At 29.9% G+C, this 72,089-nt stretch overlaps 4 protein-coding genes across 4 annotated transcripts; 1 reads left to right on the top strand and 3 right to left on the bottom strand.

Moving 5' to 3' along the window:
* Positions 1–1,658: 1,658 nt before the first annotated feature.
* Positions 1,659–2,531, top strand: LOC119605264 (lectizyme-like). Its single transcript, XM_037958259.1, has one exon. The coding sequence runs from the start codon at positions 1,672–1,674 to the stop codon at positions 2,494–2,496; it is 825 nt and encodes a 274-aa protein (XP_037814187.1). The 5' UTR covers positions 1,659–1,671; the 3' UTR covers positions 2,497–2,531.
* A 911-nt stretch (positions 2,532–3,442) lies between these two features.
* On the bottom strand, positions 3,443–11,933 carry LOC119605261 (transmembrane protease serine 11G-like). Its single transcript, XM_037958255.1, has 10 exons — positions 11,643–11,933; positions 11,534–11,563; positions 11,261–11,469; positions 9,657–9,799; positions 9,386–9,577; positions 9,119–9,330; positions 8,529–8,558; positions 8,249–8,458; positions 3,788–3,913; positions 3,443–3,728 (listed from the first exon to the last, which is right to left on the bottom strand). The coding sequence occupies exons 1-10, from the start codon at positions 11,709–11,711 to the stop codon at positions 3,516–3,518; spliced, it is 1,434 nt and encodes a 477-aa protein (XP_037814183.1). The 5' UTR covers positions 11,712–11,933; the 3' UTR covers positions 3,443–3,515.
* Positions 11,934–15,306: 3,373 nt separating this feature from the next.
* LOC119605266 (diptericin-D-like) lies at positions 15,307–15,807 on the bottom strand. Its single transcript, XM_037958261.1, has 2 exons — positions 15,684–15,807; positions 15,307–15,623 (listed from the first exon to the last, which is right to left on the bottom strand). Exons 1-2 carry the CDS (start codon positions 15,762–15,764, stop codon positions 15,414–15,416), a joined length of 291 nt encoding a protein of 96 aa, XP_037814189.1. The 5' UTR covers positions 15,765–15,807; the 3' UTR covers positions 15,307–15,413.
* Positions 15,808–18,900: 3,093 nt separating this feature from the next.
* Positions 18,901–19,412, bottom strand: LOC119605265 (diptericin-D-like). Its single transcript, XM_037958260.1, has 2 exons — positions 19,255–19,412; positions 18,901–19,190 (listed from the first exon to the last, which is right to left on the bottom strand). The coding sequence occupies exons 1-2, from the start codon at positions 19,327–19,329 to the stop codon at positions 18,987–18,989; spliced, it is 279 nt and encodes a 92-aa protein (XP_037814188.1). The 5' UTR covers positions 19,330–19,412; the 3' UTR covers positions 18,901–18,986.
* Between the last annotated feature and the right edge of the window lie 52,677 nt (positions 19,413–72,089).

A 72,089-nucleotide genomic window follows, 5' to 3' on the forward strand; every position in this document is an offset into this window, starting at 1 on the left:
CTTGTTGGATTTTTGGTTGTTTTTTTCACCTGATATTACTTAGAGCTTCTAGCGAGTAAATCCTACTCTTTCACCTGTACATTTTTGACAATGACATGCTGTGTACTTGACTCACTGTAGGTTTTAGCACACTATTACAGGATGACGAAAATATATGATCCAAGAAGTCAATTAGGTTCCGCAGGGAACAAAAAAGTGCCAACTGTGGAAATCTAAGACGCGCTATGTAGGAAATTGGCAAAACTCCCTAGGAAAATATAACTTATCACAGACTTTTCTATTTCGTTATTTAAGCCGATTTTAGAATTTTGGTATAACAAGTAGGAAAGTATAGTCGGGCAAGGCCGACCATATAATACCCTACACCATGAGTATATTTGAAAAATTTTTATTTTTCACAAAGAAACTTTTATGTTGAATTTTACGTTAATTCCAAAGTATTTAAACAATTTATTGATAAAAAACAAATTTTCTAAATGAGGCTTTATATAGGAGCATAGGTCAAACATGGGCCGATCCTCATTAAATTTGGGAAAAGGATATATTTTTAAATAATAGTTGTATGGGGATACGTGTATGGGGGCTAGGTGGTAGGTACAGTTGTATGGGGACTAGGTGAAATAATGGACCGATTTAAACCATTTTCAATAGGCTTCGTCCTTGTGCCAAAAAACATGCTTGGTCCAAATTTCATCAAATTATCTTGAAAATTGCGGCCTGTACCTTGCGCACAAGGTTTACATGGACAGCCAGCCAGCCGCCAGACGGACGGATGGACATGTCTTAATCGACTCAAAATGTGATTCTGAGTCGATCGGTATACTTAAAGGTGGGTGTAGGACCAATATTTCCATCAGCACAAACGTATAATACCCTCCCCACTATAGTGGTGTAGGGTATACAAATTTATTGACTCAAGCGTTATTTGAGGATTTGCCGTCGATTCTATGTTTATTTATGAAAATTATGATCATAGATTTGTCTTTTTCTCAATTGGAGCATTATTTAAGATTCTAAGTCGGTTGTAATCGATCATTAATTGTTTATATTTTCTAAGTTTTTCATATAAAAATCCATTTTTCACAGACTTTGTTCATTTAAATCGTTTCTTTAAATTTGTGATCATTAGTTTATTTTATCTGTCTGTCACACATATTAAGAATTATAACTGTGTTACAATTGTATCTCCTAGACTAGAATTTACAGTGGAATTGATAATTGTCTCTTATAGATGATGTCTACCATTATTCGTAATTTTTGAACTGCCTCAACTAAAATTATTTAGGTCTGTTAGAGGAACTACTGGTTTACACTAGTTATAAATTTTTATTATGTACTTCATTAAAGTATGTACTTAAAAGTTTATGAATTAAAATTTTTTGGTTGATAAAAAAGTTTTTAGAATTTCCCCACCATTTAAGTTCTGGTTTTTTGGCAATTTATTTTTTTCCTAAAAAAGCTAATCGCACACAATCGAATTTAAGTATAAAACATAGATAATAATAAACCAATAGTAATGGCGATTAGGGGTATTATAACAATATCAACTAAATAATCATCGTTATCGATTAACACTAAGATTTTCCACTATGAATGTAATACATATGTTTAATATAAATAGCTCCTACAATTTTCACTTTCAATTAGTTTGAGTTTGTTCAGTAACACAACATGAAGTTCTTAGTAGTTTTCGCAGTTTTGGTGGCTTGCGCCCATGCTGGTAGCCTATCGAATATTGCCCAAAAACTAATACCCAGTTTTGCTAGTGATTTTGTTATCAAGGGTCATGAAGCAGTACCTCATTCAGCACCGTATATTGTTTCATTAAGAAATAATATCAATCTTGGTCACAATTGCGGTGGTACTATCATTGCTAAAGATTGGATTTTGACTGCTGCCCATTGCATTAGTAATCCTGTTGGCATGGCTGTTGTTGCTGGTTTACACGAACGCACAAATCTTGATGAGAAGACACAAACTCGTATTGTCGATTGGGGAAAGGTTCATGAAAAATACAATAATGGTGTTGGTCCTTATGATATTGCCATTTTGCATCTCTCTGAACCCTTAGAATATAACCAATACGTTCAACCTGCTGCATTGCCTGCCGTTGAAGAAATTCACTCTGGTGAGATTCATTTATATGGTTGGGGACAGCCTAAAGCTTACATCTTAAGTGGCGCCAAGCTTTTGCAAACTGTTGAAACTCAAATTCTTGAATATGATGCCTGCAAAGCTACTCTACCTGAAGATGCTCCCATCGATGAAAGCAATATTTGCTCCGACTCTTTGAAAACTAGTATTTCCGCTTGTAATGGTGATTCCGGTGGCCCTTTGGTCATTGAACGTGAAGGTGCTCCCTCTGAATTAGTCGGTATTGTTTCCTGGGGCTATATTCCTTGTGGTTTAGCTAAATTACCTTCCATCTATACACGTGTCTCTGCTTATATTGACTGGATTGCTAAAATCCAAAATGCCTATTATGTTTTGTATTAAATATTTATCCGTTAGATAAAGAAATTATGAAACAAAGGAAAAATTAAATGTGAGCATTTTTTATTGTATTTAATCCTCTAAGTAGTTTTAACTATAGACAGGGTTATATGTCTAACAGTAGATCAGACTGTAGTCAATCTATAGTATTGACTATGGAGCAGTCTATAGTCATGACTATAAAGCAGTCTATAGTCTTATCCATAAAACAGTTTATAGATTTGACTACAGCCCAGTCTATATACTTGACTACAGAGCAGTCTATAGTTTTGACTATAGAGCTGTCTATAGTTTTGACTATAGAGCATTCTATAGTCTTGACTATAGAGCAGTCCATAGTCTTGACTATAGAGCAGTATATAGTCTTGACTATAGAGCAGTCTATAGTCTTGACTATAGAGCAGTCTATAGTCTTGACTAAAGAGCAGTCTATAGTCTTGACTATAGAGCAGTCTATAGTCTTGACTATAGAGCAGTCTATAGTCTTGACTATAGAGCAGTCTATAGTCTTGACTATAGAGCAGTCTATAGTCTTGACTATAGAGCAGTCTATAGTCTTGACTATAGAGCGTTGTGAGCATTCTATAGTCTTGACTATAGAGCAGTCCATAGTCTTGACTATAGAGCAGTTTATAGATATATAGACTGCTGTACAGTCAAGACTAGTACAGCAGTCTATAGTCTTGACTATAGAGCAGTCTATACTGTAGAGCAGTCTATAGTCTTGACTGTAGAGCAGTCTATAGTCTTGACTATAGAGCAGTCTATAGTCTTGACTATAGAGCAGTCTATAGAGAACTCTATAGTCTTGACTATAGAGCAGTATATAGTCTTGACTATAGAGCATTCTATAGTCTTGACTATAGAGCAGTCCATTCTATAGTCCTGACTATACCCCAGTCTGTATTCTTGAATATTTATTATGATTCATTAATTAAACAAATTATAGTTTCTCGGATTTCAATAATTTTTATTGTTTTAAACTAATACCACGGAAACATTTCATTTAAAAGATTTATGAACTACTTTTTACCAAATCTATAAGTATAACCAACACCACCACGATATTCTGGACGGCTGTTGCCATAGGGTCCGCCTAAATGTTGCGAATAACCAACGGAGGCATCAACTGAATGACGTTTATTTTGACTTTCCCAAACCTTTTGACTAGCATCTAAGCTTACATCAAAGCCTTGTTTACGGGAGCCGCCACCACCGCCGCTCAATTGGGGCAGCTAAAATATTTTTTGTTAATTCATCATTTTGTAAAAATGTTTAGGTTTTTAAAACTTACATTTTTCGGTTCTGGTGGAGGTAATTTCAACTTAAAGTCGTTGTCCTTTGCAGCTACCATGGCCGCCATATAGACAGCGCAAATTACTAATAAATAAACGAATTTCATTTTATACTTTGACTTTAGTTAACTTTGTTAAACAATCTAGGAATGATGTCGATTTTTGAATTATCTGATTCTTTTATACGTTTTATTGGACTCTGTTTCGTAAGAGGGGATTTACTTTGTAGAAAAAAGTACTTCTTAAATTAGCTAAACCATAATATGACTAAATTGTATATAGTCATGCCAATTGTTTTATTTTTTCTATATAAATATTTACTTTCTTATTATAAAGTAAGTACTTTTTATGATATAATACTATATTTACTTATAAATGTGGTATTTATTATTTTTAAATTGGGGTTTTATAAATTTTGCACTATTTAACAGAAGTATGAAACTTTTAATATATTTTTGTTCGTTTGAAAGTTGTTAAATTTTGATATAATGACAATATTCGATTGGATTTTATAGGACCTAATTAAAAAATATAACATTTAAATTAAACTGTGTAGATTTTAAGGTTTTAATTCAGAAATATCACCTTCATTGTTCTCATGAATGGGAACAGTTGGACCCAATAAATTTGGTCGTAATTGTTTGCGAATTATTCGAACCACTTATAGTTCGGCTACACAGAAGGCTCTAAGCTTGGAAATAGAACGGGAAAGGCGATCTACTCAGAAACCGAGATAAATTACTATATTCTACAACAGAAGTCCTTGTTAATAAGTATGTGTAAAATGAACACAAAGAGGTATAAGGCATTATTATCCTATAAAGTTAGATCCACGATCGTTCTACTTGAGATAATAGGCAACTAAAAAGGGAGCTTGGGGAAACGAGAGCGTTTTTAAAGGTATCACATGAAGTGAGTAAGCCAAACGAAAGGAGAATCTAAGTTGTCCTCTGTGGGAACAATTCCTGGGTTAGTTTGAAGATATGAACATTTTTTCACATGGACAATGCGACAGTTTCAACGTATAATAGTATTTTAAGGACCAAAATTACCAGTGAACTTCTCATAGGTCTAAGGACGGTTTTTATGGTTCTCTTTAAGAGAAGAAATTATATTTAAGTTTTGACTATAAAAACTTATGAGAATGAGTTTTAAATAATATAAAAACCAGAATGAGATTTACAAAAAAGACGGTGACAAAATTAATTGCTAACATCCCAAAGACCTTCAACATAGGTAAATCTATCTATATCTATATATATAAAAATGAATGTGTGTTTGTTTGTATGTTTGTATGTTTGAACGTTATAGACTACTAAACGGCTGAACCGATTTTCTTGAAATTTTCACAGCATATTCCTGCATGTCTGGAATAGGTAATAGGCTACTTTTTATTTCGAAATTTCAAGTGGGCGATGAGCCACGCCCACATTAAGAAAATATAAAATCCGTATATTTTAGATAATATAACAGTTAGAGTCCTCAAATTTTGTCGGAGCCACTTTAGTGTCAATATGATCATTTAGGACAAAAAGTAGGCGGACTAGCATTAGGGGGCGTGGTACCTCCCATATAAATTAAATACAAAAATTCGTTTATCTGGGAAACTAATAGAACTAAATTCTTAAAATTTAGCACGAAGAACTTTAACATCCATATAAACATTTTGGGTAATAAATTGGCGGACTACCCATGAGGGGAGCGGCACCTCCCATATTAATTAAATACAAAAATTCGTTTATCTGGGAAACTAATAGAACTAAATTCTTAAAATTTTGCACAAAGAACTTTAACATCCATATAAACATTTTGGGTAAAAAATTGGCGGACTACCCATGAGGGGAGCGGCACCTCCCATATTAATTAAAAACAAAAATTCGTTTGTCTGGGAAACTAATGGAACTAAATTCTTAAAATTTTGCACGAAGAACTTTAATATTCATCTGAACATTTTTAAGGAAAAAAGAGCGGACTTTCATCTGGGGGGCTTGGAGCCCCCATATGAATAAAATAGAAAAATTCGTATATCTGAGAAACAATTAGAGCTAGAATCATTAAATTTTACTTGAAGAACTTTGACATTCACCTGAACATTTAGAATATAACGGGCGGACTTCCAATGGGTTACTTGGTACCTCCCATATGAATTAAATACAAAATTTCGTTTAACTGGGAAACTAATAGAACTAGATTCTTCAAATTTTGAACAAATTATATTAATAATCATCTGAATATTTTGGAGGAAAAAGGGCGGACTTTCATCCGGGGGGCTTGAAGCCCCCACATGAATTAAATTCGTATATCTGAGAAACTATTAGAGCTAGAATCTTAAAATTTTACATGAAGAACTTTGACATTCATGTGAACATTTAGAGAATAACGGGCGGACTTTCAATGGGGGGCTTGGCACCACATATATGAATTAAATACAAAATTTCGTGCATCTTGGAAACTCTTATATTATTCAAATTTTTTGTAGATAGATAGAAATTGGCGATAGATAGAAACTGGCGAACTTGCAATAATTTGCTTGACATCTTTTATATGTAACATATAATAAATCTGGTATTTATTTATACATATTCCTTTTAGGGTAGCAAAGCACACTGGGTATAGCTAGTACATATATAAAAATGAATGTGTGCTTGTTTGTATGTTTGAACGTTATAGACTACTAAACGGCTGAACCGATTTTATTAAAATTTTCACAGCGTATTTCTGTATGTCTGGAATAGGTAATAGGCTACTTTATATTTTGAAATTCCAATTGGGCAAGGAGCCACGCCCATATTAAGAAAATATTAAATCCGTATATTTTAGATAATATAACAGTTAGAGTCCTCAAATTTTGTCAGAGCAACATTAGTGTCAATATAATTATTTAGGACAAAAAGTAGGCGTACGAGCATTAGGGAGCGTGGCACCTCCCATATAAATTAAATACAGAAATACGTTTATCTTGAAAACTATTACAGTTAGAATCTTCAAATTTTGCACAAATAACTTTAACATCCATCTAAACATTTTGGGTAATAAATTGGCGGACTACCCATGAGGGGAGCGGCACCTCCCATATTAATTAAATACAAAAATTCGTTTATCTGGAAAACTAATGGAACTAAATTCTTCAAATTTTGCACAAAGAACTTAAATATTCATCTGAACATTTTGGAGGAAAAAAGCGGACTTTCATCTGGGGGGTCTTGAAGCCCCCATATGAATCAAATAGAAAAATTCGTATATCTGAGAAACTATTAGAGCTAGAATCTTCAAATTTTATATGAAGAACTTTGAAATTCATGTGAACATTTAAAGCATATCGGGCGGACTTTCAATGGGGAACTTGGCACCTCCCATATGCATTAAATATAAAATTTCGTGTGGGGGCTTCAAGCTCAAATAGAAAAATTCGTATATCTGAGAAACTATTAGAGCTAGAATCTTCAAATTTTACATGAAGAATTTTGAAATTCATTATTTAGAGCATAACGGGCGGACTTTCAATGGATGGCTTGGCACTACATATATGAATTAAATACAAAATTTCGTGCATCTTGGAAACTCTTATATTATTAAAATTTTTTATAGATAGATAGAAATTGGCGAACTTGAAATAATTTGCTTGACATCTCTCATATGTAACATATTATATATCTGGAAAACTATTGTAGTTAGAATCTTCAAAATCGTTAAGTGGGATTTTTATTTATACATATTGCTTTTAGGATAGCAAACCACACTGGGTATAGCTAGTTTTAAATAAAATTTAGCGTACAACTTTGGCGATTATGGCTTTTGACATTTATTATTGATACGCCATTGATAAACGTCACTACTTTTCGTACTACGACACATTATCTACAATTTGTACCTAACGAGTACAATGTCCGATTTAATTTATTTCCAAGAAAACCAAATACCGAAAAACCAGAAAATTGGCATTTGGGAAATCCTTACAGTTTTATCAGTCTAATAAATTTATAATTAACAACATTTTAAGTATTTTATTCAAGTACTTAATAAGCATTAATAAATTAATTTTTTACAGTACAGTGAATAGCTGTACTCCTAGATATTTCTGATATTATTTATAATCTTCATTATAGATTGAGGATTGTAATTGGAGTTAATCTAAATTAAAGTAAAAATATCTAGATGATGTACAGATATTATTTTTCCTATATTAACCCAAAGCAAAATCAGGGGGGTCACAATGTTTTTATTTTTGGTTTAGAATCGAGTTAAAGAGAAATCGCTTAACGGGATTTGTAAAAATCAGTCACGATTGAACTTCCTAGTAGATTTTATAGTTAGTTCTTCCCTTCACATTATACAAACGAATAAAACTCAATATATTTATATTAAATCAATGATAATTTTCAAGCAAATCTATTTATTTATTATATGGAAACTACCCATTACAAAGTAATTATTTCTGTTATAATACATTTTATGAATTACTTTTTACCAAATTTATAAGTATAACCAACACCACCACGATAATCTGGACGACTATTGCCATAAGGTCCTCCCAAATGTTGAGAATAGCCAACGGAGGCATCAACAGAATGACGTTTATTTTGACTTTCCCAAACCTTTTTACTGGCATCCAAGCTAACATCAAAGCCTTGCTTACGGGAACCACCACCGCCTCCACTAAGTTGGGGCAACTAAAATAAAGTTTTCAAATAATTAGTATACGTAACCTGATGGCGAAGAGTTTACGATTATCAGACTTACAGTTTTTGGTGTTGGTGGAGGCAAGTTTAACTTTAAGATAAAAGAAAAATTAAGAAAATATTAATATTAAATTTATTTAAACGACGTTTGTAACCTTTTACCTTTAACTTGTTGTCCTTTTTCTGAGCTGCTGCCAAGGCAGTCATATAGACAACACAAATTGCCAACAAATAAACGAATTTCATTTTCTTTTAGTTTAGTTCAATAAACAATCTTGAAATGATATCGATCTAGGAACTGTTTGATTCTTTTATACGTTTTATTGAGCTTTGTTAAGAAGTAGGGGATTTACTTATAAGAAAAAAGAACACTTCTTAATTTAACTTAACTATAATATGACTTCGTAGTGTGTACTTTTAGCCTTTTTCTTAAAAATATTTTCTTTATGAAGGTACTTTTTATGTAGCAATTATAAACAGATGAGCTGAGTTAGTAGTAATGTTCTTAATTTAGAGTTTTACAGAGACACGGCTGCTAAAGAACTATTTACTTTGAAAGTGACCTAAGTCTGTTTTGGTCTATGGAGAATTAATCACCAAATATATATAAAATTTTTAATGCAAAACATAATAAGTATTTTGGATTTTGACAATCCAGTCTATGTAGGCAGAAACACGGGTATAAATGGAAGGTAATTTGGCCAAACCGCAGGGAATGTAACCCCAGGAAACAATACCAACCAATTCCGAGGGAGCATTCTCCTGTTCAATGACCAAAGGACCACCAGAATCACCATTACAAGCAGAAATACTTGTTTGTAAAGAGTCAGAGCACAAATTGGTCTCATGAATGTAAAGCCTCCCTGCAGGCATTGAATTCAAGAATTTGAGTTTCAACAGTTTGCAAAGTCTTGGCGCCAGTTAAAATGTAAGCTTTAGGTTGTCCCCAACCATATAAATGGATTTCACCAGAGTGAATTTCTTCAGCGGCAGGCAATGAAGCAGGTTGAACGTAAGAATTGTATTCCAAAGGTTCCGACAGATCTAATATGGCAATATCATAAGGCCCAACACCACCAGTGTATTTCTCATGTACCTTTCCCCAATCGACTATACGAGATTGAGATTTTTCATCAAGATTTGTGCGTACGTGTAAACCCAGCAACAACTGCCATGCCAACAGGATTACTAATGCAATGGGCTGCAGTCAGAATCCAATCCTTAGCAATGATAGTACCACCACAACTGTGTGAATTATTGGCAGTTTTTCTCAACGAAACAATATAGGGAGCGGAATGTGGCACAGCATCATGACCCTTAATGACAAAGTCACTGGCAAAATTAGGAATAAGTTTCTCGGCAATAGTCGAAACGCTACCAGCATGGGCGCAAACCACTAAAACTGCAAGAACTACTAAGAACTTCATGTTGTTTTACTTAACAAACTCGAACTAATTGAAAGTGAAAAATGCTAAATGTTATATTTATGTTAAAACTAATATTGGTAAAGACAAAATCTCAGAGTCGATCGATTGCGATATTGGACATGATTTACAACCGATTATCGCTTTTAAAATTTAAATACATATTAGTTGTACTGTTCCATATTATTTATCAAATATTGTACTTAAAGAGTACAATCGATCGTGTGCGATAAGCTTTAATAATGAATGCAGAAAACCCCGAACTTTGATAATTGGGAATTTCTCATGGTTATTATCAATTTTAAGAATTTATAATTAATTAAATTTTAATTATTTAATTGAAGTACTTAACCAGCTTTAATAAACAGAATTTGGAAATCATTCATCTAATTTCCCAAAGAAAACTCTTTGGAAAACAAGAATTTTTATAAGAAAATAGCGGTCACTGCGTATTTAGAGCCTTGCTAGGTGATTGGGTCGGTAACGCATAGAAGAACTATAAAATTTACAGCATATCTTATGCAATTGCACTAGAGTTCTGAGTCTGAGGCAGAAATGGCTAGATTCCTCGATACTAGGTAGGTAGTTTTCTAGGTTTTATCGGGAGAGTTTATGTATGGCTATAGAGATTTCCTTTCCAAGACTAATTTTATTTTAAACTTTTTATTTGGATGTGAATTCAATTGTTCTCATTTCACTTTTAAGCTCTTCTAAAGTCCTTCTTAGGGCGGGTTTCTTACTACTCAGTTGAACTAGGCTTAACTTGCTGTTAGATTAAACTCGGAACACATTTAGGCCGACTTTAATCGATGATTGTGTTTTTCAGCTATGGATTTAAGTTCAGTTAACTTTGTTAGTATTGCCAACTTTTCACTCAAAAACATAAACAATGAACAGCTGTTTTTTGCAAATAATACTTTTGTAAAATGAAAAATTTTGGAAAATTGTTAAATAAACATTTAAAACAATAATAAATAAAACAAAACAAATCAGAAAATTGCAATTTACTTAAAATATTAAGTTTTTGTTCTTCCGATATCATTGTTTTATTGTTTTTGTTAATTGTGTCTTCTCACTTATAACTTAAGTTTAATTGGCCAATAACACTCAGTTAAACTAAGATAATAAGTAACGTTACTGTTTACTGAAAAAACATAACCTAGTTGAACCACTTTAAGATTATAGTTAATATAGGTTCTAATCTGATCAAAGATGCTTATTTAAAACTTATCAGGGTGCTTGGAAAATGTTTATAAATTAAACACAATTTTTTTTAATAATCAAAGAAAAAATTTTAATAAATAATTTTTATATAAATAATTATGGGGAGGAACAGTCTTAATACTTATAGTACACACTTTTAAATTACTATTTGCCAAATTTATAAGTATAACCCACACCACCACGATAAGAAGGACGACTACTGCCATATTGTCCGCCCAAATGTTGAGAATAACCGACCGTGGCATCAACAGAATGACGTTTATTTTGACTTTCCCAAACCTTTTGACGAGCATCTAAACTAACATCAAAGCCTTGTTTACGGGAGCCGCCACCGCCGCCGCTCAACTGGGGCAACTAAATTGAAAGTTTTGAATTAATTAAAATATATTGATTGATTAAGAAAAAATATTAAACTTACATTTTTGGGTTCTGGAGGAGGCAAGTTAAACTTTAAAGATTTTTAGAAAAAAATAATAAAATTTTATTTAAAAAGTATTAAAAAATATATAGAAAATTTTATGATTTACCTTTTTCTGAGCCGATGCCATGGCGGCCATGTATAAAACGCAAATGGCCAATAAATAAACGAATTTCATTTTGCTTTAGATTTGCTTAGTTTAACAAGTAATTACGTACTGATGCTGCTTGATGATTTCTCTCTGTCTTTTATATGTTTTGTTTTTTGTTTTTTTTTTTTTTTTAATATAAATATTTTTATTTAAAGGGGGATTTACTTTTAGCAGAAATTACTTATCTCGTATTTTATTTAGTTTAATCATAATCTGATTAATATTTTTTTATACTTATGTTGGTTTCTTATGTTATTTATAAAGGAAGGAACTTAATTAATAAGAAATTAGCTAATAAGAAATTAGCTTTAACATTTAAATAATAATTTAATAATTAACAAGTAAGAGTGTTATATTCGGCTATGCCGAATCTTATATACCCACCATCAAACCTCGTTTGACTCGAATGAAACTTACTTATGTCGAATTTCATCTATATATTCGTATTTTTAGGCCAGTTATAAGCGTTAAAGTAATTTTCTGAAGGGGACTTTATATAGTGGGGTAGGGTCAATTATGGGTCGATCCTCATAAAATTTGGTAGACAGAATTTGGTTCGTTCCATTAATGAGCGTTGCAGTAATTTTCTGAAGGAGACCTTATATGGGGGGTAGGGTCAATCATGGACCGATCAACATAACATTTTTTAGATAGATTTTGACTCGTATGAAACTTACTTATGTCGAATTTCATCTATATACTAGTATTTTTAAGCCAGTTATGAGCGTTAAAGTCATTTTCTGGAGGACCTTATATGGGGCAAGGTCTATTATGGACCGATCCTCATAGCATAGTGATTTTGGATCACAAGAAACTTACTTATGTCGAATTTCATTGTTATATTCGTATTTTTAAACAAGTTATGGCTGTTAAAGCTGCTTTTCGAGGGGCCACTTGTTTGGGGGCTATCCGAAAACGTGGACCGATATTGTCCATTTTCAATACCAAACAAACCTTACCAATAAGAAATATTTATGTGAAATTTCAACCCTCTAGCTCTTTCCATTCGGACTCTATCGTGCTTTCAACAGACAGACAGACAGACGGACGGACAGACATGGCTAGATCGTCTTAGAATTTAATGAGGACCCAGAATATATATACTTTTGTGGGTTTATGACCAATATTTCGATGAGTTACAAACGGAATGACAAAATCAATATACCTCCCATCTTTTTTGATGGTGGGTATAAAAAATTTACCAAAATACTAAATTTTTACTTTAAATTCATTTTTCTCGATTTTCTATTGAGGCAAAGCCAGTACCATTGCTGAAGCAAAAAAATAGTAATAAATACAATAAAGTCATATTATTTTAAAAATTTAGTTTAGTTGAGGTAATCATTTTAAACTAAAACTGCTAGAACAAATGCCTTTTACTTTTATAGGAAAACTTAAGGTAATTTTTTCAGGGAAGGGGATTTACTTGCTGTGGGAATAACACTATCTCTTTTTAAAATGTGCGCTTCTTTTGTTTTAAATTTGTATATATTTTTAATATACCTAAAAAATATTAAATATTTCCTGATTAATATATATAAAGGCGGGGTTATTAAACAAAATAAAACTTTTGTTTTTCTTAAAAAAATTACTTTGTTCAGTAGAAATATCAATAATCTGAACCCTAGTCTAGTCTTAAGTTTGGACTATAGTATAATATATGAACTATAATTTGACCTTGATTCTAATCTATAGTCTGGATCTGTAGTTTGGAATATTAGCCAGTTTAAAGTATGGACTATTGTCTAGTATATAGCCTGGACTATAGAATAGTTTGGACTATAGTATATATCTTATAGACTGGCCTATAGTCTTGACTAGTATTGTCTATAATCTTGACTATTGTCTGGACACTAGCCTAGTCTATTGTCTGGGCTATAGTCCAGTCTATAGTCTGAGCTATAAAATAGTCCATAGTCTGAGCTATAGTCTAAACTATAAGTTCGTTTTATATGTTTATGGTTTAAACTTATAGACAAGACTATAGTGGACTATAGTCTACTCTATAACCTGGACTAATGTTTAGTCTATAGTCAGGACTATAGTCTAGTCTAAAGTCTGGGCTATAGTCCAGTCTAAATCTGATCTATAATATAATCTAGACTATAGTCTAGTCTATAGTCTGAGCTATAACATAGTCTACAGTCTGGAATACAGTCTAATCTATAGTCTGGACTACAGTCTAATCTATAGTCTGGACTACAGTCTAATCTATAGTCTGGACTACAGTCTAGTCTATAGTCTGGACTACAGTCTAGTCTATAGTCTAGTCTATAGTCCAGACAGCAGTCTAGTCTATAGTCTAGACAGCAGTCTAGTCTATAGTCTAGACAGCAGTCTAGTCTATAGTCTGGATTATATTCTAGTTTATTGTCTGGACTATATCCTAGTCTATATAGATATATGTACTACATATGTCTAGACTACAGCCTAGTCTATAGCCTAGACTACAGCCTAGTCTATAGCCTAGACAACAGTCTAGTCTATAGTCTAGACTACAGTCTAGTCTAGTCTAGACTACAGTCTAGTCTAGTCTAGACTACAGTCTAGTCTATAGTCTAGACTACAGTCTAGTCTAGTCTAGTCTAGTCTAGACAGTCTAGTCTATAGTCTATAGTCTAGACTACAGTCTAGTCTAGTCTAGACAGTCTAGTCTATAGTCTAGACTACAGTCTATAGTCTGGACTACAATCTAGTCTATAGTCTGGACTACAGTCTAGTCTATAGTCTAGACTACAGTCTAGTCTATAGTCTAGACTACAGTCTAGTCTATAGTCTGGACTACGGTGTAGTCTATAGTCTACACTACAGTCTAGTCTATAGTCTGGACTACAGTCTAGTCTGGACTAAAGTCTAGTCTATAGTCTGGACTACAATCTAGTCTATAGTCTGGACTACAGTCTAGTCTATAGTCTGGACTACAGTCTAGTCTATAGTCTGGACTACAGTCTAGTCTGTAGTCTGGACTACAGTCTAGTCTATAGTCTGGACTACAGTCTAGTCTATAGTCTGGACTACAGTCTAGTCTATAGTCTGGACTACAGTCTAGTCTATAGTCTAGACTACAGTCTAGTCTATAGTCTAGACTACAGTCTAGTCTATAGTCTGGACTACGGTCTAGTCTATAGTCTAGACTACAGTCTAGTCTATAGTCTGGACTACAGTCTAGTCTATAGTCTGGACTACGGTCTAGTCTATAGTCTAGACTACAGTCTAGTCTATAGTCTGGACTACAGTCTAGTCTATAGTCTGGACTACAGTCTAGTCTGGACTAAAGTCTAGTCTATAGTCTGGACTACAATCTAGTCTATAGTCTGGACTACAGTCTAGTCTAAAGTCTGGACTACAGTCTAGTCTATAGTCTGGACTACAGTCTAGTCTATAGTCTGGACTACAGTCTAGTCTATAGTCTGGACTACAGTCTAGTCTGTAGTCTGGACTACAGTCTAGTCTATAGTCTGGACTACAGTCTAGTTTATAATCTGGACTACAATCTAGTCTATAGTCTGCCTACTGTCTAAATTGTAGTATTAAATGTGCTTTATTGTCTGGATTATTGTATAATTTGGACATAGTCTGGACTATAGTCTAGTCTATAGTTTAAACTACAGTTTTCATTTTAATTATAATAATTTAATTATTATGATTTATTTAATTATTTGCTATGTACATCTTAAATTCTAATTACACTAAAAATTAATTACTATTTCTTTAAAAACATTTGCAACATTAGCCTTTAAATCTATAAGTATAACCAACACCAACGCGATAGTTCTTAAGATTATCTATCGGTTTGGGTTCACCCCAATTTCTTGAATAACCACCAGTACCATCGATTGAATGACGTTGATTGGGACTTTGCCAGATTTGTTGACGGACATCAAAGTTAACATTACCCTGCTTAAAAGAACCATTACCAATTGTGGTAATTTGAGGCAACTGAAATAAAAGAAAATTTGAGTATATATTTATAAAAAAAAAATATCACTAGTAACTTACCTTTTTATTATCAGGTTGATATTGAGGCTTAGCTAGTGTCATACTTAAGGCACAAAGTAGTAACAAACAGAGGAATTTCATCGTTTTCGAAAGTTAAGCTTGGGTTTAGAAATAATTTGCCAATGAGGTACTGAAAGAAATTACAGATACTTTTATATGAATTTTCTAGTATTTGATATTTTTGGGGGGTTTACTGTTATCACTTTTGCTAAATCCAAAAAACATTATCTGCTACAAAATATATGTACCTATGTACATATGTTTCTTTTCTATATTTAAATATTAGCTACTAAATAATATTCTTCTTTAAGCGGGGATTTTTTGAAAAAATTATAAAGATTTCAAAAAGTCCATATGTTATGATTGATTTTTTTAAATTGATATATTGTTAATATTTAACAGACGTTCATTTGATTACAATATAGGGTTTTTAGTTTCCCGACATTTGTAAATTTATTTAAAAATTTCTATGCACATAAATATGTTGTATTAAAATTGACAATAATTTATCGAAAATTTCTACAAAAGTGAAATTTTTGACAATTTTTTAATTTATCGAAATTTTCCATAAAAAAAATTTGTCGGAATAAAAAGAAAATTTGTCGGAAATTTTCCAAAAAAAGATAATTTATCGGAAATTTTCCAAAAAAAGATAATTTATCGGAAATTTTCTATAAAAAGAAAATTTATCGGAAATTTTCTATAAAGATAAAATTTACAGGAAATTTTCTATAAAAGAAAATTTATCGGAAATTTTCTATAAAAGAAAATTTATCGGGAATTTTCCATAAAAAGAAAATTTGTGTAAAATTTTCCATAAAAAGAAAATTTGTGTAAAATTTTCCATAAAAAGAAAATTTGTGTAAAATTTTGTATCAAAAGAATCTTGGTAGAAAATTTTCTGTAAAAAATAAAATTTTTCGAAAAGCTTCTATAAAAGAAAATTTATCGAAAAGCTTCTATAAAAGAAAATTTATCGAATAGCTTCTATAAAAGAAAATTTATCGAAAAGATTCTATATAAGAAAATTTAACGAAAATTTTCTATAAAAATAAAATTTATCGAAAATTTTCTATAAAAAGAAAATTTATAGAAAAATTTCTATAAAAAGAAAATTTATTGAAAAATTTCTATAAAAAGAAAATTTATCGAAAATTTTATATAAAAAGAAAATTTATCGAAAATTTTATATAAAAAGTAAATATACCAAAAATTTTATATAAAAAGAAAATATACCGAAAATTTTATATAAAAAGAAAATATACCGAAAATTTTCTATAAAAAGAAAATATACCGAAAATTTTCTATAAAAAGAAAATATACCGAAAATTTTCTATAAAAAGAAAATATACCGAAAATTTTCTATGAAAAGAAAATTTACCGAAAATTTTCTATAAAAAGAAAATTTATCGAAAATTTTCTATAAAAGGAAAATTTATCGAAAATTTTCTATAAATGGAAAATTTATCGAAAATTTTCTATAAATGGAAAATTTATCGAAAATTTTCTATTTATTCTATTTATTTCTATAAATATATAGAAAATTTTCGATAAATTCTATTTTATATAGAAAATTTTCGATAAGTTCTATTTTATATATATTTTATTTATATAAAATTTTCGATAAATTTTCCATTTATAGAAAATTTTCGATAAATTTTCTATAAAAAAGAGAACTTATCGAAAATTTTCTATTAAAAAGAGAACTTATCGAAAATTTTCTATATAAAATAGAACTTATCGAAAATTTTCTATATAAAATAGAACTTATCGAAAATTTTCTATATAAAATAGAACTTATTGAAAATTTTCTATATAAAATAGAACTTATCGAAAATTTTCTATATAAAATAGAACTTATCGAAAATTTTCTATAAAAAAGAGAACTTATTGAAAATTTTCTATAAAAAAGAGATTTATCGAAAATTTTCTATAAAAAAGAGAATTTATCGAAAATTTTCTATAAAAAAGAGAATTTATCGAAAATTTTCTATGAAAAAGAGAATTTATCGAAAATTTTCTATGAAAAAGAGAATTTATCGAAAATTTTCTATGAAAAAGAGAATTTATCGAAAATTTTCTATGAAAAAGAGAATTTATCGAAAATTTTCTATGAAAAAGAGAATTTATCGAAAATTTTCTACGAAAAAGAGAATTTATCGAAAATTTTCTATGAAAAAGAGAATTTATCGAAAATTTTCTATAAAAAGAGAATTTATCGAAAATTTTCTATAAAAAGAGAATTTATCGAAAATTTTCTATAAAAAGAGAATTTATCGAAAATTTTCTATAAAAAGAGAATTTATCGAAAATTTTCTATAAAAAAGGAGAATTTATCGAAAATTTTCTATAAAAAAGGAGAATTTATCGAAAATTTTCTATAAAAAAGGAGAATTTATCGAAAATTTTCTATAAAAAAGGAGAATTTATCGAAAATTTTCTATAAAAAAGGAGAATTTATCGAAAATTTTCTATAAAAAAGGAGAATTTATCGAAAATTTTCTATAAAAAGAGAATTTATCGAAAATTTTCTATAAAAAGAGAATTTATCGAAAATTTTCTATAAAAAGAACATTTATCTAAAATTTTCTATAAAAAGAATATTTATCGAAAATTTTCTATAAAAAGAACATTTATCGAACATTTTCTATAAAAAGAACATTTATCGATACGTTTATATAACTTGGAAATTAATCAAAAATTTTATAAATCGATAATAGATCTAGAATGTACTTAGGTTCCACAGTCTGGACTATAATCTAGTCTAAAGTCTGAACTTTTGTCTAAAGGGTCTATAGTCTGGACTATAGACTAGTCAATAGTGAAGAATATAGATTATTCTATTATACGGATTTAGTTTAGTATATAGTTTGCATTCTAGAGTAATCTATAGTCTAGTCTAATGTCTGAACTATAGTCCAGTTTGTTATTGATATTTTGAAATTCTTTTCTATGAAAGCCTAAGATTGAATTTTTATATACATATATACAAACTCAATGCTGGAAAATCCAATTTTGTTGATTGAGGGACAAGTTTACTTCAGATACGATTATATGAGGCCTATGATTAAAATCACTTCTTAAACCGCAATGGTAATCAGTGTCTCAATTTTAGAAGAATTGAAACAAAAACGCAAAACTCTTTTTTTTTTTAATTTGAAGAATAGATTTAAAATAGATCAGCAACGGAATTTGAAAGATTAAACTTAAAAAATGGTTATAATTTTCAATATTTTATTTATTCATAATTTCTACATTAAATACGTTTCCTTAAATCAATAAAAATTACACCTCTTTCGGAATCTACCATCTATAAGTGTAAATGCCACCTACACGACGATCTGCTGGACTATTGCCATAGGGACCACCCAAATGCTGTGAGTAGCCACCAGTTACATCAAACGAATGTCTGCCATTATCACTTTCCCAAACATTTTTGCGAACATTGGCAGTAAAGTCATAACCATCCTTTTGATTACCACCTCCCGCTGCAAAGATTTTGGGATCCTATGATATAAAGAAAACAAATTTTGAAGGCTGTAAGATCATTGAAGTTTTAAAAATAACTCACCTTCCATTCTTGTACTTGGGGATAAGCAAACACGGCGCTCAAGGCAAAAATTACTAAAAGGCAAATAATTTTCATGTTGTTAATTTGTTTTTGCTGCTTTAGGAATATATTTAATTTAAAGTCTAAATTGCAATGATAACACTTAGAATGAAAGTCAGACTTTTATACTTAGATTTTTTGCTAATCTTTTAGAGAAATTTTCTTATCAGTTAAGATTTTTAAGGTGATTTTCTTTTTAGGGTTGTTTTGTTATTTCGGGGGGTTTTTTTATGAGGGGACTTACAACTGTTCGGAAAGTATTGGAACTTATAAATTCAATTACCTATATACTTTAATTCCAGCAAAGAAGTCTATGTTATGCTCTGAACTGTAGTCTAAAATCTGGGTTGTGCTATGGTTCTCAATCTGGACTGTAGTCTCATCCACAGCCTTGACTATAGCCTCATCTATAACATAGATTATAGACCTGTTTATAGTCTGGACTTTAGTCTTATATATATTTTGGACTATAGTTTATATTAATACCTGGACTATAGTCCCATTTTAATTCTCATTCATAGTCTAGACTATAGACTAGACTATAGACAAGACTATAGACTAGACTATAGACTAGACTATAGACTAGACTAGACTAGACTAGACTAGACTAGACTATAGACTAGACTATAGACTAGACTAGACTATAGACTAGACTATAGACTAGACTATAGACTAGACTATAGACTAGACTATAGACTAGACTATAGACTAGACTATAGACTAGACTATAGACTAGACTATAGACTAGACTATAGACTAGACTATAGACTAGACTATAGACTAGACTATAGACTAGACTATAGACTAGACTATAGACTAGACTATAGACTAGACTATAGACTAGACTATAGACTAGACTATAGACTAGACTATAGACTAGACTATAGACTAGACTATAGACTAGACTATAGACTAGACTATAAACTAGACTATAGACTAGACTATAGACTAGACTATAGACTAGACTATAGACTAGATTATAGACTAGACTATAGACTAGACTATAGACTAGACTATAGACTAGACTATAGACTAGACTATAGACTAGACATTAGACTAGACTAAATACTAGATTATAGACTAGACTATAGACTAGACTATAGACTAGACTATAGACTAGACTATAGACTAGACTATAGACTAGACTATAGACTAGACTATAGACTAGACAATAAACTAGACAATAGACTAGATTATAGACTAGACTTTAGACTAGACAATAGACTAGACTAGAGATTAGACTGTAGACTAGACTATAGACTAGACTATAGATTGGACTGTAGACTAGACTATAGATTAGACTGTAGACTAGACTATAGACTAGATTATAGATTACACTGTAGACTACACTAGAGATTAGACATACTATAGACTACACTTTGTTGTACCCAAAATAGGGTTAAACATGCATGACTTATCAAACAAGTTTGAAACCATATCATTGAAGCGAACTTTCAAACGCAACACAACCAGTTAAAAGCAACAAAAAAACACCAACAACGTGCATTTGTTTATTTCAATTGTTACTAAATCCATTGAATAAATAATAAAAACAGATTTTATTAAAGAGAAAAAATGATAAGAAAAATAGAGATATTAAACAAGTTATTTGTTTATAAAAATAACACTCTCTTATTCACAAACAGGTGGTTTGTTTTCATTTGAGAGCTTAAGACGTTGCCAACTTTAACACTAGAGCATAGTGGTTGGCAACACTAGTTTTGTAGTATTTTTTAGTCGTTAATGGGGATCGAGCTTTGAATTGCATTAACACAACTTTGGCGCTCTCTTCAGTATACGGCGAGATTTCATTACGTGCGGTTTAATATTTTTTTATGAATTGTTTTGTTAACTAAAACGCGGTAACGTGTATTTAATTGAAAGTGTCTGTGTGTTTAAAAAAAATTGTTAAAGTGAAAGAAGAAATTTAATACAAAAGTTTCAAATTGAAAGAATAAATATTTCAAAAAAATTATGCTAAAAATTGATAAAACAAAATTTTATAAAAATTTGCAACTGAGAAGAAAATTATTTTAACAGAAAAATTTCAAAATCCCAATTTGTAAAAAATTTAGTTATTTGTTTTAAATAATTAAAAGGTGTGTGTATATTTTTTATATAGTTTATTTATAATTTAATATTTAAACTAAAACACAAATTGTTTAGTTTTAGTGAGTGTTGTAATGATTTACGTTAAATTTATTTGTACAACTTTTTTCCTTGCTGCTTGTTGTTGCCGCTATACATTTTGTATTTTGTTCAATACTTTTTTTTAGTATTTAATTATTGTTAATTATATAAAACTTAACGATATCAAAACAAAAAAAAAAAAAAAACATAATAAATCCGCCTTAACCAATAATAACAATATGCACAATGTACTAACAACTACGTCAAGTACAATAACAACAATTTTAAATAAAAAAATTAAAACATATTAAAAGTACAGTGGTGTAGAAGTGTGTGATACCGTGAAGAAAAAATAATAATTTAATATTTAAATATTAATAAAATTAACCAATTTTAAAATTAAAAAAAAAATAAAAAAAAGTCTGAACTCAACAATTAATCAAATTTACACATTTATCAACCCGATCAATATACAGCCAACATTATAGACTAACATATTCCCCAGACTACACACTGTTTTACAGTTCAGACAACAGAGCGATCTAGTGCAGATTATACAAGGATTGATATTCCCGTCTATAGAGAAATCTGTAAGACAAATTTCTCTATAGTCAAGACTACAGACTGATCTATAGTCAAGACTATAGACTGACCTATAGTCAAGACTATAGAGTGATCTATGGTCAATACTATAGAATGATCTATAGTCAAGACTATAGACTGATCTATACAAGACTATAGACTGATCTATAGTCAAGACTATAGACTGATCTATAGTCCAGACTATAGACTGATTTATAGTTCAGACTAAAGACTGATCTATAGTCCAGACTATAGACGGATCTATAGTTCAGACTATCGACTGATCTATAGTCCAGACTATAGACGGATCTATAGTCCAGACTATAGACGGATCTATAGTCCAGACTATAGACGGATCTATAGTCCAGACTATAGACGGATCTATAGTCCAGACTATAGACGGATCTATAGTCCAGACTATAGACGGATCTATAGTCCAGACTATAGACGGATCTATAGTCCAGACTATAGACGGATCTATAGTCCAGACTATAGACGGATCTATAGTCCAGACTATAGACTGACTAGTCCAGACTATAGACTGTCCGACTAGACTGACCTATAGTCCAGACTATAGACTGACCTATAGTCCAGACTATAGACTGACCTATAGTCCAGACTATAGACTGACCTATAGTCCAGACTATAGACTGACCTATAGTCCAGACTATAGACTGACCTATAGTCCAGACTATAGACTGACCTATAGTCCAGACTATAGACTGATCTATAGTCCAGACTATAGACTGATCTATAGTCCAGACTATAGACTGATCTATGGTCCAGACTATAGACTGATCTATGGTCCAGACTATAGACTGATCTATGGTCCAGACTATAGACTGATCTATGGTACAGACTATAGACTGATCTATGGTCCAGACTATAGAATGATCTATAGTCCAGACTATAGTCTGATCTATAGTCCAGACTATAGTCTGATCTATAGTCCAGACTATAGACTGATCTATAGTCCAGACTATAGACTGATCTATAGTCCAGACTATAGACTGATCTATAGTCCAGACTATAGACTGATCTATGGTCCAGACTATAGACTGATCTATAGTCCAGACTATAGACTGATCTATGGTCCAGACTATAGACTGATCTATAGTCCAGACTATAGACTGATCTATAGTCCAGACTATAGACTGATCTATGGTCCAGACTATAGACTGATCTATAGTCCAGACTATAGACTGATCTATGGTCCAGACTATAGACTGATCTATAGTCCAGACTATAGACTGATCTATAGTCAAGACTATAGACTGATCTATAGTCAAGACTATAGACTGATCTATAATTCAGACTATAGACTGATCTATAGTCCAGACTATAGACTGATCTATGGTCCAGACTATATTCGGATCTATAGTCCAGACTATAGACGGATCTATAGTCCAGACTATAGACGGATCTATAGTCCAGACTATAGACGGATCTATAGTACAGACTATAGACTGATCTATAGTCCTGACTATAGACGGATCTATAGTCCAGACTATAGACGGATCTATAGTCCAGACTATAGACGGATCTATAGTCCAGACTATAGACGGATCTATAGTCCAGACTATAGACTGATCTATAGTCCAGACTATAGACGGATCTATGTCCAGACTATAGACGGATCTATAGTCCAGACTATAGATGGATCTATAGTCCAGACTATAGACGGAACTATAGTCCAGACTATAGACGGATCTATAGTCCAGACTATAGACGGATCTATAGTCCAGACTATAGACGGATCTATAGTCCAGACTATAGACGGATCTATAGTCCAGACTATAGACGGATCTATAGTCCAGACTATAGACGGATCTATAGTCCAGACTATAGACGATCTATAGTCCAGACTATAGACAGATCTATAGTCCAGACTATAGACAGATCTATAGTCCAGACTATAGACAGATCTATAGTCCAGACTATAGACAGATCTATAGTCCAGACTATAGATGGACCTACAGTCCAGACTATAGATGGACCTATAGTCCAGACTATAGAAGGACCTATAGTCCAGACTATAGATGGACCTATAGTCCAGACTATAGATGGACCTATAGTCTAGACTATAGATGGACCTATAGTCTAGACTATAGATGGACCTATAGTCCAGACTATAGATGGACCTATAGTTCAGACTATAGATAGACCTATAGTCCAGACTATAGATGGACCTATAGTCCAGACTATAGATGGACCTATAGTCCAGACTATAGATGGACCTATAGTTCAGACTATAGATGGACCTATAGTTCAGACTATAGTTTGATCTTTAGTCCAGATTTTAGACTGATCTATATTCCGGACTAAGACTGATCTGATTCCAGATTGGATATTGATCTGTAGTCCAGTAAGATTGTTGATATTCCAAATAAAACTTCGATATTGGCGCACTGTTCAACACTTGCTGCTGAGCTACTGTATTGTTTTTGTATTTGTATTGTTATTGTTTTGATTTAATTTAGCAGCAACAAACAACAGCGTGTCTATTAACGCTTCAGTAACTTTTAACCGAAAATTGTTTGTGAATTATTTTACATTTTCAATCTTTAGCATTATTTACAAATTCAAATACACTTTTTTCGGTTTGCTATGTGTAGTGAGTAAAAAAGTAGAGATTTAAAATTATTTTTACTTGTTACACTGTCTAACTATGATTTGTTTTATACAATAGTTTAACTACATGACAGTAGTACATCACACTAACGTCAAGTACACGTAACAACTTTTTTTCTTTTTGCACCTAATATAGAGGCCAATATTCGAAAATAGCGGCCAATAAATATTTGTTACGCTTGTTACATTTGTTCATGTAATAATGAATGATATGAAATTTTTGTATTTTTTTGTTTATTGAACAAATATTATTAACTGTCTATAGCGTTGAATGAATATTACGTCTACATTTAAAGTATCTTGTAGATAATTTCATTGAGCATTAAATATTATTTAAATATTAAATTTTTCGTGCTTGTGTTTTTTTTTTGTTTTTGTTTTAGATAAAAATTATTTAATGATTTTGTTATGAAAAAAAAACACTTGTTATAATAAATATTCATTAAGGCGATTTTGTAATTTTTTTTTTCTGAAAAATTCCAAAATTTATAAACGTGTTTTCTTCTTTTTGTTGTAAACAAAAATCTACAAGCTTAGTATAATATAATTTAATAAACATTTAGTGTTGTTTTAACTTAATTGACTGCATATAAAGTTGTTTTTTTTATCTTAAGTCATTTACCGGGGACTAGATGAAATGAAATGCATTTTTTTGTTAATTTAAATATGGTAATTAAAAAGGGGGTTCGATAAACTTTTTATATTACGCCCATGATTTTCTATTTTTATTTTGGGACAGTGTTTTTTAAACAAATTAATTGGATATTTTATATTTTTCTAAGCTTTTAAGTATCTGGCAGATAATTTCATTTAAATGACTAATATTTATAAATATTAGGAAAAATTTATTTTTTTACAATTAGTTATTTAACAATTGTTTCCAAAAATCGTATTAATGATTCACTTAATGATGTAATTTGAAATTTATCTTAAAGATCATAAATCACTCGAAACTAAACTTACAAATTTGTATGACAAATTTTAATAGCTTTGTTGGTATTATTAGTTTGTTAAGTTGAAAATTTTAAATGTTTTTAAAACTGCACTATAATATATAGTCCAGACTATAGACAGATCTATAGTCTAGATTATAGTGTCCAGACTATAGACTGATCTATAGTCCAGACTATAGACTGATCTATAGTCCAGACTATAGTCTGATCTATAGTCCAGACTATAGACTGATCTATAGTCCAGACTATAGACTGATCTATAGTCCAGACTATAGACTGACCTATAATCCAGACTATAGACCGATCTAAAGTCCAGATTATAGACTATTCTATAGTATAGACTATAGACTTATCTATAGCCTAGACTATAGGCTGATCTATATTCCAGACTATAGACCGATCTATAGTCCAGACTATAGACTGACCTATAATCCAGACTATAGACTGATCTGAAGTCCAGACTATAGACCGTTCTATAGTCCAGACTATAGACTGATCTATAGTCTAGACTATAGACTGATCTATATTCTGATCTATAGTCCAGACTATAGACTGATCTATAGTCCAGACTATAGACTGATCTATAGTCCAGACTATAGACTGATCTATAGTCCAGACTATAGACTGATCTATAGTCCAGACTATAGACTGAACTATAGTCCAGACTATAGACTGATCTATAGTCCAGACTATAGACTGATCTATAGTCCAGACTATAGACGGATCTATAGTCCAGACTATAGACTGATCTATAGTCCAGACTATAGACTAATCTATAGTCCAGACTATAGACTGATCTATAGTCCAGACTATCGACTGATCTATAGTCCAGACTATAGACTGATCTATAGTCCAGACTATAGACTGATCTATAGTCCAGACTATGGACGGATCTATAGTCCAGACTATGGACGGATCTATAGTCCAGACTATCGACTGATCTATAGTCCAGACTATAGACTGATCTACAGTCCAGACTATAGACTGATCTATAGTCCAGACTGTAGACTGATCTATGGTGCAGACTATAGACTGATCTATAGTCCAGACTATAGACTGATCTATAGTCCAGACTATAGACGGATCTATAGTCCAGACTATCGACTGATCTATAGTCCAGACTATAGACTGATCTATAGTCCAGACTATAGACTGATCTATAGTCCAGACTATAGACTGATCTATAGTCCAGACTATAGACTGATCTATAGTCCAGACTATAGACTGATCTATAGTCCAGACTATAGACTGATCTATAGTCCAGACTATAGACTGATCTATAGTCCAGACTATAGACTGATCTATAGTCCAGACTATAGACTGATCTATAGTCCAGACTATAGACTGATCTATAGTCCAGACTATAGACTGATCTATAGTCCAGACTATAGACTGATCTATAGTCCAGACTATAGACTGATCTATAGTCCAGACTACAGACTGATCTATAGTCCAGACTATAGACTGATCTATAGTCCAGACTATAGACTGATCTATAGTCCAGACTATAGACTGATCTATAGTCCAGACAATAGACTGATCTATAGTCCAGACTATAGACTGACCTATAATCCAGACTATAGATTGATCTAAAGTCCAGTCTATAGACGGATCTATAGTACTGACTATATACTGATCTATTGTCCTGACTATATACAGAATATATATTGGCCTATAGTATTGACTGATCATGGATTGATCTATGACCATACCACAGATGATCCGTCTTGCAGATTGAAGACTGATCTTTGGTTCAGCCTATAGACTGAACATATTTATCTTTTGAGTTGTCTAGTAGTTACTCTTTTCTTCGATATTTCTGCATTTTTTTAATTCTTTTTTTAATTTATTTTCTTTCTCTTTCTTTTCATTTCAGTTTTTTAATTCCGTTTATTTTTTAAAAATTTTGTAAGAAATTTTTTGAAAATTTCTCTACAACTCTACTTAATATTTGTTTGGATTACAATTGATAAATATTCCAGTGGAGTTTTTTACAAAAATGTCACAATTTCGTGATAATTCTTGGGTGAGTTGTGTATGTTATTATTTTTAGTATATGTTTATTTTTTTTCATATATTTCGATCACTTCAAACATTTTATTCATTTCCTTTGTCACCTAAATTTTATATGTTCATATATATTTTTTATGCAAAAAGGTATCTGTAACTGCGGTTTGTTTTTTTTTTTTTTTTTTTTTGGTACAAGTATTTAATATTGTATGACTTGTCTGATGTATAATATTGTGTTTTTGTTTTTATTATATTTTTTTGTTGCTATCTATCTATTTGTTTATGGGTATTTATTTACTTAATTTGTTAATACGATATAAATTTATTTATTTGATAAGAATCAAATGTTGTTGCTCCTCTACCTTTTATGGCATAATACAAACGAAATTGTAATGAAGTTAATAAATTATTGAAAATTTCAAAGATTGATTAATTATATTGAAATATTTCAGATATTGGATTATTTTTATTAGATTATCGTAAATATTCAATTAGCAATAGCTAAAAAAACACTTTAGTGTTTTGTTAACAAATGTTGGAAAAAGGTTAGTAATTGCAACAGAATTAGTTTATATCATAGACTAGTTCTTTAGGGTTAGATTAAGACACAAAGAATTATGTAATCGAGTGTTATATTATCCAAAAATTCTTTTTGACAATTAATTATTACTTTAAACTTGAACTTTCCAAATAAATTTGAATAATCAATTTAAAATTATTTTGTTTATTCATTATTATTTCTAATTAATTAATCAATCAGTTTATAAGTTCATTAACTTTATGCATTTACAATACAACACTTCATTTCTACAAAACTTCTTCAAAAACAAAATATTTATTTTCGAAAAAAAATAATATTTCACCATTATTTTAAAATAATTAGTTTGATAAGATTTCTTTTCAAATATTTGTTATTGTTCCAACTGACTCAGAACAAAGACCCAGCAAAAATAACAAATATTCTTTTTATTTTTATCTACAAAATGCAAACATTATTTTTAGTTAAAATTAGCAATACAAAATGTTAATGCATTTATTTTGCACTTTTAAAACTACCTGACATTTCACACGATATCTGTGGTACCATAAAGACCTAACACAATGTGGGTTTAAACTAGAGTTGTTAACTGCGTAATGTGTACGTTTGTTATTTCTTTTAATCTTTTTATTAATAGTTCTTATCATTTTCTTGTTAATATTAGCATTTCTTTGTATTTATTGTGATTAAGTTTGATGGGTGTTTTACTGACATTTCTTTAAGGCCATTTGTAAGGTATTTTAATACCCTAGACTCATAGACGTCGTAGTATATTTAACCAATTCAGGAAATGGCGATGATTCAAATTTATGTATTTATAAAGCAGTACAAATTTAATTTGTAACTTCCAGCAGGGGATTTATCAAATTTTTAAAAATTATGAACAATTTTTAAATTTAATTTAGTTCCTGTTTACTAGAACTGAACTGGAACTGAACTAGAACTGAACTAGAACTGAACTAGAACTGAACTAGAACTGAACTAGAACTGAACTAGAACTGAACTAGAACTGAACTAGAACTGAACTAGAACTGAACTAGAACTGAACTAGAACTAGAACGAACTAGAACTGAACTAGAACTGAACTAGAACTGAACTAGAACTGAAACTAGAACTGAACTAGAACTGAACTAGAACTGAACTAGAACTGAACTAGAACTGACTAGAAACTGAACTAGAACTGAACTAGACTGAACTAGAACTGAACTAGAACTGAACTAGAACTGAACTAGAACTGAACTAGAACTGAACTAGAACTGAACTAGAACTGAACTAGAAACTGAACTAGAACTGAACTGAACTAGACTGAACTAGAACTGAACTAGAACTGAACTAGAACTGAACTAGAACTGAACTAGAACTGAACTAGAACTGAACTAGAACTGAACTAGAACTGAACTAGAACTGAACTAGAACTGAACTAGAACTGAACTAGAACTGAACTAGAACTGAACTAGAACTGAACTAGAACTGAACTAGAACTGAACTAGAACTGAACTAGAACTGAACTAGAACTGAACTAGAACTGAACTAGAACTGAACTAGAACTGAACTAGACTGAACAGAACTGAACTAGAACTGAACTAGAACTGAACTAGAACTGAACTAGAACTGAACTAGAACTGAACTAGAACTGAACTAGAACTGAACTAGAACTGAACTAGAACTGAACTAGAACTGAACTAGAACTGAACTAGAACTGAACTAGAACTGAACTAGAACTGAACTAGAACTGAACTAGAACTGAACTAGAACTGAACTAGAACTGAACTAGAACTGAACTAGAACTGAACTAGAACTGAACTAGAACTGAACTAGAACTGAACTGAACTAGAACTGAACTAGAACTGAACTAGAACTGAACTAGAACTGAACTAGAACTGAACTAGAACTGAACTAGAACTGAACTAGAACTGAACTAGAACTGAACTAGAACTGAACTAGAACTGAACTACAACTGAACTAGAATTGAACTCAAACTGAAGTAACAATTTATTTATTATGCAATTAAAAAGTGTAACTTTTTACAATGGAATTTTTGAAAGTATTTTATGGTCCGCAACACAATTTCATCAAAATTCATATCATCAATATCTCTTATGTTAATAATTCATGAAACATGCCAAGAGTAAGTACTTATATAAAGTGTGCAAATAAATTTCTTTACCATTATATCTTTTCTTTTTGTTTTTTAAAGGGAGTGGCAGAAATATTATTTCAGTATTTAAATAAGTTTTTAAAAAATCATCTTAATTAATAGATGAACAATAATAAATTAAGGTGCAAATGTGTATTTTTTTTTTTTTTCAAACGAAATTCTTGGCCACAGACAAATGACTCAAGCTTACAAAACTTTAGACAAAGAATAGTTTATTTAACTAGAATATATTTAACAGGGTCTGCTTAGAATTCTTAAAAAGTTTTTTTGTAATAAACTTTATTTTTAGTTTTTACGGTAAATACAGCAGCAAAATAATGAGTTTTTTTATAATCAAAAGTTTTCTTTTAAGAAACACGAACATTTGCATGTGCCGTTAACGCTCCCATTCTGTTTAGTGGAGTAAATAAACAAAGAAGCATGTGTTTGTTTGTTTTTTTGTTAATTCATTGTTTGCTAATCAGTGAAAAAGAAAGTAATTTATTCTTTCATCTGTGAGAACCAAATCTATTCAATGTTTATTTGCTTGATTCAAAAAAATTCTCATCAACAACTGAACATTTTTCTATATTTTTCGAGCTTATCATTTGCATTTAATGTTGTTGTATATTTTTATAACTTAATTTTTTTAATATTTAAAAAATATGTATTTCTAATGTTCTAATTCTCAAAGATTTATTTACACATACATATGAGATTCCCCCGTTTTTACCTATAATTATACTGATGACTGTGATCTTTCAACTTTCTTGGCAGACTTATAAAATGTTTGTTTCTGTTTTTTTTGTATAAAAATGTTTTATTGGCTTAAAATGTTTTTTTTTTTTAAGTTTGGAAATTCCTAGCACGTTTTGTAATACTAAACTACTTTTTCTTTCTTATTTATCATATTTCAATTTCCCAGCTGTTTGTCTGGCAGTTTTTAACAAAAAAATTATTTAAAATTTATTCCAAAAAACCATTCTAGGCCATTACAGAATTTATATTTAACATGAATGCCAAAAAAATTACAAAGAGCTATCTGTTTGGTTTTCTTGATTAAATTAAACATTTTCTAAAAACAACTCAAGTGTTTTGTGGTTTTATGCATAATTTACGGTAGTTTTTTTCTATAAAAATATAAAAGTTCTAAACAAAAACCTCATTAATAATTATTAGCTTTTATTTTGCTTTATTCTTTCTTCTTTTTTTTCAAATAAAATCTTTAGTCACTTCTGTTTATATCATTAAAAACGTTTCATTTAATACATGCCAAATTCTCAGCTCAAAAATCTAATTTCATGATTAATGACCATAAAAATGTTGTCTTTAAAAATATAAGTAAAGAAAAGAAAAGTGAAATTTTGTTTTACAAAAAATATTTCTTTTATAATCACTTGCTCTAAATAGTTTCTATAGTCAACGACTTTTTAATATAATTTAACAATAAACTTTTACACAATTGCTTCATTTGTAAAATTGTATTTATTACTTAGAAAGGGTCACTGATGGGGGTTAAACTTTACAATTACAACTATTGCTGCAGGAGATTTCAAAACATGCAATCGAATGAACTAATAAATGATGCTCTATTTTCTAAGCTATACATAAATGGGAAATGTAAATTTGAACTGAATTTAACGCAATGATCGGCAGCCATTGCCATCAAGGGCTGACTGTCGCCAACGTACTACCTACATACATATACTCAACACAATGCAAATTTAATATTCTTTCGAGTTAGTAAATTTTAGTTCAGTTCTAGTATAGTTCTAGTTCAGTCTAGTTCAGTTCTAGTTCAGTTCTAGTTCAGTTCTAGTTCAGTTCTAGTTCAGTTCTAGTTCAGTTCTAGTTCAGTTCTAGTTCAGTTCTAGTTCAGTTCTAGTTCAGTTCTAGTTCAGTTCTAGTTCAGTTCTAGTTCAGTTCTAGTTCAGTTCTACTTCAGTTCTAGTTCATTTCTAGTTCATTTCTAGTTCAGTTCTAGTTCAGTTCTAGTTCAGTTCTAGTTCAGTTCTAGTTCAGTTCTAGTTCAGTTCTAGTTCAGTTCTTGTTCAGTTCTAGTTCAGTTCTAGTTCAGTTCTAGTTCAATTCTAGTTCAGTTCTAGTTCAGTTCTAGTTCAGTTCTAGTTCAGTTCTAGTTCAGTTCTAGTTCAGTTCTAGTTCAGTTCTAGTTCAGTTCTAGTTCAGTTCTTGTTCAGTTCTAGTTCAGTTCCAGTTCAGTTCTAGTTCAGTTCTATTCAGTTCTAGTTCAGTTCTAGTTGATTCTAGTTGAGTTCTAGTTCAGTTCTAGTTCAGTTCTAGTTCAGTTCTAGTTCAGTTCTAGTTCAGTTCTAGTTCTTCTAGTTCAGTTCTAGTTCAGTTCTAGTTCAGTTCTAGTTCAGTTCTAGTTCAGTTCTAGTTCAGTTCTAGTTGTTCTAGTTGAGTTCTAGTTCAGTTCTAGTTCAGTTCTAGTTCAGTTCTAGTTCAGTTCTAGTTCAGTTCTAGTTCAGTTCTAGTTCAGTTCTAGTTCAGTTCTAGTTCAGTTCTAGTTCAGTTCTAGTTCAGTTCTAGTTCAGTTCTAGTTCAGTTCTAGTTCAGTTCTAGTTCAGTTCTAGTTCAGTTCTAGTTCAGTTCTAGTCCAGTTCTAGTTCAGTTCTAGTTCAGTTCTAGTTCAGTTCTAGTTCAGTTCTAGTTCAGTTCTAGTTCTAGTTCAGTTCTAGTTCAGTTCTAGTTCAGTTCTAGTTCAGTTCTAGTTCAGTTCTAGTTCAGTTCTAGTTCTAGTTCAGTTCTAGTTCAGTTCTAGTTCAGTTCTAGTTCAGTTCTAGTTCAGTTCTAGTACAGTTCTAGTACAGTTCTAGTTCAGTTCTAGTTCAGTTCTAGTTCAGTTCTAGTTCAGTTCTAGTTCAGTTCTAGTTCAGTTCTAGTTCAGTTCTAGTTCAGTTCTAGTTCAGTTCTAGTTCAGTTCTAGTTCATTCTAGTTCAGTTCTAGTTCAGTTCTAGTTCAGTTCTAGTTCAGTTCTAGTTCAGTTCTAGTTCAGTTCTAGTTCAGTTCTAGTTCAGTTCTAGTTCAGTTCTAGTTCAGTTCTAGTTCAGTTCTAGTTTAGTTCTAGTTCAGTTCTAGTTCAGTTCTAGTTCAGTTTCTAGTTCAGTTCTAGTTCAGTTCTAGTTCAGTTCTAGTTCAGTTCTAGTTCAGTTCTAGTTCGTTCTAGTTCAGTTCTAGTTCAGTTCTAGTTCAGTTCTAGTTCAGTTCTAGTTCAGTTCTAGTTCAGTTCTAGTTCAGTTCTAGTTCAGTTCTAGTTCAGTTCTAGTTCAGTTCTAGTTCAGTTCTAGTTCGTTCTAGTTCAGTTCTAGTTCAGTTCTAGTTCAGTTCTAGTTCAGTTCTAGTTCAGTTCTAGTTCAGTTCTAGTTCAGTTTTAGTACAGTTCTAGTTCAGTTTAGTTCAGTTCTAGTTCAGTTCTAGTTCAGTTCTAGTTCAGTTCTAGTTTAGTTCTAGTTCAGTTCTAGTTTAGTTCTAGTTCTAGTTCAGTTCTAGTTCAGTTCTAGTTCAGTTCTAGTTCAGTTCTAGTTCATTCTAGTTCAGTTCTAGTTCAGTTCTAGTTCAGTTCTAGTTCAGTTCTATTCAGTTCTAGTTCAGTTCTAGTTCAGTTCTAGTTCAGTTCTCTAGTTCAGTTCTAGTTCAGTTCTAGTTCAGTTCTAGTTCAGTTCTAGTTCAGTTCTAGTTCAGTTCTAGTTCAGTTCTAGTTCAGTTCTAGTTCAGTTCTAGTTCAGTTCTAGTTCAGTTCTAGTTCAGTTCTAGTTCAGTTCTAGTTCAGTTCTAGTTCAGTTCTAGTTCAGTTCTAGTTCAGTTCTAGTTCAGTTCTAGTTCAGTTCTAGTTCAGTTCTAGTTCAGTTTCTAGTTCAGTTCTAGTTCAGTTCTAGTTCAGTTCTAGTTCAGTTCTAGTTCATTCTAGTTCAGTTCTAGTTCAGTTCTAGTTCAGTTCTAGTTCAGTTCTAGTTCAGTTCTAGTTCAGTTCTAGTTCAGTTCTAGTTCAGTTCTAGTTCAGTTCTAGTTCAGTTCTAGTTCAGTTCTAGTTCAGTTCTAGTTCAGTTCAGTTCAGTTCAGTTCTAGTTCAGTTCTAGTTCAGTTCTAGTTCAGTTCTAGTTCAGTTTCTAGTTCTAGTTCAGTTCTAGTTCAGTTCTAGTTCATTTCTAGTTCGGTTCTAGTTCAGTTCTAGTTCAGGCGATTATTTTTACAAAAGAATAGGAACAGTTTCGAACAATTTGGGATTCAAAAATATATATATTTATATACCTTCATTTGGACCACCATGTTTACTTTACGAAAACTTTCAAAACTTTCTAAATATTAAATGATTACTTTACAATCTAATTTTTCAGAAAACATTTTTTTCTAATAAAATCTTTTTATTTTTAAAAAATATTAAACAGCCGGTCTTTTATTCTCGAAGAAAAGTTAATAAAACAAACAATATTTTCTTTTATTTTTTCATTTAAAAATTGGGTAGAGCTTAACTTGCATTTTGTAATACATTCATGAATACAATTTAAAACAAAAATAGACAAGAAATTCAAAAAAATAACTATGTACATAAAATCTGTCATTGATTGTAAATGTAGTGACCGTCTGTCCATCCAGACAGGCGGTTGGTGTAAGTAGCGTCTAAAGCTATAAAACGTGACTTAAACATTTGTCGATGTAGATAGTTTTTTTTTATTTATTTTATAATTTTCAATATGTACTTTCTTTTTCTACTGCTGTAAAGACTTTAGTAGAATTTAAAAATGTTTCATTTTTTTTCTTATTAAACCCAAAGCAATTGAATTGCAGCTTGTGAGTGGGTCTTAATAAATAAACAAATTTTGGGTAGACATTGAAAAATACAGTAGTGTATTTTAAATAAATACAGTTAAAAATATTTTCGTTTATTTTCAGTTTATTTAACAATTGATGTGTATTGATTTTAAACATTGTATATTGGACAATTGAAAATTGTTTAAATTAAAACGAAGGAATCGTGTTTAAATTTGGATGTAAAGGAAAAGTTTTACGAGAGGGAGAGAGAGAGAAGGAGGTGTTGTGTAAACAGATTGAAAGCTACAGGCGATAAAGCTTCTATAGAGTCGCAACTGTATAAAGAGTTCATCATGTCTTAACACTATGCTGAATCGATCAGTTTCAACTCGATATAGTGAAAACGATCAAACTTAACTCTATATAGCATTAGATCAGTTACTGTCAACAGTTTTAACTCTACACATATATATTGACGATCAATCTTAACTCTCTATAGAGTAGATTATTCTAATCTATATAATTAGTTAAACGATCTCAACTCGATCTCAAGAGTCGATCAGACTCTATACTATGTTGATTCTCATTTATATAATGAGTTAAACGGTCTCAACTGATATAGAGTCCACTCGATATAGTGAAGATCAATTATAAGTCCAAAATAAAGACGATCAAACTTAATTTTATATAGAATCGATCAATCTTAACTGTGTTATAGTGTCAAACTGTCCTAACTCTATAAAAAGTCGATCACTGTAATCTTTATAATGAGTTTGACAATCTTAACTCATATAGAGTCGAACAGACTTAATACTATTCTGAGTCTCATCTATATAATGAGTAAAACGATCTCAACTGATGTATAGTCCAGACTTAATTCTATGCTGACTCGATCAGTCTTAACTACATATTGTTGATCAGTCTGAACTCTTTATAGAATAGAAAAGTCTCAATACTATAAACGGTTTCAACCCATATAGAGTCGATCAGACTTAACTCTGTGCTAAATCGATCAGTTTCAACTACATATAGAGTCGATCTGTTTTAACTCTTCATAGAGTAGATTAGTCTCAATTCTATATAATGAAGATCTCTTATAAATATAGAGGCGATCATTCTCAAATATATACATATATGTAAAGCCCATAAGTCACAACTCTGTATATACTAGATCCGATCTGTTTTAACTCTATATAAAACTCTATGTTGGGGCGATTGGTAGACACTGATCAACTCTATGCTAAATCGATCATATATGTAGAGTCAATCAGTCTTAACTCTCTTTATGTAATAAATTAGTCTCAACTTTATATAATGTCGATCAATTATACATATAGAGGAGATCAGTCACAAATATACTACACATAGAGTCAATTATTCTAAGACTATATAAAATCGATCAGAATTGATTCAATATAGAGTCGATAGTTAAAAGTCAATAACTCAACATAGTGGACCGTGGATATGTCTCAACTCTATATAGCGTTGATTAGTCTCTATAGAGTCGATCCATCTCAACTCTAGGTAAAGTCGATCGGTTATTACTCCTTATGTTTTTCATTTAAACTAATTTAAAATAAAACTTTTTATTTATTTATTTTTTATGACCTTACCTTTATTAATAACAATAGTAGGTATGTTATTATTAATAAATATAATATGATATTAATAACAATAACATTTCATATCTATTGATGTCATATAGTACTCTCGTCTAAAGTATTTGTTTGCTAATTATTCACCCTGTAATTAAGATAAAACAAAATAGCTAAACCAATAAAAAAAAATAATAATAAACAAATCTAAACTAAAACTCTAGTTAAAGGTCAAGTGGATGGCTGGCAATTTGTTCACACTACATATTTAAAACTAAAAACTGTGTGTGTTCCAACTAGCAAATGAAAAATAAAACAAATTACTTAAACTAGTGAGTAAAACTAAATAGAAAAACACCTTTTAAGTATGTGGCAAAAAGATAAAGTTAAACAAACGGTCTTTGCACCTTATAAATTTTAAGTAAACAGTTAATAAACACATACATATGAGAAGAGGGACCAACTAGGTACTTGTTTAAGTATAATATTTTTAAGTTCATATAAATTTTGCAACATATATGAGAGAGTTTTAGTACCCACATTGTAAAAGGTCTTGATTTAACCGCCAAAACAATTAAAAAAGGTCATTGTCACCATTGTTATTTGTTATGGTTGTGTTTTTTTTTTTTTCAAAACCAAAATTTGTTTGCGGGTTTTTTCGTTTTTGATTTGCTGGAAATTGAAAACTTGTTTACAATATTTGTTCACTTTTTTTATATTTTAAAGAAAATTGTCAAGTTTTCCTTACATGAGTGAACATGAATGCAGGCAACAAAAATGTTGGCTTTTGAGTAAAGTCCATAGATAGCATTAATTCGGTTGAGTGGTTTTGCAGAAATTACATTTTTGGCTTCTTTATTGGTAGTGATATTGTTAAGAGAGTATTAGAGATTTTATAATTAATATGATATTAAATAGGAAATCGACCAGACTCTAGTCTATATAAAGTTAAGCAGCGTTAACTCTATATTGATTCGATCACTTATTCAATTTATATACTCGATCAGTTTCAATTTTATAAAGAACCGATGAGTCTCAACTCTATAAAGAGGCGATAAGTCTTAACTTCATATGGGGTTAATCAGCAATAACACTATATAGAGTTCATTAGTCTCAACTCTCAACGATCATTTCATTTCTAGATAGATTTGATCAATTTTAGCCATTAGTCTAAAATCTATATATAGATGATCAGTCTTATTTTTTTAGATTCAATTAGTTATAACTTTACATAGGGCCGATCACTCTAAACACTTTATAGAGTCGATCAGTTTAAAATGTTTATAAAGACGATCAGTATTAAATTTATATAGAGTCGATCAGTCTCAACTCTCAACGATCATTTCATTTCTAGATAGATTTGATCAATTTTAGCCATTAGTCTAAAATCTATATAGAGACGATCAGTCTTAAATTTTTATAGATTCAATTAGTTAAAACTTTACATAGGGCCGATCACTCTAAACTCTTTATAGAGTCGATCAGTTTAAAATGTTTATATAGACGATCAGTCTTAAATTTATATGGAGTCGATCAGTCCCAACTCTATAGAGAAAGTATCAGTTTAATTTCAATATAGGGTCGATCAGTCTCAACTCTATAGAGAAAGGATCAGTTTCATTTCAATATAAGGTTGATAAGTCTTAACTCAATATAGAAAGGATCAGTATCATTTTTTATCTAGAGTACATCAGTCTCAACTACACCTATAATTGATCAGTTTTAATTCTATATAGAATCGAACAGTTTCAACTCAATGCACAGTCAATCTGTCTCAATTCTATAAAGAGTAGATCAATATCAACTCTATGTACATAGTATGTATAAACGTTCATATAGAGTCGAACATCCTCAACTCTATATAAAGTCCTCATCATCCTAAAATTTATATAGACTTGATCAGAGTTGATCAGCCTCATTCTTATATAAAAGTCTCAAATTTGTATAGAGTGGATCAGTTTCAAACTTATATAGAGTGGATCAGACTCAACACTATTTAGAGTAGATCAGGGTCATCTCTATATAGAAATACTAAGTTTAAATTATATATAGAATCGATCATCTTCAACTTTATATAGAGTTGATCAGTCTCAAGCCTATATAAAAGTCTCAAATTTGTATAGAATTGTTTAGTTTCAAACTTATATAGAGTAGATCAGACTCAATACTATTTTGAGTCGATCAGGGTCATCTCCATATAAAAATGCTAAATTTAATCAGAATAAAATATATATAGACTAAAGTTTTTATTTTAAATAGAGAGGATCAGGTATAAAGCTATATAGAGAATTCTATATAGAGTTGATCAGTCACAACTCTATATCGAAACGTTCAGTCTCAATTCTAGAAAGATTTGATCGATCTACGTACTGTATAAGCACGGTCAGTCTCTACTCTTTTAAAATCGATCTCTCACATCTCTCTACGATCACTCTCAATTTTATATAGAATCGATCACTCTCAACTCTTTATAAAGTGGATCAGCCCAATTTCTCTATCAAAGTCTATCAAGCCTTCTCCTTTCGTTGTCTATTAAACTATATGTCCAATAAATACTTCTGGAATCACTAACCTTCAGCCATATGGTTAGTGCCTTCAAAGTTTCCTTGAAACCATTTAAAATGCGCGTCTCGTATATGTCCAATAAATACTTCTGGAATCACTAACCTTCAGCCATATGGTTAGTGCCTTCAAAGTTTCCTTGAAACCATTTAAAATGCGCGTCAAAAAATGCAAAGAAAATGTTGTATCTATTTGCTTCATTTTTACTGAAGACTTTATAAGGAAAAAGAGGCGTTTTTTTTTCGATGTGATATTTTTGTTTATTTTTTTCCGTTGTCGCAGTTGTTTCTACGATTTGTTTTTGCACAAATATTGATAGAGCAGCTAAAGCACAGTGGTACATAACAGAAAATATGCCAAAACAAAAAAAATATAAATCAAATTTGGAATTGTTGTTTTTATAATTTAATCCAAATTATTTAAAATGGTTAAAACAAGTGGTTTATTTTATGGGCTGTGTGGTTTAAACATTTTTCTAACTTCATTGCTTTCTTCTTTATGACCCACTGTGCCTCCTAAACACATGTCTTTCTTACTCCGCTATACTAACAAAACATATTTATTTGTTTGCACTGCAAAATAATATTTCCAGCGAACAAGCAATAATTTTTATTTTGAAAAATATCAAATAAAAAGAAAGACTTGTTAAGTTGTCATTTTCATTGATTTGAAATAAAAGGCACTTGACTTCAGCACTAGGCAAAAATTTTTACTTATACATACATATACCAATGAAATCAATAAAAATACATATTATAGATAAGTTATGAATTAAATAAATTGTTATTGTTTATTTGTATTGCCATCGATACAAGTTTGATTAAGTTAACCTAAACTGGGTATAATTCAATAACGAAGATGACCAAAACATCGTATTTAATGAAAGTGAAAATTATATGAATGTATCATAAAAATGGACTTGTAATTGAATTATTGTAAACTGAACTTAAATGGTTTATAGTTTTGTAAACTTTTTCGTTGTTTTTGTATAAAAAACTTATAGTTTTTAAATAAAAATCTGATCGTTCCAAAAATTCTATATAAAAGAACTTTAATGATAAGTTTTCTAAAGAAAACTAGAAAATTCATCGCCGTTAAGACTTCAATAGAAAACTGATCTCTGTTTAAGTTTTCTATAGAAACATTAACAACGATCAGTTTTCTATTGAAGACTAACGGCGATCACTTTTCCTTATCCTTATTTAAACCGTCCGCTGTTAAAATTTTTTATATATAAGTGATCGCTGTTAAAGTTTTCTATAGAATACTAATCGCTGTTGAAGTTTTCTGTAGAAAACAGATCGCTGTTGAAGTTTTCTATGGAAAACTGATCGTTGTTAAAGTTTTCTATGGAAAACTGATCGCTGTTTAAGTTTCCCTTAGATAACTGATCGCTGTTGAAGTTTTCTATAGAATACTAATCGCTGTTGAAGTTTTCTATAGAAAACAGATCGCTGTTGAAGTTTTCTATAGAAAACTGATCGCTGTTGAAGTTTTCTATAGAAAACTGATCGCTGTTGAAGTTTTCTATAGAAAACTGATCGCTGTTGAAATTTTCTATAGATAACTGATCGCTGTTGAAGTTTTCTATATATAACTGATCGCTGTTGAAGTTTTCTATAGAAAACTGATCGCTGTTGAAGTTTTCTGTAGATAACTGATCGCTGTTGATCTTTTCTGTAGATAACTGATCGCTGTTGAAATTTTCTGTAACAACTGATCGCTGTTGAAGTTTTCTGTAGAAAACTGATCGCTGTTGAAGTTTTTTATAGAAAACTGATCGCTGTTGAAGTTTCTATATATAACTGCTCGCTGTTAATATTATCTATGAAAACTGATCGCTGTTAAGGTTTTCTACGGAAAACTGATCGCTGTTAATATTGTCTATAGAAAACTGATCGCTGTTAAAGTTGTCTATGGAAAACTGATCGCTGTTAAGGTTTTCTATAGAAAACTGATCGCTGTTGAAGTTTTCTATAGAAAATTGATCACTGTTAAAGTTTTCTATAGAAAACTGATCGCTGTTGAAGTTTTCTATAGAAAACTGATAAATGTTGAAGTTTTCTATAGAAAACTGATCCATGTTGAAGTTTTCTATAGAAAACTGATCGCTGTTGAAGTTTTCTATAGAAAACTGATCGCTGTTGAAGTTTTCTATAGAAAACTGATCGCTGTTGAAGTTTTCTATAGAAAACTGATCGCTGTTGAAATTTTCTATAGAAAACTGATCGCTGTTGAAGTTTTCTATAGAAAACTGATCGCTGTTGAAGTTTTCTATAGAAAACTGATCGCTGTTGAAGTTTTCTATAGAAAACTGATCACTGTTGAAGTTTTCTATAGAAAACTGATCGCTGTTGAAGTTTTTTATAGAAAACTGATCGCTGTTGAAGTTTTCTATAGAAAACTGATCGTTATTAAAGTTTCTATATATAACTGATCGCTGTTAATATTATCTATGAAAACTGATCGCTGTTAAAGTTTTCTATGGAAAACTGATCGTTGTTGAAGTTTTCTATAGAAAACTGACCGCTGTTGAAGTTTTCTATGGAAAACTGATCGCTGTTTAAGTTTCCCTTAGATAACTGATCGCTGTTGAAGTTTTCTATAGAATACAAATCGTTGTTGAAGTTTTCTGTAGAAAACAGATCGCTGTTGAAGTTTTCTATAGAAAACTGATCGCTGTTAAAGTTTTCTATGGAAAACTGATCGTTGTTAAAGTTTTCTATGGAAAACTGATCGCTGTTGAAGTTTTCTATGGAAAACTGATCGCTGTTTAAGTTTCCCTTAGATAACTGATCGCTGTTGAAGTTTTCTATAGAAAACTGATCGCTGTTGAAATTTTCTATAGAAAACTGATCGCTGTTGAAGTTTTCTATAGAAAACTGATCGCTGTTGAAGTTTTCTATAGAAAACTGATCGCTGTTGAAGTTTTCTATAGAAAACTGATCACTGTTGAAGTTTTCTATAGAAAACTGATCGCTGTTGAAGTTTTTTATAGAAAACTGTTCGCTGTTGAAGTTTTCTATAGAAAACTGATCGTTATTAAAGTTTCTATATATAACTGATCGCTGTTAATATTATCTATGAAAACTGATCGCTGTTAAAGTTTTCTATGGAAAACTGATCGTTGTTGAAGTTTTCTATAGAAAACTGACCGCTGTTAAAGTTTTTGATCTAAAGTTTTCTATAAAAAGCTGAATGCTGTGCAAGTTTCCATTAGAAAATGATCGCTGTCATTTGCTGCTATACAGTTACTTCTATTTTTTTTACTTCCAAAATTTATTTTTTATAAAAGAAAGTAAAGAAATTTTTATTCCAAAACCTTATGAAGCAAATCATTGTAGTACGTTAAACAAATCTTACTGATAAAGTATTATTTATAAAACTCATTAGATTAAAATGTGTTCTAAAGATATGAGTAAATACAGTACAACAAGAGACTTTTTTGTACACTAAATATTTGAGCTTTAAGAAAAATGTAAATTTTAACCGTTAATTTTTAAAATAAATCTGAAATTTAATTATTAAACAGCAAAAAAACACAAAAACTGCCTTGCAAATTATCACTTAAAAGTGATTTTGTGGTTATAGAAAAAACAGACGTAGTTCTGATAAATACATAAACAAAAACAACAATCTTTCATTCTACATCTGAAAAAAAAATTGACGTCAAAATATTTACTTTTATTATGCTCTGGCTGAGAAATATTGAATGACTTTAATTGTTCTCTAATATGTATTTTTCAAATTTTATTATTGTTGCTGTATTTTCAATTTAAAATTTTAAGTGCGTTCGTTTGTATTTTTACCGATTAATTACTTAAGATTATGTTGTTTTAAATTTTATTTATATTCTTTTTCTAAAACTGCTCTATATGCTTTTAATTAACTTTTCTGTCAAATGTTATAAATACAAAATAATATTTGTATTATAAAATGCTTTTTAACCTTGAAAATAAGTTGTGAACTGCTGCTTAAATCGTTGATATAAACATTGATTCTTAAATTAAGCAACAACTATTTTAAGTGGTTCAGAAACATTTTTTTTTATTTATTCTGAAACCAGTTTTATTATTTCTTCTCCGTTAAGAAGGTAAAATTAAAAATGTGCATAATTGATGAGTATTTTTTTTAAATGACACTGACGAAAGTCTTCGTGATACTGGTATTACACCTGAAGACTAGATATAGCGATCAGTATATAGATTAGCGAACTTTAATTACGATAAGTATTCTCTAGCGATATTTATCAGTTTTTCACAGAAAACCTAAAGAGGGATCAGTTTTCCATAGAAAATTTTAAGAGCGATCAGTTTTATACAGAAAACTTTAAGAGCGATCAGTTTTATACAGAAAACTTTAAGAGCGATCAGTTTTCTATAAAAAAGCTTTAACAACGTTCAGTTTTCTATAAAAAATGTTAGCAGTGAACAGTTCTTTATAGAAAACTTTAACAGCGATCAGTTTTCTATAGAAAATTTTAACAGCGATAAGTTTTCTATAGAAAACTTCAGCATAGATCAGTTTTCTACAGAAAACTCCAGCAGTGATCAGTTTTATATAGAAAACTTTAAGAGCGATCAGTTTTCTATAGAAAACTTCAGCAGTGATTAGTTTTCGCTGTTAAAATTTTCTATAGAAAACTTCAGCATCGATCAGTTTTCTACAGAAAACTTCAGCATCGATCAGTTTTCTATAGAAAACTTCAGCATCGATCAGTTTTCTATAGAAAACTTCAGCATCGATCAGTTTTCTATAGAAAACTAATTGTGATCACTTTTTTATAGAACATATAAACAGCGATCTGTCAGAAGTCATTAATATAATATAATTTTTCTATAGAAAACTTAAACAGCGATCAGTTTTCCCAAGAAAACTTTAGCAGGGATCAGTTTTCTATAAACTACGTTAAAAACGATAAATTTTTTATAGAAATCTTTAAAAGTGATCAGTTTTCCATGGAAAACCTTAACAGCAATCTGTTCTCTATATAGACCTTTAACAATGTTAAAAGTGATAAGATTTCTATTAAAAAGTTGAATAGGAATCAACCTTCTTCTTTTCTTTCCTAAAATAGCTTGTATTAAAATTTCCATAAACTGTTTGAGAATTATTCTTTTTTATTTTTATTGTAATTCTAAATCTAGTTTTTTAACCCGCTTTTTAAACGGGTCATAAAACGGACTACAATAGCTAAAGTAGCGGCCACTTTTAAAACGAATAAAATCTTTCCCAAACTTTATTGTGTAATTTCATACCGGTTTTTAATTACACATTAATTTTTTGCAACAAAAATTAAATTAAACTTTGGTGTTTAAAACAAAAATTTCTTTCTTTTATTTGCACATAATTTTCTAGTGTTAATACCCTACATTATAATATTAGTTCGACTATAAAGATAATATGAAAAATTAAACATTTAGACGGGAAAGGAATCTATAGAAATGTTTTGTCACTAACTTATTAGAGGATCAGTCCTTAAATTACAAACTAATAAATAACGAACTAATAAATCACGAATTAATTAGAGGATCAGTCTTTAAAGCAGAAACTAATTATACTATCATCTTCCAAAACTGTTATAATTTTTCTAACTAAAAGCCATTGATCAGTTATTAACTATCATTCCACGATCTATTTTTGTAAAATTTTACTTTTATATATAATTTGTAATACATTATTTTTTATTAACTGTAGACGATGTAAGAAGTCAGTCTGCTTTTTGAAGCATGTAATGAAATTTTCCTAAAATTATCAGGTATTTGTATAGGGTATATAAGGTTCAGCATAGTCGATACTCTTAGTTACTTTTCATATATTTCACCTTCCGCATTTCTTTGCTTTTATTTAAAAGTAAGAAATAATTATTAAAACAATAAACAATTTCATAGAAATATTATTATTTCCCAAGTTTTATTACCAAGTTTATTTTTGAAAAAAATCTATTATAAAAACAAGTAAATTACATAAAATGTTTAAAAGAGTACGAAAATATATTTATACATAAATTTAGTTTCATATAGAAAACTGATCGCTGTTAAAGTATTCTATAATAAACTGATCGCTCAGAAAATTTTCTATGAAAAAGAGATCGGTGTTAAAGGTTTTTAGAAAAAACTGAACGTTTTTAATTTTTTTTTTTTTTTTTGAAAATACTGAAGGTTTTTCAAGCTTTCTATAGAAAACTGATCCATATTAATGTTTTCTATGGAAAACTGTTTTAATATTCTATAGAAAACTGATCGCTGTTAAAGTTTTGCCTAGAAAACTGATCGCTGTTAATGTTTTCTATAGAAAACTAATCTTTGTTAAAGTTTTCTATAGAAAACTGATTGAAAAAATAAAATTTTCTATAAAAAACTGATCACAGTTATAGTTTTCTATAGAAAACTGATCGTTGTTAAAGTTTTCTATAGAAAACTTTTCTATAGAAAACTGATAGCTGTTAAAGTTGACTATAAAAAACTGATCGATATTAAAGTTTTCTATAGAAAACAGATCGCTGTTTTTGTTTTCTGTAGAAAATTGATCGCTGTTAAAATTTTCTGCAGAAAACTGAGATCGCTGTTAAAGTTGTCTATAGAAAACTAATCTTTGTTAAAGTTATCTATAGAAAACTGGTAGAAAAAGCAAAGTTTTCTATAAAAAAACAGATCGCAGTTAAAGTTTTCTGTAGAAAACTGATGGAAAAAGTAAAGTTTTCTACAAAAAACTGATCGCAGTCAAAGTTTTCTATAGAAAACTGAATGGTGTTAAGATTTTCTATAGAAAACTGATCACTGATAAAGTTTTCTATAGAAAACTGATCGCTGTTTTAGTCTTCTATAGAAAACTGATCGCTCTTTTAGTATTCTATAGAAAACTGATCGCTGTTAAATTTGACTATAGAAAACTGATCGCTGTTAAAGTTTTCTCTAGAAATCTAATCTTTGTTAGAGTTTTCTAAAGAAAACTGATCGCTATTAAAGTTTTCTCTAGAAAACTGATCGCTGTTTAGGTTTTTTTTTAGAAAACTGATCGCAAATGTAAAATTTTCTATAAAAAACTGATTGTTGTTAAAGTTTTTTATAGAAAACTGATCGTTGTTAAAGTTTTCTATAGAAAACTGAACGGTTTTAAGGTTTTCTATAGAAAAGTGATCGCTGTTTAAGTTTTCTCTAGAAAACTGATCGCTGTTAAAGTTTTCTATAGAAATCTAATCTTTGTTAAAGTTTTCTATAGAAAACTGATCGCAAAAGTAAAATTTTCTATAAAAAACTGATCGAAGTTAAAGTTTTCTATAGAAAACTGATTGTTGTTAAAGTTTTTTTATAGAAAACTGAACGGTTTTAAGGTTTTCTGTATAAAAGTGATCGCTGTTTTAGTTTTCCATAGAAAACTGATTCTATAGAAAGCTGATCGCTGTTTTAGTTTTCTAAATAAAGCTTATCGCTGTTAAAGTTGAGTATAGAAAACTGATCTCGGTTAAAATTTTCTATAGAAAACTGATCGCTGTTAAAGTTGTCTATAGAAAACTAATCTTTGTTAAAGTTATCTATAGAAAACTGATCGAAAAAGTAAAGTTTTCTATAGAAAACTGATCGTTTTTAAAGTTTTCTATAGAAAACTGATCGTTGTTAAAGTTTTCTATAGAAAACTGATCGTTGTGAAAGTTTTCTATAGAAAACTGATCGCTGTTAAGATTTTCTATAGAAAACTGATCACTGTTAAAGTTTTCTATAGAAAACTGATCGCTGTATATCTCTCCGGAAGATTTCTATATGAAACTGATCGTTCTAAAAGTTTTCTGTTGAATATAGTACGCTGTAAAAGGTAACCAGTTTTTTTTCTTTCATAATTACTACATAACTGCCAAACATATATTTAGCAAATAATTACTATCACCATAAGTTACATACCAATTATTCAAACGGTGATGACCATATTAAACAAAATATAACAAAAAGTGTTAGTTTTTTTTTTTTTATATTTTAAGATAGTTAATGGTTTATTTTTAAAATTTTACAAAAAAATTTAATTATTATGTCTTTCAATAAAATAAAAAAACCTTAAACACTATTACTTTCACTTACAATTCCCAAAAACAAAAGGTACTTAAACATTTTCAAAAAAAGAGAAATATTCAAAAATGGAAACATTTGTTTAAAAATAGTTAAATTGTTTTACGAAAAAAATAACAACATAATAGAAATGTACAAGTAGTTTTAACCCAAGTTTTGCCTTGACCTTTACTGATAACATCATCACCATCATTAAAGTTATACCACAAAAATACAAAAAAGACAACTATTTTCAAAAATATAAATTTCACTTTCAACTTTTTCCTACCCACAGCACACAAGTGAAACAAACCGAAAAAAAACCCATAAAACCGCCAAAAACAAAATTCTATTGTTAACTTCCGTTTTCCGTTTTTAAAACTTTGTAAAGACATTGTTAAAAAAGAAAAGTGTCCACCTGCAAGTGCAAATTATGCAAAAAGTACTTGTTTGTAGCAAACAAAAACATGTTTAAGGCATTATATTTGAAGTTTTGTGGCAAGTTTTCTACGTTTTAATAAAAATTAATAAATTTTTATTGTATTTTAAAGCGGAAAAGCATATCTTGTTTGTTTTTTCTTGCCTTGCCTTAATAGAAAACAAGGAAAATGTTCATCAGTTTGATGATGAGCAATTTTCTTTTGACTACATCATTACGTGCTTGGTTGAAATTTTTAAAATTTCCTTTAACAAAAATTTTGTGATTTTATTCGGAAGTAAAAAATTATTACTAATGTATACGCATAATCCATTAAAAAACTGATCACTGTTTAAAGTTAATTTAAGAAAGCCGATCGCTGGTAAAGTTCTCTATTTAAAACGGATCATTGTTAAAGTTTTCTATAGAAAACTGATCGTTGTTTAAGTTTTCTGTATCAAATTGACTGATGTTAAAATTTTCCGTAGAAAACAGATCGCTGTTACAATTTACTATAGGAAACTGATCGCTGATAAAGTTTTTTCTAGAAAACTTTTGCTGTTTACGTTTTTTTTAGAAAACTGATCGCAGTTTAAGTTTTCTATAGAAAACTGATCGCTGTTTAAGTTTTTCTATTGAAAACTGATCGCTGTTTAAGTTTTTCTATTGAAAACTGATCACTTTCCTATAGAAAACTGATCGCTGTTTAAGTTTTCTATAGAAACTGATCTCTGTTTAAGTTGTCTATTGAAAACTGATCGCTGATTAAGTTTTCTATAGAAAACTGATCGCTGTTTAAGTCTTCTATATAAATTTAATTTTTTTGTTTAATTTTTTATAGAAAACTGATCGCTGTTATATTTTTCTATAGAAAACTGATCGCTGTTTAAGTTTTCTATAGAAAACTGATCGTTGTTTAAGTTTTCTATAGAAAACTGATCGCTGTTTAAGTTTTCTATAGAAAACTGATCGCTGTTTAAGTTTTCTATAGAAAACTGATCGCTATTTAAGTTTTCTATAGAAAACTGATCGCTCTTTTAGTTTTCTATAGAAAACTGATCGCTGTTTTAGTTTTCTATAGAAAACTGATCGCTGTTTTAGTTTTCTATAGAAAACTGATCGCTGTTTTAGTTTTCTATAGAAATCTGATCGCTGTTTTAGTTTTCTATAGAAAACTGATCGCTGTTTTAGTTTTCTATAGAAAACTGATCGCTGTTCATGTTTTCTATATTAAACTGATTGACGTTTAAGTTTTCTATAGAAAACTGATCGCTGTTTAAGTTTTCTATAGAAAACTGATCGCTGTTTTAGTTTTCTATAGAAAACTGATCGCTGTTTATGTTTTCTATATTAAACTGATTGACGTTTAAGTTTTCTGTAGAAAACTGATCGCTGTTTTAGTTTTCTATAAGTAAAACTTAACGCTGTTTATGTTTATTATAGAAAACTGATCGCTGATTAAGTTTTCTATATAAAACTGATCGCTGTTTCAGTTTTCTACAGAAAGCTGATCACTGGTTTAGTTTTCTAGAGAAAACTGATCGCTGTTTATGTTTTCTGCATAAAATTGAACCCATTTTATGTTTTCTATATAAAATTATCGTGGTTAAAATTTTCTAAGTAAAAAACTGATCTCTATGAAAGGGAAGAGAACATACAGAACATTGTCTTCAACATTTTGAGAAACTATCTTAATAATATACAACTTTCATAATCGTGCCTTTAAAAGTCTTCGACACTTTGGTTAACTGGGTTTATTACTTCCTAACTCCACATATATGTAAAAAGTATACCTTAAAAGTATTACCAAATACCATATAAAATCAAAACACCCCTGATTTTTATTATAGCTTCGTATTATAGACTATAATCATCATTTCAAATTATCGTTAGTTTATGCAGACTTCCTTAATAAAACAACAAACTTGAAGAAAACAATGTAAATTGTAATTTTCATATACAAGTAAATAAATTACAAGATTCAAGTTCAAATCGCTTGTCAATTTCATCATAAAAAGTCATAAAAAAATATCTAAATGAATAAGAGAAAAACTGGTTTAAATTGCAAATAAACAAAAAAAGTTACAACTTTCTTTCCAACGATTATAACATTTGATGTATTAAACATCATTACATTGATTAAGGAAAATTTATGTGCGGACAATTTCCAAAAAAATACTTGTAATTTTTTTTTTTATGTTTAAACTTTCGTCTATAAGGAATTGAAATTGCTATGTGGTAAACTTGAAATTTGTAGACAAAATTTGCAAAACAAAATATTAAATAGTAATAAACCAAACCAGAAAAAGAAAATATATTTTTTTTATGGAAAAACTGGTAAAATACTTAAACAACATCAATAATGATTTGATAGACAATTTGTTGTTGTGATAGAAATTATAAATAATTTTCGCGTGAAAATAAATATTTTAATGGCTGTCAAAAAGCTTTTAGTTGATTTTTTTCCTCCATTTTTTTTTGTTTAGTGTTGAGGGAAAAGTGAAACAAATCCTGATTTGTTGTTTTTTGTTATAAGCAAATCCGTTAAGGAATTGATTTGTAGACCTAATGAGAAATTCCGCAATTTTGATGAGATCTTTGACTTAAAAGCTAAATTTTTCTATAAAAATATGATAAAAATTTCTTTAAAGATCAGTTCTTCAAAAAACTGTTTATTTTTGAAGATTTCTATAAAAAAGTGATCTCTTTTAAGTTTTCTATAGAAAACTGATCGTTGCTGAAGTTTTCTAATTAAGTTTTCTAACTGAAACTGATCGTTGTTTAAGTTGTCCATAGAAAAATGATCGCTGCTAAAGATTTCTATAGAAAATTGATCGCTGTTTAAGTTTTCTACAGAAAACTGATCGCCGTTTAAGTTTTCTATAGAAAACTGATCTTTGTTTAAGTTTTCTATGGAAAACTGATCGCTGTTTAAGTTTTCTATGGAAAACTGATCGCTGTTTAAGTTTTCTATAGAAAACTGATCGCTGTTGAAACTCTCTATAGAAAATTGATTGTTGTCAAAGTTTTCTATAAAAAACTGATCGCTGTTAAAGATTTCTATAGAAAACTGATCGCTGTTTACGTTTTCTACAGAAAACTGATCGCCGTTTAAGTTTTCTGTAGAAAACTGATCGCTGTTGAAGCTATCTATAGAAAATTGATTGTTTAAGTTTTCTATGGAAAACTGATCGTTGTTTAAGTTTTCTATGGAAAACTGATCGCTGTTTAAGTTTTCTATGGAAAACTGATCGCTGTTTAAGTTTTCTATAGAAAGCTGATCGCTGTTGAAGCTCTCTATAGAAAATTGATCACTGTCGAGGTTTTCTAAAGGGAAACTGATCGTTGTTTAAGTTGTCTATAGAAAACTGATCGCTGTTAAAGATTTCTATAGAAAACTGATCGCTGTTTAAGTTTTCTACAGAAAACTGATCGCCGTTTAAGTTTTCTGTAGAAAACTGATCGCTGTTTAATTTTTCTATAGAAAACTGATCGCTGTTGAAACTCTCTATAGAAAATTTATTGTTGTTAAAGTTTTCTATAAAAAACTGATCGCTGTTAAAGATTTCTATAGAAAACTGATCGCTGTTTACGTTTTCTACAGAAAACTGATCGCCGTTTAAGTTTTCTACAGAAAACTGATCGCCGTTGAAGCTATCTGTAAAAAACTGATCGCTGTTTAAGTTTTCTATAGAAAACTGATTGCTGTTTAAGTTTTCGGTATCAAATTGATCGCTGTTAAAGATTTCTAAAGAAAATTGATTGCTAATGATGTTTTCTATAGAAAAATGTTTTATGCAAACGTTTTCTATATAAAACAAAACTGATCGCAGTCAAAGTTTGTTATAGGAAACTAATATATAGTGAAGTTTTCTATAGAAAACTGATCGTTGTTGAAATTTTATATAGAAAACTGATCGCCGCCAAAGTTTTCTATGGAATACTAACTACTGTTGTTGTTGTTGTCTATAGGAAACTGATCGTTGTTGAAGTTTCTAACGGAAAATTGATCGCTGTTATGGAAAATGTTCGCTGGTTAAGTTTTGTATAGGAAAGTGATCACTGTTGAAAGTTTCTATGAAAAACTTGTCGCTGTTGAAGTTTTCCATAGAAAACTGTCTAAGATTTCTATATAAAGGTGGTCGCTTTTGAGAATTTCTGTAGAATACTGATCACTAGAAACCGATCACTTATAAAGTTTTCCATATTAAACTGATCGTTGTGGAAGATTTGTGTATTAAACTGATCGCTGTCAAAGTTTTCTATGGAAACTAGTCGTTTGTTGTAAACATTGGTAAATGTACTTGATCTTCTAAAGGATTTGAACTTGATTTGTTCATTAAAATTTTGTTTATCTACTCGATCGTTGCTTTAAATATTTATTTGAATTTTGTATTAAGACCAAATAAAACGCCCAAATAACATCACAAACAAACAAATAATTAACTATAACAATAAAATCTTCAAGTAATACTTTATAATTAATGCTTAATATGAGTTGAACAACAACAAAAGCGAAAAACTGAAAAAAAACTTTTATGTAGTTGCATGAAATGCAACCTTGAAATTGAATTTTAAAAATTCAACAGTTTACAAGTATTTGGTGGCAGCACCAAAAGCTGTATACTGCAGCAGTACTGAGACTTGTAATGCGCAACAGAGAAAATACTATAAAACAGGTATCATATTTATAAAATATCCAACCAAACTCTAAACAAGTGATCATTAACTGACGATTCTGTTTTACTAATTTGATAGTAAGCAACACTTGTACTTATTGTACTTATGGATTTAACAATTTTATCTGTTGTAAGTCCCCCACCATTTGACTTTCCGTCTGTCTGTCTGCTTGGCTTTTTGACTGTGAATACTTACTTATGTATAACATGTTTTAATAGTAATTCACTGTAATTGGAGTACAACAGTGAGCAAAGCAAGCCTGCATTTTTATTAGTTAACATCATGATCATCATTACAATGACTCGTGAGTGGAGGGGGAGTAGACTGTGTAATGTTTTGTTTAAGTCAAGGGTGGGGATTATATTTTGTATAGGAAAATAATCTTCTTCCTGTTGTTTAGTTGTTGAACATGGATTTTTTTTAGAGTGTGAGATATGCTTGAATGCTTTGAAATAAGTCAACAAGTATTGAATGAATGAATGTAATTTAACATTCATGATTTTTTTAACAGTGTAACAATAAATACTTTGTTTTATGTACGATCACAGAAAACTGATCACACTGAATGTTTTCTATTTAATAAATTGATCAAACTAAACTTTAGTTATAGAAGTCTTATTAGCAGTTAATATCATTTTACCGAAAACCAATTGCCGAATACATTTTTATGCAAAACCTGATCTCTAGGGGATTTTTTATATTGAAAACTGATATTTGTTAAAGTTTTCTATAAAAAAAGTGATCGCTGTTAAAGTTTTCTATAGAAAACTGATCGCCGTTTAAGTTTTGTATAGAAAACTGATCGCTGTATAAGTTTTCTATAGAAAACTGATCGCTGCTTAAGTTTTCTATAGAAAACTGATCGCTGCTTAAGTTTTCTATAGAAAACTTATCACTGTTTAAGTTTTCTATAGAAAACTGATCGCTGTTTAAGTTTTCTATAGAAAACTGATCGCCGTTTAAGTTTTCTGTAGAAAACTGATCGCCGTTTAAATTTTCTATAGAAAACTGATCGCTGTTTAAGTTTTCTATAGAAAAGTGATCGCCTCTTAATTTTCTATAGAAAACTGATCGCTGTAAGTTTTCTATAGAATACAGATCGCTGTTTAAGTTTTCTATAGAAAACTGATCGCTGTTTAAGTTTTCTATAGAAAACTAATCGCCGTTTAAGTTTTCTGTAGAAAACTGATCGCCGTTTGAGTTTTCTATAGAAAACTGATCGCTGTTTAGGTTATCTATAGAAAACTGATCGATGTTTAAGTTTTCGATAAAAAACATATCTCCTCTTAAGTTTTCTATAGGAAACTGATCGCTGTTTAAGTTTTCTATAGAAAACTAATCGCCGTTTAAGTTTTCTGTAGAAAACTGATCGCCGTTTGAGTTTTCTATAGAAAACTGATCGCTGTTTAAGTTTTCTATAGAAAACTAATCGATGTTTAAGTTTTCGATAAAAACTGATCGCTGTTTAGGTTTTCTATAGAAAACTGATCGCTGCTTAAGTTTTCTATAGAAAACTGATCGCTGCTTAAGTGTTCTATAGAAAACTAATCGCTATTAAAGTTTTCGTTGTTAAAGTTTTGTAGTGAAAAACTAGAGATGATTTAATAAAAATTGCATCACTTCATATGGGCCCCACTGTTATATCATTGTTATTATTACAATTAACCAACAATTATGCGGAAAATGAATAAAAATTGCATAAATCTTTTTTTACGTGGAGCTTACTAAATAAAAAAAAACTGCAACTTGTTTTTATAAATACTTGTATTTTTCAACATACAATTTGTCGAATGTCCGGAGATGAGTTGAATGCAGTAGTGCCTGACGAAGAAGTTGATTGTGAAAACTGAGAATACAAAAAAAAACGACAATAGGAAAAAAATGCCAATGATGAATGAATATAAATTCATAAATTAATATTCAATAAAATATTTAGTTTTATTTGAACAAAAAAAAAAAAAAAAAACACATTATAAATACCATGCATTTTTTAGAAATATGAAATAAATTAACCGCTTTTGATGTGAAATTTATAATGAGATGAGTTTTTGACTGGTAGCAGGCAGCATGACTTTTTTCATTTGACGAAATGACACAACCATAACGAATCAATTTTATTTTGCTATTTCTCAGACACCCAGTTTAAAACCCTCGGCAAGAAATTAAATTTATAAACTATAAAATAGAAATAATTAATAGTTTTAACAGTGCCTTTTGATAGAGAATATGTCATTATGATCATTGTGTATCTTTTAGTATTTTGCTAGTTTTAAGTTATGCCGTGGCATAGAGAGTTTAAGCTGAGGTTAATTAAACTTGTTGTGTTTTGCTAGTAGTCTTTACTCGTAAATTGTCTTAATTAGTGTGAGCTTTAGTATGATTATAAATAATATAATGCTAAAAGTTCAAGGGCTAAATATTTATTGATATTTATGATTTTTACTGGTTTTAGAGTCAGCTTTAAAGTGATCGTTTAAAAGTGAAATGAATAAATAAGTTATCGCTCTTTAGAAAACTGATCGCTGTTTAAGTTGTCTGTAGTAAAGTGATCGCTGTTTAAGTTTTCTATAGGAAACTGATCGCAGTTTAAGTTTTCTATAGAAAAGTGATCGCCGCTTAAGTTTTCTATAGATCGCTGTCTAAGTTGTCTATAGAAAATTGATCGGTGTTAAAGTTATCTATATAAAACTGATTGCTTTTAAAGTTTTCTAAAGAAAACAAATCGCTATTAGAGTTTTCTATACAAGACTGATCGCTGTTAAAGTTTTGTATAGGAAACTGATCGTTGTTTGAGTTTTCTATAGAAAACTGATAGCTGTTTAAGTTTTCTGTACAAAAGTGATCGCCGTTTAAGTTTGCTATATAAAAATTGATCACTGTTTAAGTTTTCTATAGAAAAGTGATCGCTGTTTAAGTTTTCTATAGAAAAGTAATCGCCGCTTAAGTTTTCTATAGAAAACTGATCGCTGTTTAAGTTTTCTATAGGAAACTGATCGCCGTTTAAGTTTTCTATAGAAAACATATAATTTGTTTGCTGTTGAAGTTTTCTATATAGAACTTACTGATCGGTGTTGAAGTTTTCTATAGAAAATTAATCGCTGTTGAAGTTTTCTGTAGAAAACTGATAGCTGTTAATGTTTTCTATAGAAAATTGATAGCCGTTAATGTTTTCTATAGAAAATTGATAGCTGTTAATGTTTTCGTTGCTTAAGTTTTCTATAGAAAACCGATAGCGTTTAATGTTTTCTATAGATAACTGATCGCTGTTTAAGTTTTTTATAGAAAACTAATCGCTGTTAAAGTTTTCTATAGAAAACTGATCGCTCTTAACGTTTTTTATAGAAAACTGATCGGTGTTGAAGTTTTCTATAGAAAACTGATCGCTGTTAAAGTTTTCTATAGATAACTGATCGCTGTTAATGTTTTCTATATAGAAAACTGATCATTGTTTAAGTGTTCTATGATCTCTGTTAAAGGTTTCATCAGAAAACTGATCACTATTGAAGTGTTGTTTTAGAAAAGAAAACTGATCGCTGTTTAAGTTTTGTATAGAAAACTGATCGTTGTTTAAGTTTTTTATAGAAAACTGACCGTTGTATATAGGAAACTGATCGCTGTTAAATTTTTCTATAGAAAACTGATCGCTGTTGAAGTTTTCTTTCGAAAATTGATCGCTGTTGAAGTTTTCTATAGAAAACTGATCGCTGTTGTAGTTTTCTTTAGAAAAATGATTACTGTTAACATTTTCTTTAGAAAACTAATCGTTGTTAAAGTATTATATAAATCAGATTTTATGAATTATCAACAGAAATCGGGGTCAGTCTTTTTGAAACACGGTATTATTATATAAACTTATATTACTGCCAATAGTCTACTCTACGCACCTTTAATTTTAGTTGTTATATTGTTTTTTAATTACCAACCATTTCAAATGAATTTGTAGTTCAATTTTAAACTTACTTCAATATAAATATTTTAGTTCATTTTTATACAACAAAAATTAACTATCATGCGTTTAAAATAAAATTAACACACTTATCACATTTCATTGCAACGAAATACCAACTGACAACTGAAACACATGGCCATCGTTGCAGGTGAAGAGTAATACGTTTTAATGTTTTCCTTTTTGGTTTTTTTGTTTTTCAACTAAAGAATGAATAAATACAAACAAAAATATTTATTTATAAGAAACCAAAGCCAACTGATTTTGAAAAGTAAACCAGTCATACCAATAAAACTAGCGGCAAAAAGTTTGAAATAATAATACTATTTTTTACGTAGATAATGCAACTTCGAACGCAACATGGCACAAAAGTAAATTTTGATATGAAGTCGGTAGTCATACAATACCTGCACGTAGAGTAGTTGAACAGAAAAAAAATACATTATATGGTCTTAGAAATATAGTTAAAAAAGAATCTAATGTTACCAATATGACCTCGTTTCCGGATTGTCTGGCACAAGTCTTTGACAACAATAAAGAATTAAAAGATTGTGAAGAGAATGACAATGTTAATGATGAAGATGATGAACAACTGCCAGTGAAGTTAAATAAACTTCATAAATAGAAAAATTAATGAAATATATTTGTTTTTACTTAGTGTAGTAGATAAGACTAGAATCTGTGATTTGTTTGAGTGCAGAGAAGGGTAACTTGGAACAATGAAGTCGAGAGTTTAACGTGAACACCTGCCTTGACGGCCTAATTCCACGGTGGTCTTTTTCACCCACAGGGTAGACTAGAGACGGTCTACCCGCGCCCCTGAATTCTTCAATGAAGAACTCAGGTAGCAATTTTTGTACATGGCTGAGCCGGTCCATGTACAAGTACTTTGTTAAAGAACTCGAGCTATCTAATCTCTTGCCATAGTAGCCCCGTTGCGGAATGACAGGCAGCATGGGATCAATCCCAATGCAAACCCCGACAAGGAAAAAGCAATCACTGGTCTAAAGTCAATAGAAGGGGGTGACTAGTCCCAACATCAGGTGAAATCAATCTTCCGGTAAGCCGGAAGGTGACCACCCTTATGATGTCATGAAAGATTGCATTATTCAAAATGCAATCCCCATCATCTAATGACCCATTCCAGTGCATTCCTTAACCTCTTTAAGCCCGCGCAACCACACTACTGAGATGGCCCTGTTGGTTTGGCAACAGCACCTAGAGACATATTTGGTAGTCCGAAATACCCAACAAAATGGATCAGGATCCCTCTTTTATGAACCGATCAATGTAACAAAGGAAATAGGAATTTCCAAAGTCAATTGATTCCAATAATTGCCCCGACAAATAGTCGCGTAGCATGTATCAATATATCCTGTTGAGATGGCAACAGCACCGAAGAACTTCCCCGAAGCGTAAAAAGGCATACTAAATCAGTACTAATCTCCAATATATGGAGACTTTCCCGATCTTTCACCAATTTCCGCATCAGTTCCATTCCCATGATCATAAAGATCGCTCTACGGGATGACAGGCAACCATTGAATACTAACCTGACAATTCCCCAGCATATACCGGCGTCCCACTACACGACCGGTAAGAAATACCGATCGGGTTTAGGAATCCAGCATATGCTGCTTTGTACACAGACCTGTTCGAAGAGAGAATTATCCAACCCATTAGGTATAGGATATATCAGTCCTTAAACCAACATTCTCTCCCCGCGATTTGGGTTTCAACCACAGCCACTACGTGGATCCCGAAGGAACCTCAACCAATTGACCGGCCAGGACTAGGTCCTGTGGGCAACCGGCCACCCGTAGTGCCAGATTATATGGTACTCTGGTTAGACCCCATGCCAGATCATTCCAAGGAAAGGCCGAGGATACATCTGATCATCACCAGTTTATAGTCCCGGCAGACTAGAGGTATTGGTAGCACCTCTTTTCCCCGGGATTGCAATAACACCAAGGTGTAGCTTTCACCAAGGTAACATGCCCCCGGGGGGGGTAACTTGGAACAGTGGGACTGATCGTATTAGGCATTATTTTATGCTTTAATGTAAGAAAACTGATCGCTGTTAAATCTTTCTATGCAAAACTGATCGCCGGTGAAGTTTTCTATAGAGAACTGATCACTGTTAAAATTTTCTAAAGAAAAATGATTGTTTTAAAAGTTTTCTATAAAAAACTGATCGTTTTAGATAACTGATCACTGTTGAAGTTTTCTACAGGAAATTGTAGTTAAACGTTTTTGTAGAAACCTGATCGCTGTTTAAGTTTTTTTGTTAAAAACTCATCGCAGTTTAATATTACTTTAGTAAACCGATCGCTGTTATAATTTTGTACCAGAAACTGAAATTTTTAAAGAAGTTCCTTCAAAAACTGATCGCTCTTTACGTTTTCTATAAAAAACTAATCGCTTTTTAAGTTTTCTATAGAAAACTAATCACTGTTTAAGTTTTCTATAGAAAACAGATCTATGTATAGGTTTGCTATAGAAAACTGATCGCAGTTAAAGTTTCCCATGGATAACTGATCGCTGTTTAAGTTTTCTATAGTAAACTGATCGATGTATAAGTTTTCTATAGAAAACTGATCGCTGTTTAAGTTTTCTATAGAAAACTGATCGCTGTTTAAGTTTTCTATAGTAAACTGATCGATGTTTAAGTTTTCTATAGAACAATGATCACTGTTTAAGTTTTCTATAGAAAACTAATCGCAGTTTAAGTTTTCTATAGAAAACTGATCGCTGTTTAAGTTTTCTATAGAAAACTGACCGCTGTTTAAATTTTCTATAGAAAACTTATCGCTGTTTAAGTTTTCTATAGAAAACTGATCGCTGTTTAAGTTTTCTATAGTAAACTGATCGATGTTTAAGTTTTCTATAGAACAATGATCACTGTTTAAGTTTTCTATAGAAAACTAATCGCAGTTTAAGTTTTCTATAGAAAACTGATCGCTGTTTAAGTTTTCTATAGAAAACTGACCGCTGTTTAAGTTTTCTATAGAAAAATTATCGCTGTTTAAGTTTTCTATAGAAAAATTATCGCTGTTTAAGTTTTCTATAGTAAACTGATGTTTAAGTTCTCTATAGAAAACTGATCGCTAATTAAGTTTTCTATAGAAAACTTATCGCTGTTTAAGTTTTTTATAGAACACTGATCGCTCTTTAAGTTTTCTATAGAAAACTGATCGCTGTTTAAGTTTTCTATGGAAAACTTATCGCTGTTTAAGTTTTTTATAGAACACTGATCGCTGTTTAAGTTTTCTATAGAAAACTGATCGCTGTTTAAGTTTTCTATAGAAAACTACTCACTGTTTAAGTTTTCTATGGAAAACTTATCGCTGTTTAAGTTTTCTATAGAGAACTGATCGCAGGTTAAGTTTTCTATGGGAAACTGATCGCAGGTTAAGTTTTCTATGGAAAACTGATCGCTGTTTAAATTTTCTACAGAAATCTGATCGCTGTTTAAGTTTTCTATAGAACAATGATCGCTGTTTAAGTTTTCTATAGAAAACTGGTCGCTGTTTAAGTTTTCTATATAAAACTGATCGCTGTTTAAGTTTTCTATAGAAAATTGATCGCTGTTTAAGTTTTCTATAAAAAACTGATCGCTGTTTAAGTTTTCTATAGAAAACAGATCGCTGTTTAAGTTTTCTATAGAAAATTCATCACTGTTAAAGTTTTCTTGAGAAAACTGATCGGCGTTAAAGTTTTCTCTGATTGCAATCTAAATTTTATATAGAAAACTGATGACTTTAAAGGTTTTCTAATCGTTGTTAAAGTTTTCTATGGAGACTGATTACTGCTATTGTTTTCTAATTAAAACTGGTCACTGTTTATCTTTTATGTCGAATATTGATAACTTTAAAAGTTTTCTATAAAATTGTGATCGGCAGAAAACTGATTGCCCTTTAAGTTTGATCGATGAAAAGTTTTCTATAAGGAACTGATCGCTTTTAAAGTTTTATGAATGGAACTGATCGCTTATAAAATTGTCTGTAGATCTCTGATCCGTTTTCTTTAGGAAACTGATCGCTGCTTATGATTTCATTCTAAAAATGATCGCTGTTAATATTTATAATCGCTTAAAAAGTGTCTTTATTAAACGGAAAAGTACCAAATGTGTAAATTAATAATGTGTAAAAGTACCATTACTCCATGATCATCTCCGCTGCGAATTGATTTTATGTACCACATGTATAGATCTTTCATTAGAAGCTTCTTGTCATGACTATGTTAAAAACCACACATATTTTTCTCAATTCTTGCTGTTAGCAGCTTTTTCCAGCTACAACTCCAATATTAGTAAAATAGCTGTCATACCACACACTAAACTAATATTGGAGTCATAAACTCAACTGCGACGAAGACGTTTCTTTAGTTTTTCCTAGAACGTGATTATGATTACTTTTACAAACCAACACACAAAAATATTTATGTCATTAATCTGAATGTGTGACTAGAATGTCGGTCACAGTAAATTGTAAAAAAAAACATGAAAATAAAAATCTTAAAAAAGAAAACATAAAATGGGTAAATGGATAAAGTATAAAGTAAAAATGGAGCATAAACTAAGGCCTTTGCTATTGTATATTTTATTATTACAGCAATTGTCAAACAAGTTTAAAACTTTCTTTACAACATAAACAAATAAATAATAAAAACTAAGTAAATAATAATAAATTGAAACTAAAACAAGACAATTGTTAAACGAAAATTTTTTTTATAATTTATTACCAAGTAATATAATGTTTATTTAACGAAAGTAATTGTTGGCAAGTTTTAAATGTTTAAGTGACAAGAAACAGTGGTTTGTAAAAGGCAAAATGTACAGAAAATTGTTTTAAAGGTTCGAAGGACCATTTTAATATGGTTGTTTAAGGAATTCTCAAATATAATGCTTTATAAAAATTATCATTATTTTTCACATTTTTTAAAGCTTCTTTTGTTGTCTACATTCATTTGTACTTCTGTCCTATATTGCTAAATAATTAGTAAATATATTACTAATGTATGAGTAATTTTTAAAATTTAGTTAAGTAAAAATTAATTTTTTTTATTAAATATCATTAGTAGCAGTAAATTTATATCTATATTGTTCCATATGATCACACATTGTGTAGTCACTTGAGTCATTCAATATCCAACGTGTTTGTCCAATTAGTAAGTTTGTCTAAATAAAAAAACAATAACAAAAAAAGGTTTCCTTCTTAATTAATGTAATTTATACTCCTCTTTTTTTTCTTCCCCTTTTCTTTCCTTAACTTTATTATGTGTCTTTTGGGTATTAAATTTCAACTACCACTACTACTTTCAACTAAAATCTTAAATTAATTTCTATAACAACAAAAATTTTGTTGTTACTACTGTATGTAGCTCCTAAGGAACCCTTTTAAATTCCGCAAACGAATATTAAGTGCTAACGATGCAATATTATGGGAAAATATGGTAAGTTTTAGGATTAATATTTGATTAGAAAGTAAATTAATGCTATAGAAAAACTGATCGCTAGAAAACTAAATTTTTCTATAAAAAACTGATCGGTGTTAAAGTTTACGATAGAAAACTGATCGCTTTTAAAGTTTTCTGTAGAAAACTGATCGCTGTTAATGTTATCTATAGAAAACTGATCGGTGTTAAAGTTTACTATAGAAAACTGATCGCTTTTAAAGTTTTATGTAGAAAACTAATCTTTGTTTAAGTTTTCTATAGAAAACTGATCGCTGTTAATGTTAACTATAGAAAACTGATCGCTGTTAAAGTTTTCTATAGAAAACTGATCACTGTTAAAGTTAACTATAGAAAACTGATCGCTGGTAAAGTTTTCCATAGGAAACTGATCGCTGATAAAGTTTTCTATAGAAAACTAATCGCTGTTAAAGTTTTCTATACAAAACTGATTGCTGGTAAAGTTTTCTATAGGAAACTGATCTCTGTTAAAATTTTCTATAGAAAATTGATCGCTGTTAAAGTTAACTATAGAAAACTGATCGCTGTTAAAGTTAAATAAAGAAAATTGATCGCTGTTAAAGTTTTCTATAGAAAACTGATCGCTTTTAAAGTTTTCTATAGAAAACTGATCGCTGTTAAAGTTAACTAAAGAAAACTAATCGCTGTTAAAGTTTTCTATAGAAAACTGATCGCTGTTAAAGTTTTCTATAGAAAACTGATCGCTATTTAAGTTTTCTATAGAATACTGATCGCTTTTAAAGTTTTCTATACAAAACTGATTGCTGGTAAAGCTTTCTATAGGAAACTGATCGCTGTTAAAGTTTTCTATAGAAAACTGATCGCTGTTAAAGTTAAATAAAGAAAACTGATTGCTGTTTAAGTTTTCTATAGAAAACTGATCGCTGTTAAAGTTAACTATAGAAAACTGATTGCTGTTCAAGTTTTCTATAGAAAACTAATCGCTGTTAAAGTTTTCTATAGAAAACTGATCGCTGTTAAAGTTAACTATAGAAAACTGATCGCTGTTAAAGTTAACTATATAAAAGTGATCGCTATTAAAGTTAACTATTGAAAACTGATCGCTGTTAAAGTTATCTATAGAAAACTGATCGCTATTAAAGTTCACTATAGAAAACTGATCGCTGTTAAAGTTAACTATAGAAAACTGATCGCTGTTAAAGTTAACTAAGGAAACTGATCGCTATTTAAGTTTTCTATAGAATACTGATCGCTTTTAAAGTTTTCTATACAAAACTGATTGCTGGTAAAGTTTTCTATAGGAAACTGATCACTGTTAAAGTTTTCTATAGAAAACTGATCGCTGTTAAAGTTAACTATAGAAAACTGATCGCTGTTAAAGTTAAATAAAGAAAACTGATCGCTGTTCAAGTTTTCTATAGAAAACTAATCGCTGTTAAAGTTTTCTATAGAAAACTGATCGCTATTAAAGTTAACTATAGAAAACTGATCGCTGTTAAAGTTAACTACAGAAAACTGATCGCTATTAAAGTTAACTATAGAAAACTGATCGCTGTTAAAGTTAACTATAGAAAACTGATCGCTGTTAAAGTTATCTATAGAAAACTTATCGCTGTTAAAGTTTTCTTTAGAAAACTGGTCGCTGTTAAAGTTTTCTATACAAAACTGATCGGCGTTAAAGTTTTCTACACAAAACTGATCGCTGTTAAAGTTTTCTACACAAAACTGATCGCTGTTAAAGTTTTCTATAGAAAACTAATCACTGTTAAAGTTTTCTATAGTTAACTGATCGCTGTTAAAGTTTTCTATGGAAGACTGATCTCTGTTAAAGTTTTCTGTAAAAAACTGATCGCTGTTAAAGTTTCCTATAGAAAATTGAACGCTGTTAAAGTTTTTTATAGAAAACTGATCGCTGTTAAAGTTTTCTGTAAAAAACAGCTCGCTGTTAAAGTTTTCTATAGAAAGCTGATCGCTGATAAAGTTTTCGTTAGAAAACTTATCGCTATTAAAGTTCTCTTTAGAGAACTTTTCGCTATTAAAGTTTTCTATGGCAAACTGATTGCAGTTAAAGTTTTCTATATAAAACTGATCACTGTTAAAGTTTTCTATAAGAAACTGATCACTATGAAAGTCTTCTCTAAAAACTTATCACTGTCAAAGTATTCTATGAAAAAAAAGTTTAGAACTGTCTCTTCAATTACAGGTTTTTGTTGAAAACTGATCGTTATAATGTTTTCAATAGAAAACTGACTCCTTTAAGTTTTCTGTTAAATTAGAATTTATTTTTTTAACATTTCTGTTAGGTGGCTTATGGGAAAATATTAAATACAACAATTACCAAATATTTAATTCTCTGTAATTTTGCGCAATTATAAAACAACTAGTTTTGGCGGCGGCATTAGAGGTCATTACACAAAAAATTTGAAAATTTTGGTAATATTGCACATATACAGGTTTAACAGTTGCCTTTTATTTCTTAACTTCTATTCTTAGGCAATAAAATTAAAGAAATATTAGAACAAGAGTTGCATATTTCACGAGTATTTTTAAGACATAAAAAGCGTTAATAAATTGTACAACTAAATTATAAATTTATTACAAAGTATTTGTTTTTTTTTTTCCAAACAAGAACAAACTAATTTTTATTTACTTTTGTAGGTCATCTAATGAGTGTTTTATTTTCATTTAAAGTTGTTCTAGTTTAGTTTTAACTAGCTGTCATCTGAGTCCAAGAAATGTGGTAACTTGTTTTAACTATTAGTTTAATTAAACTAGTTTTAGAATGTTAATACGAATGAGAGCTAATACTTGTATTATTGTGCCATAATAATTTATATTTGATTTTTTACTGTTTTATTTGAATTTTTAAATGGTATTAAGTAATTAATCTCTTGTTTTTAATGTAATTAATATGAGTTTTTTTTGCAGCGGTAGTAGTTTTTTGCGTATTTTCTTTTTAAAGGCGGTTTTTATATTTATAGTTCTTTGTTAAATAGTTTAAGCAGCTATATTTATTCTATAAAAATATAATTTAAATATTTATAATTATAATACAAGCGTTAAGTACCGTTAATAGGCAGCTGCAATGATCAATTTCAAGAATTTCAATAATTTTTATGAACAATGTTTTTATTACATTGATAATATTGCACAATGGGACCAATATCGTTTTAAACCAGAATACGAATAAGGCTGTGATCTCTGTTATATAAAATACTGATCGATTATGATCGCTGTTAAAGTTTTCTATAAAAAATTGATCGCTGTTAATATGCTTCTATAGAAAACTGATCGCTGTTAAAGTTATCTATAGAAAACCGATCGCTGTTCAAGCTTTCAATAGAAAACTGATCACTGTTGAAGATTTCTGTAGAAAACTGATCGCTGTTCAAGTTTTCTATAAAAAAACTAATCAGTCTTAAAGTTTTCTACGGAAAACTGATCGCTGTTCAACGTTTATATAAAAAACCGATCGCTGTTCAAGTTTTCTATGGAAAACTAACCGCTGTTAAACTTTTCTATAGAAAACTGATCGTTGTTGAAGAAAAATTGATTGAAAATTGATCGTTGTAAAATTTTTTTTTATAGAAAACTGATCGCTGTAAAATATTTCTATAGAAAACTGATCGCTGTTAAAGTTTTCTATAGAAAACTAATCACACTTAAAGTTTTCAAGGGAAACTGATCGTGGTTGAAGATTTCTGTAGAAAACTGATCGCTGTTGAAGTTTTCTATAGAAAACTGATCGCTGTTAAAGATTTCTTTAGAAAACTGATCGCTGTTCAAGTTTTCTATTGAAAACTGATCGCTGTTCAAGTTTTCTTGAACTGAAGTTTTCATCAGTCTTAAAGTTTTCACTGGAAAACTGATCATTCTTAAAGTTTTCACTGGAAAACTGATCATTCTTAAAGTTTTCACTGGAAAACTGATCATTCTTAAAGTTTTCTATGGAAAACTGATCGCTGTTCAACGTTTCTATAGAAAACTGATCTTTGTTCCAAGATTTTTATTGAAAACTGATCGCTGTTCAAGTTGTCTATAGAAAACTGATCGCTATTAAAGATTTTTGTAGAAAATTGAACGCTGGTAAAGATTTCTGTGGAAAATTGAATCCTGTTATCGCTGTTAAAAATTTCAAAATATTTTTGTAAAAAAGTGATCGCTGTTATTGATTTCTATGGAAAACTGATCGTTAAAGTTTTCTATAAAAAACTGTTCGCTGATAAATTTTTCTATAGACGTTTGATCGTTGTTAAAAAGTTAAAGTTTTCTATAAGAACTGATCGCTGTTTGCTATGAAAACTGATCGCTGTTAAAGTTTTTTATAGAAAACTGATCGCTGTTAAATATTTCTATAGAAAACTGATCGCTGTTAATGTTTTCTATAAAAAACTGATCGCTGTTAAAGTTTTCTATAGAAAACTGATCGCTGTTAAATATTTCTATAGAAAACTGATCGCTGTTAGTGTTTTCTATAAAAAACTGATCGCTGTTAAAGTTTTCTATAGAAAACTGATCGCTGTTAAATATTGCTATAGAAAACTGATCGCTGTAAAATATTTCTATAAAAAACTGATCGCTGTTAATGATTTCTATAGAAAACTGATCGCTATTCAAGTTTTCTACAGAAAACTGATCGCAATTAAAGTTTTATGTAAAAAACTTATTTCTTAAAGAACAACGCTTGTATTTATAAAAAAATCTTATTTTACTTTTAATGCATTCAATAGTTAAAGCACACTTTAGCCTTAAAAACCATTAATAAAATTATGATATTCATAAACAAATAATAAACGTATATTAACTATTGTGCTGATTTATGTTTAAGTTGGCAGCACTGTACAATATGGCTGTCATTTTATGTGTTAGTGTTGCGTACAATTAGGATAAAATATTCGTTGATTCGGTTTTCTTAATTTCATATTTTTGTTTATAATAGATTTTTGACAATAAAAACAAACTTTTAAGAAAAATAAATATATATATGGCTTTAATAAATGTCTATTTAGTTCAGATGTATAAATATAACATATAATTTTTAATTATTATTAAAAGTATCCGAATAACGGATATTTTGCGACAAAATATACATCACTATGACACATTTTCTTATTTTTACTTATTTTCCTTGTAATTTTTGATAAATTTTTGCAAATATTGATAAATTTCTTTGATATTTGACTAATTTTAATGCCGGCGAATATATTTTGCATTAGTATAACACTAATCAATATAATTTACATGGTTAATTACTTTGTGGCATTATATTTAACCAACAAACTTTGAAAAAGCCAAATCAAATGATTTTGTCCATCATTTGGTTGACAGACGGGCATTTCAAAATTGCCTAAAAATAGTGCTGGACAATTGGAATATTGTCAAATATTCATGCATTAATCCAATAATGTCTAGATTTGATAATCGTTTAAAAATTTTCTGGGATTTTATTTACAAATTTGTAAACGTTAAAATTAGAATTTTTAGATTTTATTTTAAAAGAAACTATAATTACTTTTCGCAATCAACCTAAAATTACCGGAAAAATCTTTATCTGAGAAAAAAATTGTTAAAAATCAAGTTATTGTTGGCTTAAAGAAGGGTCAAGCCTACAATAAAATTCTTCTAATTGTCAATGGTTTATTGAAGGTGTTTTAAGCTATTTCACGTTTATAAATACGATTTTCCTGAATTTTGCCTAAAATTGTTTAATAAACCTAAAATAAGTTTTTATAAATACAGCCGCAAATCTATAGAAGAGTTCTGTTCTAGGAAAGAGTAATGGCAGTTAATATTTTCTATAAAAAACTGATCTCCGATAAAGTTTTACAAAATTGAGTGCTTTTACAAAAATCCTATAAAGTCTAATAAAATTTCAAATCTTACAACAATAATTTAAATGTAAACGTACTCTTAACACTTTTACTTTCAAAAATGCTTCACTTTTAAATTTCCCTCCACTAAAAATTAAGCCATAAATTTGCCACAAAATAAATTTATTAATCTTTATAAATGCCAACACATTCTCACACAGGCCAGTTATTTAAACTAAATTATTACTATTATTTCTCTAAAAACTGTTTCATTTTCTTACGTTTAAAGATACGAAAAACGCAATCTCTGCCACACCATCTAAAAACATGTCGGCATTTGCAATTGAATTTAAATCTAAAATTTATTATAGCAAATAATTTGAAAATTAGTAGCCCACAGGACTTATTTTAATTTAAAGTTCCACATAGTAATTCCGACAATGTTTCTTTGGGTGTTTTTTTGCTGGTGAGATTTTATAACAATCATTACAATTACACTCCTATAGTATACACCCGTAACCTCAATACCAATACAAAATTTGTTAACAATTTTACGCAATTGAATTAAAAAATGTTTGTATCTTTTTCTTTCCATGATTTAATAAGAAAATCTCAGCCTACATGGAGCAATAAATCAATATGTATTTAGTTGTGATACGTAGAAATGGAAAATGTTTCTAATAAAGTTTTAAAAGAAAATGAAACAAAATCGTAATAGTATTACAAAATGTTTGTATTAAATTTTACAGATTGTATGGAAAAATTTATTTGTTTCGATTGCAATTGCTTTGAAAATACATTTAGGTTTGTGATGAGGGAAGTATGCCAAGTAAAAGTGCATGGATTTCTACCAATTAATCCAATCAGCAAATAAGATTTATATATAAGCTGCATAAACTTTAAACAAATGTTCCCCTTCACATAAAGTGTTGTAATACATTCGTGTTTGTTGGCATACCTTCCCTTTAAAGTTGAAAACATACATATTTTTTTATTATACTTTGTTTGAGAAGATTTGCAATTGAGATTTTTTTTATTGGTTAAAATAAAAACTATGTATAAAGCAAAACATGTGTAATCGAATAATATACGTTTAATGGGCCGTATATATACACCTTGTAAGTGCTCAAGTACAATAACAAATATATGTTTCAATTAAATTAGGGAGGTATTTCAATACAGAAGGTAATTACAGAATTACAATTAAGTTATTATCTTACTTAGAAACATCTAACAAACAAAGTTTTTCTAAAGAAAATTTCATTTTCATATAGACCAGATAAGCCCATAAACATGAATAGACTATAGTTCATGCTTTATATTAAACTATAGTTCATATTATAGACAAGACTATAGTCCAGACTTCATACTAGACTATAAGAATAGAGACTATAGATTAATCTATAGTCCAGACTATAGACTTATCTATAGTCTAGAATATAGACTATTCCATAGTCCAGACTACGGACTAATCTATAGTCCAGACTATAGACCAACCTATAGTCTAGACTATAGACTAATCTATGGTTCATACTATAGAATAATCTATAGTACAGAATTTATATTAAACTATAGTTCAAATTATAAACTAGACTATAGTTCAGACTTCATTATAGACTAATCTATAGTTCAGACTATAGAGTAATCTATAGTCCAGACTATAGAGTAATCTATAGTCCAGGCTATAGACTAATCTATAGTCCAGACTATAGACTAATCTATAGTAAAGACTATAGACTAATCTATAGTCCAGACTGTAGACTAATCTATAGTCCAGACTATAGACTAATCTATAGTCCAGACTATAGACTAATCTATAGTCCAGACTATAGACTAATCTATAGTCCAGACTATAGACTAATCTATAGTCCAGACTATAGACTAATCTATAGTCCAGACTATAGACTAATCTATAGTCCAGACTATAGACTAATCTATAGTCCAGACTATAGACTAATCTATAGTCCAGACTATAGACTAATCTATAGTCCAAACTGTAGGCTAATCTACAGTCCAGGCTATAGACTAATCTGTGGACCAGACTATAGACTAAACTATAGTCCAGACTATAGACTAATCTATAGTCCAGAGTATAGACTAATCTATTGTACAGAATATAGTCCAGACTATATATTGATCTATATTGCGGACTATAGACTAATATAGAGTCCAGTCTATAGACTAATCTATAGTCCAGACTATAGACTACACTATAGTCCAGACTGTAGACTACACTATAGTCCAGACTATAGACTAGACTATAGTCCAGACTATAGACTAGACTATAGTCCAGACTATAGACTAGACTATAGTCCCGACTATGGACTAGACTATAGTCCAGACTATATACTCGACTATAGTTCAGCCTATAGACTAGACTATAGTCCAGACTATAGTCTAGACTATAGTCCAGACTATAGACTAGACTATAGTCCAGACTATAGACTAAACTATAGTCCAGACTATAGACTAAACTATAGTCCAGACTGTAGGCTAAACTATTGACTAGACAATGGTAGAGACTTAAGACTTGACTATAGTCCAGATTATAAGAGACCATCTAGGTTCATATAAGAGACCATTTATATTCCCAATTCTCTCCAATTTTGTTTAATAAGCTGCACCTTAATGTTTGCATGGTAAACTCAGGTGTGTACTGTAGTGTCTCTAAGTGGTTGTAATAAAAACACTTAAAATTATTCATCTATATTAGCCAGAATTTAATGTAGTTAAGAAACCACTTGCTTATAAAGTATGGAACAAAATAAAAGTAACAAATAATAGATTTTTTACAAAGCAATATTAATTTTATTAGATAGGGTGAGGACCTCTGAATATACGTATATATAAAAATTATAAAACGTCAGTTCCAAATTGAATATTAACAAGCTTTGGTTAGATAAATTTTACACCACACTGTAATTTGTAAGTAGGTATTTGTGTATTGTTTACTACTTTATACACTAAAGCTATAAAGTAGATGTTTGTTATAGAGTCAATCTTCATTGAAATTGTATCGATAAAATTTGCTGTTGATGTTGTTAATGTAGCAGCTGATGTTGACGTTGTTGTTGATGCAGCTGTGTGGAATTGCTTTAATGATGTTTATTTTGTTAGCAAATCATATTTTACGTTTTTTTCTTCGAAGATTTTATTTATTCATGTTGTTATGTAGTATATAATTGTTGTTTTTATTGGCGAATTATTAAGTTTAAATGCATCCGCCACCTACTTAATGAGCCACATTTTGATACAATGATTTGTTTTCTTTTCATAATTTTCGAAAAAAAGTTGTTAAACATTAACACAACAAATTGTGTTTTAATGTTTATTTTATTGGTTTAACTTTTTAAAGATGGTAAAATTGTGACAAAATGCCCGCAGAAACAAAAAAAAATATTTATTATTTTAGTAATTTATATTTTTTCCCATAGTGTCCAGTCAGCATTTTCAATTCATGAGTTTGATTTTGGAAATTCTGTTGTAAATTGAAGATTGTAACAGTTTTTATTATTTAAGTAACTTTTATATGACACAAAATAATAAAATTAATTGCAGTATCATGTTTTTGCTCAAAATATTATTTCTGCAAATATGTCCTCATCAAAAAACATTTGTTTGAAATATTAGTCAAATCATTTCTCATAATTTTTCAAAATTTTTTAAAATTTATTGCCAATAAGCATTAAGTTGCTAATTGTTCTGTTGACAGCTTGTTTGCCATTTAGGCTCAATTAAAATTTAATAAATTTTTCTTAATATCAACAACTTAAAATAATCACAACCATTATTTTAACTATAATTTATTTAAAATGATGTTGCAAGAGAAAACAGCCTCTAAATGTTTGTTATGAGCAGTGTTACGCAAAATATAAAACAAAAATAACACAAACAAAAGTAGATGGATGCCACAAAAGCATTCCAACTTGCTGCAATTCAAATGTTACTGCAACATCATAATCAAAAGTAAATTATCTGTTTTTATTTATTTAACATTAGAGCAGTGAAAGTTTTGATATGTTTTTCGAAAACATTGTCGTCATATTAACACATTTTAGTTGTAGATTAAACGATAAAAATTAAAAAAACAACAAGTAAATAATGAATCTAATGAGATCTGAAAAAGAGTTTTAATCAGAAATATAGCAATGATTTTCTATACAAAATATGTTTTCTAAATATCCAGACTATAGATCAGACTATAGTCCAGACTATAGTCCAGACTATGGTCCAGACTATAGTCCAGACTATAGTCCAAACTACAGATCAGAATATAGTTCAGACTATAGTTCAGACTATAGTCCAGACTATAGTCCAGACTATCGATCAGACTATAGTCCAAACTACAGATCAGATTATAGTCCAGACTATAGATCAGATTATAGTCCAGACTATAGACCAGACTGTAGTTCAGACTATAGTCCAGACTATAGACCAGACTATTGTCCAGACTATAGAACAGACTATTGTCCAGACTATAGTCTGTTCTATAGTCTGGACAATAGTCTGGTCTATAGTCTGGACTATAGTCTGAACTACAGTCTGGTCTATAGTCTGG

Source organism: Lucilia sericata, unplaced genomic scaffold (genome assembly GCF_015586225.1).
Source record: "Lucilia sericata isolate MDLA Ls3-8-SP2 unplaced genomic scaffold, ASM1558622v1 Contig000469F_arrow, whole genome shotgun sequence".
NCBI lineage: Eukaryota > Metazoa > Arthropoda > Insecta > Diptera > Calliphoridae > Lucilia > Lucilia sericata.

What these genes read in the sequence shown, in the direction of transcription:
- LOC119605264 (XM_037958259.1), top strand. Translation starts at nt 1,672, where the DNA reads ATGAAGTTCTTAGTAGTTTTCGCAGTTTTGGTGGCTTGCGCCCATGCT.
- LOC119605266 (XM_037958261.1), bottom strand. Translation starts at nt 15,764, where the DNA reads ATGAAATTCCTCTGTTTGTTACTACTTTGTGCCTTAAGTATGACACTA. An exon ending in ATCAACCTGATAATAAAAAG is followed by an intron (nt 15,624 to 15,683) that starts GTAAGTTACTAG and finishes CTTTTATTTCAG; the next exon opens with TTGCCTCAAATTACCACAAT.
- LOC119605261 (XM_037958255.1), bottom strand. Translation starts at nt 11,711, where the DNA reads ATGAAATTCGTTTATTTATTGGCCATTTGCGTTTTATACATGGCCGCC. An exon ending in GACTGCAGCCCATTGCATTA is followed by an intron (nt 9,578 to 9,656) that starts GTAATCCTGTTG and finishes AATCTCGTATAG; the next exon opens with TCGATTGGGGAAAGGTACAT. An exon ending in CTCCACCAGAACCGAAAAAT is followed by an intron (nt 3,729 to 3,787) that starts GTAAGTTTTAAA and finishes AAAATATTTTAG; the next exon opens with CTGCCCCAATTGAGCGGCGG.
- LOC119605265 (XM_037958260.1), bottom strand. Translation starts at nt 19,329, where the DNA reads ATGAAAATTATTTGCCTTTTAGTAATTTTTGCCTTGAGCGCCGTGTTT. An exon ending in CCCAAGTACAAGAATGGAAG is followed by an intron (nt 19,191 to 19,254) that starts GTGAGTTATTTT and finishes TTTATATCATAG; the next exon opens with GATCCCAAAATCTTTGCAGC.